Consider the following 72089-nt stretch of genomic DNA (forward strand, 5'->3'; position numbering starts at 1 on the left):
TGGTTCAGCTTCGTGTTCTCTTGAAGGAAAGATCTACATAATAGGTATCATACCTGTTCTCAATGACTCTTAATTCCTTAACAGACACTTCAACTTCACTGTAGCTTAGCCACATAGTAGAGCTCACCTACAGTCACTATCCTGTTCATTCCTTTTTTATCTCTAGGTGGCAAGGATTCGGCAATATTCATGAACCAGGTGGAGTGCTACAGCCCCAAAACCAACCAGTGGACCAGGTGTTCCCCCATGAAAAAGCAACGATGCCATCCTGGCATAGCTGTGGTGGATGGAAAGATCTACGTACTAGGAGGGTTGGAGGGCAAAGGCAGGTGAGATGATGCTGCTTCATGAAGTTGTGAACATTTTCTACGGTGCAGACCTGCCCCCAGTAGCGATCGTCCAATGCCAGCATAGCAACCATTGCTAAGCTGCCATCTGGAGTCAAGTCAACATAACCTAGCCCTAACAGAACATAATTAGCAGCATTCATAGCAAGAACATTTATGCCATAATAGCACTATGGTGAAACGTTGCAAGTAGTCTAAATGCAGTCTATCTGTCACTCATAACTATACTATCAAATGGTCAGGGTGCAAAAGCCAGGAAATAAGACGAATCTGCCAGAGCTAGGCTAGCCATGCCAGGGTAAGGGTGCAATGCATACCGGCACATACATGTTTTGTCTAGTTCTCAAATCTGTCATATGACTTTTTGCTTTTCAGCAGCACAAATCGATCATACAGTAACCACTGGCGATTGCAGACTGTGTCTGTAAATTAGGCTATTTGTCGAGTTGAATTCCCGAGGAGGCAGACCATTACATTTGCAAAATAAAAGTTCAATAAGCGCCCATTGCAAATATATTCGTCCCATTGCCCAAGCCTAGTTCTCACTAGACATTTCTCTCATGGCTATTGGTCTCTCATCATACAGGTATCTCCATACCATCGAGCGGTACTGTGAAGACAGGAACATGTGGGAAATTGTGGGGGAGATGCCCGCCGGTCGCAGTTGTTTCAGCTGTGCGTCCCTCAGGCTGAAGAAGGATGGACATGCAGTCAGCCAATCTGCCACAGCTGATGGCGTACCTGTGAACTGAGGGGAAGATGAAGAAATATCTTCATCATAAGTTGCTAAGAGACATTTAAGACAGTGGTTCATAACTGCTGAAGGATGATGGTGGCACAGGGGGCTTGTCAGTCTATTATTCACGTTGAATAATCCCAGTTTTAATGTGCGGGCACATGTTGTAACTAGCTCTATTAGAATCTAATTCATGCTGCAAAACCGTCATGTCAACCAAGCACCGTTGTTGCTGGGAAACATAGTTTTTGTTATTCTTCTTCCTTAAACATGTCTGGTTCTTACAAATTGTAAAGTCGGTTACCAAACTGAGCAAATGAGTTCAAAGTCTCAGCTGCCCCTTATTGACATTCTTCCCTCATCAGAAATTAAAGGTGTTAAATAGCTCTATATTCTGATAGTACTCATTGCTATCAAGTGTTTGTTCAGGAACAGAAGTCTCCATGTCTCTCCAGTTCTTTATTGAACAGAAAATGCATTTGCAGGTCAGGATACCAATTTTATCCAATCAGGATACTGATGAAACAAGTGAAATTGGAAGTGATGACACAAAGAAATGAGCAGACAGCATTTGGAACTGGAACATTATAAAAATGAAGCTGATGAATGGTGTACTCTCTCCTGATTGGCTGAACTGTTGTCACCTACCTGAAATTTTCTTTTCTGTTTATTAAGAGCTGGAGAGACAGGGAGACTCCATAGCAATGATTACTATCAGAATATAGAGCCTCAACCTTTCAACAAAAAACTTCTTGTTTTAAACAAAAAATAACACTTACCCTACCTTTTAATACTGGCCACAACCATGTCATTTTAATATCAAGTAGGAAAATTATTTTCATGCAACTGCCTGCAATTATAGTGTCAATGTCATTCTTATTTTGATTGTTGTGTTAACAGAACCCCCTTATTTTTGTATTGAGTTTACATCACTGACAATCAACATATGTATTTAACTGACTATTGCCACTTCCAAAACAGGCAATGGGGCCTAATAGTTCTTTAATTTGACTTATAATGTTATAGAAAAGAACATGTCTCTATCCGTTAATTGTTTGTTACACGCCAGTGGTTCTCAAAGTGGGGTCCCCAGCCAAACGAACTGGCTAGAAGTTCTGGCTAAACGTTCAGCTAATTAGAAGATGCATAAGAAGGAATTTTCAGATCATTCGTTTAATTCTCCCCACCTACAGTCAAGACAGTTGTAAAGATCTTCTCTTATGGGGGTTCCTGGCCCAAAATCTTTTCAAATTGGGCTTCACAGCCTAGTAATACATATCATGTGGGAGAATAAGAGTAAGTACTTGCTATTGCGTGATTTGACCAGCAGATGGCTCTAGTGCCATGTGTAATTATTTGTTGTATCAGTAAGTCACTGTATTTTGTTTACTGAGACAATACTGTCAATTGTAAATGTGCAAAATGGATCATGCTATTTCTAGTGATTATTAATGTTCTTTAACATTAGATTATTTTGTTGCTGTCAAGCTGAAACCTTGTATCTCCATATTTCAACTTTTTATGTTTTTTTTATTTATTATGGGGTTTTTTTTGGGGGGGGGGGTGTAAATGAATGCCCTTCATCATACAGGGTGTCACAGTAAAGTAGTGCAAATCTACAAAATGCATTGGGCTATTTTCACTGTTATAAATAATTACAAAGGAATGGTTTTGGACATACAAGGTTTCCTTTCCACGCGACAGCAACGATATATAGGTTCACATTTGTTGCATAGGTCTCGCTGATCTGTTTGTGTTGTGAGCCCTGTAACATGATCCATCCTAACTGACGATCTTTTCCCAACAAATAAATGTCTTTACTCTGAATGCCATGGCAGACTGAGGATGTTTTTTTTACCGAAAAACATGTATCCGTTTGCACCTTCACACCATTTTTTCATTTGACCACTGTAGATCATTAGAGAATATTTTTGCATCTAACGAACCTCTGTGCATATTCCCTTTTGTTGTGTTAGTGTGCAAGCATCTTTTGTCTTGGTATTCTGTTTGGTTGACACCACCTGGCTGGGAAAGTCATTTTTTTGGGGCCAATTCAACAGCAAACCTTTTTGTTTATCATATTAGAAATTAGGCCTGTCAAAAAAAATCGATTCATGAATAAATCGCGATTCTTAATGCCACGATTTTAAAAATCGATTCAAAATATTAAAATCATTTTTTTTTATTTATAAGTTAGTACCTTTTTCACTGGCAATTTGTCTGAAATCAATGTCAGAAAGACTGCCTGACATGATCTGGCTGCATTGAAGTGTATGATTCAACTTTTCATGGTTTATATTATATTAAAATGTTCTAGTATAATTAAAGCAAAGTGATTTGGGGTAGAAAATCGCAGAATCGAATATCAATTAATCGCAGAATCGCAATTTTAATCGAATCGGCACCCTAGAAAATCGCAATAAATCGCAGAATCGAATCGAATATCAATTAATCGCAGAATCGCAATTTTAATCGAATCGGCACCCTAGGAATCGATTTTGAATCGAATCGTGAGGTAAGTGAATCGTGACACCCCTATTAGAAATGTACTATTTACTTCATATATTTGTGTGCACCTTTTGCATATCCAAGAGCTATAACTTTTTTTTTTTTTACAATTTCAAGGTTCATTGTATCAATTCTGTTTTTGTTTTAAAGAAAGAGTTGGATAGAGCTCACTGTAAAGACATAACGGAGACATTCAAGAATGAACGTTATTTTGCAAAAGGCAGGAGTTTATATAGTCCAGCCTGAATGAATGCAACAAATGCTTTTGTTTATTGCTTCCTTGTAACATTCATCTATCTTTACATAGTTATACTTTTTATAGAGCACTTTCTCAACTTTTTGGTGCCCCCATCCAATCCAATCCAATCTATGTATATCCAGGTCCCTTACCGCATATCACACCCAATTCAAATATAAGCTTTATTTATCGTGTTGCTTATATCATTTAGAAAACAATTGATTTCCAAATATCTGATTTTACATCAAACTGGACTGTTGGTATTTGAATATTATGTAACTATTAGCCTAATTCCCAGGGATAGAAATAAAAGCTTGTTATAAGTAGAATTGTATAGGATGTCAGGCCCCACTTTCAGTACTGAATGGCAGTACTGTCATGGCACTGTGATGTTACCAGCCCTGTGACAGGGATGTCAGGTCACAGTGTAATGTGAGGGGGGCCTGATGTGACAGGGCTGTGACACATACTATTATATACTGACATAATGGATGTCAGTGTCACGGTTGCTTCCAGCAACTTCTCTGTACACGCCCATTGAGAAACACTAAACAGTGTTTGTAATGTTACTGTATATACCTCTATATAGTGTTTGTTCAGTAACAGGTCTCCCCATCTCTTTAGTGAGCAGGAAAGACATTTTCAGGTTGAGATAACAATGGTTTAACGTATTTGTTTTACTTATTTGTGTATCGTCTTGCTACCCCCCTCCACCCCAACAAAAAACATTGTCATCGCCACAAAGATCGCACACCAACGATTCTTAATGACTCCAAATTGTATGAACTTTTATTGAACCATTTCTAAAGGACAAACAAGAAGCTGAGAAATCTCACATAGCAAATGCATGCAACAACTGTTGCTGTAACTTGTACTGAAAACAATTTCTGAGAACAAAAAGATTGGGAAGGAATTTCAGGAGAGGAACCAAACGCAGGGGATGGTTCAGGAAGTATCCATGGTCTGTACGGTCTCGTCCACCACCTCCAGGTCCAACTTGATCACATCCTTCTTCAACACCCCGGTAGTTCCCCTCTTGTATTTGTAGTCCCCAGTTCTAGATAGAAGAGATAATTAAACGCATATTAATGGATTATTTCAGGTTCTGATTCAACAGATCATCTGACCAACAGCAAACACAAAAACACTTTGTCACACAGAATGCCAATGGAGACGTAACCAAATAGCAGATCTACAAGTTCGCATTGTGAGCTACAGATCTTCTATTTTCAGCGTGTGACAGACGCCCAACAAAGTAGAAATTGAGCAAGAAGATTTGCAAAGAAAATATTCTAAAGTGTTATAGAGGCAAATGCAAGCAGTTTCCTGAAATAAACACATGTTTGGACTAAAGACAATTTAAGTAGTTAATGAACAGGATACAATCAGTATTTGATTTACAATGTTTTGAAATCATAAACATTGATCCTGATTCATTCTGTCTAATGAAGAAAAACATCACATGGATGCAACTGGGACGTATCATCAGTGTTGTAGCCTGGGGTCATAGGGTGTTTCGGGTCTCGCAACATACAACATACACCCTCGCCCAGGTGACCCAGCCAGGGTTGATCAAGCCCCGACTTACGTCCCAGTAGCTACCCACGGTCAGTCCTACAGGGCAAGACAGGGCCACTCAGTCCGCTGGTGGCCCTGTCTTGTCTTGTCTGATTCATTCTGTCTCAATGTAAATCACAAATCGTGATGGCCTATGGTGTTACAAAAACCACACATTGTTAAAGCAAACCAAACGTTTTGGGGTATTAGCTTCAGTTAGTAGTCAAACAATACTAGTGGGCTAAACTCTGCTAAACTCTGCACATCAGAAGGCACTTTGCGACGTTACTCACTGTTGCAAGACTTGAAGCTCATTTATTCTTGAAACAGAAACAGGCCACGAGATACAAAGGCCACACGTGATTAGAATTCAAATACATAATGGCATTAAAAGTCATTCCAAATTTAGATCATGCAAATGCAAATTGTCACTGTCGGGCAGAAACCTTGCATCTCCATAATTCATCTTTTTTCATCTATTTATACTTGGGTGCATGACAGTGTTGTGTGAAAATAGCCATACAAGAGCTGCTATTTCTAAACATGTTAACCTATAATAATTACATGCCCAAAAAAAATGGACGCCAGGTTGAAAGTGTTTACGAAGTTTGCACCCGACAGCGACAATATGAACAATGGACATTATTTGAAGTGATTGGGAAAAGCATGCTTGGTGCTGGAATGGGAACCTGTCGAAAATACAGCACAGATGCAACTCATAACTGCACATTAATGTTATAACTATTAGATGTGTTTTTAATGAAGTGATAACTGAAGATGTAATACAGTAATAAAAAGGAGGAAAAGTGCAACACTCGTGTATGATGAAGTAGGACATTCATTTAAGCAAAATTTGGAGATAAAAGGTTCCTGCTGACAGCAAAGACCTTGTCTGGCACTGGGTATCACACCAGCCTTGGAAAGGGGCCAAGTGATCATGTACTCAAAAAGGGTTGGCCGCCCCTGGTGTAAACCCAGCCACAGCGCTGTGATGAGTGGCTGTTTATAGGGCTGCAAGTACCCATTATTTACTTTGCGATTATTTTATCAATTACTTTTTCGATTAAAACATCTTTTACATAAAAATAATTATTGACCACCAAAGCATTAGCTCATACTTCATCACAAGGTGTCATGCAAAAATGAAATTGGCATATCTACAAGTTTTGAGCTTGTAGATCTACTATTTTCATTTATCCTTTTGCCTATACATGCCCAGAATAGGGATAAATTATTAATCAATATTTTTTTCATAATCAATTTGTTCGATTAACGGTTGCACTCCTAGCCGTTTACCTGACTCCCTTCTGGTTGGCTATGTCGTGCGGTCTCAGGTAGTCCACGTTGCCCTTGGTGATGACCGTTAGGTCAATGTTACTGCCTGAGCCCAGGTCGTTGAAGATGCCTGCTGCAATGGCGTCACGCACCAGCCGCTTGGCGTCTTCCTCCTGGGAGTGGAAGAAAAGGAACGTTGGGACCAGTGGTGGACAGTAATGAAGCACATTTACTCGAGTACTGTACTTCTAAACTCACCTCCATGTCGGCCTTGTAGCGATCTTCAAACACTGCCATCGCAGCCAAGGAGCCAGACCCTGAGAACACACAACAATATTGTTTGGCACACACACACACACACACACACACAGTACAGGGGCCATCGTCTTGTGCTAACAACAGAGATACATAGTTCAGCAATTAACCGAAAATATATCGAAACTGATATGTAGAAGGTTCCGATTCAAATCGAATAGTCGAGAGGCAGGTTTTTAGTATCCAATAATCATTATCATCCATATTGTTAACTAATACAATGTACAATTCTGATTGACTGACAGGATCCATTTTCTTCTGAATCAAGTTTTTAATTCAGTTCGTAAATGCTGATGATTATTTTCCATTTTGTATGTGTGCGTGTGTGGACTTACCCATGGTGACGTAGGGCAGCTTGTCAGTGGATCCGTGGGGGTAGATACTGTACAGGTGGGGGCCGTTGCAGTCTACTCCACCCAGAACCAGAGCAGCTCCGATGTATCCCTGGTACCTGGACACACACACACACAGCAATTCATATCGTTGCAGTCGGGCAGAAACGTCTTATCTCCATATTTTTGAACCGTTTGTTTTTTTGGGGGGGTAAATTAACGGCCTACTTAATCATACTACAGCATCACACAAAAGCATCCAAAAGTAGCAGATCTGCAAGCTCGAAACGCAGCGCGACGCTTTCTGAGCTTGTAGATCTGCTACTTTTGAATTTGAATCCTGAAAAGTAACAGTTGTGGACATATTATATTATATAGGTTTCCACTTGACAGAGGCGATTTATACCAATGCTTCTCAAACATGTTCATGTGAAGGACCCCCAAATTCACCCATGGTCAGCTGTCTGATCATGGGTCGTTCCAATGCTCTGGCCTGTCACAATTACCACATGATCACCGGATCGCAATTGAGCTAATCAACCAACTAATGTCAGCCCTTCTGAGGCTCACCTGAAGAGCATTTGTTTGAGCATGCGGCAGGCGGTGGCCACACGGGGCAGACGGCCTGTGGACAGAGCATGCAGCTCCAGGTTGGAGGAGATGATCTGCGTCGTCATCTCTGTGTCTGCAGCCGTTCCCGCTCCACAGCAGCTACACACACAAAAAAAGAAGGTGAAATTCTGTATTATTATTTGTCTCTAGCTTATACAAGTACAACAGCGAAATGTTGGTGGGACTTGATGTTGGTGGGACAATGATACAATAAGTAAGAATAGTAATACAATACTGGATGTTAAAAAAAAACCTTAGGGTACAATAGCTTATCTTTTTTGCAGCAGTGTCAAAAATGCACATCATGCATATCGCTCGGATTTTACCTTTTTTTCGGTCAACATATTCACACCAAAGCGGTAGTCATATCCAACAGATTATACACACTAGACTAGAGCACGTACTAGATGTTGGGGGAAATGTAGTGGATCTTGGAGCAGTTCTTGTCTGCCACTATCATGCCCTCTGTGGCCCGGGTGTCGGCTCCAAGCACGATCCCGTCCTGCCGGGGGGAAAGGACAAGGATAGCGGTTAGAGAAATGCACCGAGACGAGAGGGTGTGCTTCACCGTCATTGTTGGCACGACAGTGATGTGGTCAGGAGTTTCTTAAGCCAGTGGTTCCCAAACTAAGGGTCCCCAAATTATTCTGGGGGGGTCCCCAGATCAATAGCTTTAATGTGCAACATTGTTTTCTCACTAACATACAGTATAAGTGTATACAGGGTATCTGCACATTTCTGAAGTTACAATTTAGTGACTTTTAAGACATTTTAATACCAAATTGCCAATTACGTAAGAAAAGGCAAACATTATGAAAATAGCCGAACTACAGGCGTTGTGACTGTGAGCTTGTAGTTTGGCAATTTTCACAATATTTATCTGTGAAACCGAGTCAAACTGCTTGTCAGGGTTGGGGGTCCCCAGTTCAAATATGATTTTGGGGGGGGGTCACTGCCTGAAAGGTTTGGGAACCCTTGTCTTAAGCATCACTGAGGTGATGGGGAAAGGAATGAGGATCAGTAGTTGCTTGGTGTTTTTTTTATATACACACACACTTTACCTTAAAAACTATTCCAACGATGGTGGTACCCGTTTTGCGAGCAGCGGGTAAGCTGCACCCCAATTTGGTGACGTCTGCTTCCAACACTGCATTTCTGAAAATAGAAGGCACTTCTGTTAGTGTGGTTCAACGTTAGGGCTGTCAAATTAGTCTTTCATCCACATTTTCTCTCCAAATCAACACACTCAACATTTCAAACTGTAACATGACAGAGATGTGTTTGTTGAGTCAAAGTGGCCACAACGTGACGATGAAAGATCACCTTAAGTATACTAAGGCAGTGATTCACAAAGTGGGATCCGGAGACCACCAGGGGTCCCTGAGTAGGTTCTAGGGGGTCCCCAGCTAAATGAGTTATCAAAAACAGCTTAACCACTTTAGTTTAAACCTATTATATAGCTGCAATTTGTCATATAGCAAATATACAAGCTCAGAACACATCGCACCACAACACATTCTGAGCTTGTAGATCTGCCATTTTCAAAAAACGTTAGAAACATTTTCACATAAAACTGTGTATGGGGGTCCCTGGCACAACATATCTGTCTATTGTGTTTAATTACAATAGACAGATATGCCAATAGTCTGAAACCAAGTTTACTCTTAAGTACAGTTTTGAGTTTTTTTATACTTTAGTAAAGTATTTCCAATTTTCAATAATTTTACTTCTACTCCACTACATCTGAGGACAATATTGTACGTTTACTCCACTGCAATTATTTGAAAACTGTAGTAACTAGTTAATTTGTAGATTTGACACTAAACACACATTAAACAAATAGATACAAGCTTGCGACACGATGGGAGCTTGTACATCGGCTATTTTCAAAATATTTTGAAATAGAAGATTCTGCATAGAGCACTTTCAGTATATTTCAATGCCAATACTTGTGTACTTTCACAAAAGTAAATTCTGAATACCAGACTTTTACTTGTAACGGGAGTATTTCTACATTGTGGTATTAATACTTTGACCCAAGTAAAAAATGTGAGTATAGCCTACTTCTTCCACCACTGCTGCAGGAAGGCAGAGTATCGTGCAGCAAATAAATAGGCTCTATTCACAGCAGCCATATCATATAGACATTCACAGGTGTTACCAATGATACTAATGAAGGCTCTGTTCCATTTAGTGTAGCACAGTGGTTTCCACGACCACCATAACTCTGAGAGTGTACAAATGGAACCAAATGGACCCTTACGGGTCCATTTGGTTCCATTTGTACACTCTCAGAGTTACACACCTGTAAGGGGCCATTTGGAAGCCCATTACCCCAACTGTAGACCCACTGGTGTGGCAGAGTGTTTCCAGTGAGCCAACATGCACAATATCAGCACCCTGAGTCTGTTTGACCAGAATGGAACAGAGGCTTCATTAGTATCATTGGTAACACCTGTGAATGTCTTCACAATATGGCTGCTGTGAATAGAGCCTATTGCAAATCTACAAGCCCACATGGATCTGACTGCTATTTTAGCTGTTTTGGAAAAAAACTTAATTTCCCCCTAATACGACACAGCCAAAATATTATTCAAAAATAGCAGATATACAAGCTCATTACGAGCTTGTAGATCTGCTATTTTTGAAAAATCGTGAAAATGTGTGTAAATCTTTGAATATATGTATTTTTAAAGCGAACATTTTTAACTCAAATCTTTGCTTCTGGGGGTCCCTGGAACAAAATATTTTGATGGGGGTCCGCGGCCAAATGCATATAATTTTGGGGGTCCTTGACATGAAAATGTTTGAGCACCACTGATATAGAGACATACGTTTTTCAGAAAACTGTTGAGATTTAGGAGACATGTAGAATCGGCTTCAGGTCTCAAACATAACTGCTTATATAAAACATGGAAACATGAACATTAGCGGCCCCACGGCTACAAAGGACTGAGTCATTCAGTCGAGGCGGCGACGTGTTCGTTAAATCATCAAAACGTTAACTTAACGACTCAACTCGACCAGCCGTGACACCCGACGGCTTTTATTAACATCTTAACTGCGGTATTGAGTGTTTATTGCGTCCAGAAAGCCTCACCGCTTGCAGTTTTCGAAGTTAAATCCTCCGACTTGCGGCTGGCACATCGATAGGGTCGCCATTTTGTTTCTCTGTGAGTGTGTTGCCGTAAACTGTGACGCGAGCGTCGGCGTTTTGCCTAGCTTTTTTGTGCCTCTTGCCAGTGTCGCCAGGTTTTGTGAGAGAAATAAGCAACCAGGTCTAGGAAAACAAGCCCAAAAGAAGCAACTTTAGCTCACGTGAGCACTTTTACATAATGCGTCGGCTATTTGAAAATAGCAGATCTACGAGGTTGTGAGCTTGTAGATCGTCTTTTTTCAAAAACTATTGCAAAAAGAATAATGGAATATTTATTGTTTGAAATATTCTAACAACACAAATGCTCCCTGGCACTTTCATGAAAATATTTAAGAACCACTGGTTTAAATATATATATATTTCTAAATGGAAACAAGCCTGAATAAACAACTACACTTTAGAAACAAGCCCAAAAAAACCTGAAACCCGCAACCACCAATATTTACAAGCGACTTTACAGGAAAACAAAACAAGCCCAAAGTCGCTTATAATATGCGGACATGGCAACGCTCCCCACATGACAGAAGGAGAAGAGGGTCAAAAAGCCCTGTACGTTGGGATAAATTCGCTTTGCTTTGTTGTTGATTACATTATAGCATAATACTGTGTAAAATGTTTAAAAATTATCAACATCAAAAGCTTTTTAGATAGTGTTTTTACATAATATATAGGAGTGCAAATTTGCAATGTGACACAGTTCTGTTTACACTCATATTCTTTATTCTATTCTATTTGTAGGCCTACATCCATTGATTTCACACTTGTTTGGCAATGTATACACTGTATGTTTCCCATACAGTTGGCATTTATTCCCATGCCAATAAAGCCAAGGCCCTTTTTACAGAAACTGTGTGTGTGTGTGTGTGTGTGTGTGTGTGTGTGTGTGTGTGTGTGTGTGTGTGTGTGTGTGTGTGTGTGTGTGTGTGTGTGTGTGTGTGGTCAAGGAATAACAGGCATTAGAGTGCAAATTGCAAAGAGGGCTATATTTTATGGAATCATATATTTATTCATCATTCAACATTCATACTCATGTCTTGTGTCTTTTTAATTCATGCTAAACTAATGCATTGCATGCCTCACATTAATGAATGACTTAAAGCTGTATTGTGTAACTTTGTTTAGTGAATATTTGGTCAATGTTATTTTATCCAATCTGTATGGTAGAGTAGCGTGTGTTAATACAATATAACTTATACAATTGGGGTGGTTGTATTTGGTCTCCCTGCTCTTCTAATCGAGACATTTAGATCCTGTGTCTGGTTTGGCATTAATTTTGACCTGAAGGTCAAAGGCTCTATTAGCGCAGTGGTAAAGATTTCAGCACTTGCACAGAGACCCAGGTTTGAATCTGGAGTAGAATAGGAGAGTTATATGGTGCAGCTTTAATGCAGGATGTATCATGGAATTAATTTTGTTCACCATTAACAAATGATCAAGTCACTATGACTTTGTGATTAGTTCACACTCAATAGATCATCAGTTAAGGAATGTTAATTCACAGTTAGCGTCCTTCATACAAGTGATATGGGATCAAATGAGCTGGATTCCTCAAGCTCAACAGAAGTTCAGTAAACTGACAGTGTCATAGACACTCCACATAATGCAAATACATATATACAGGCTCTTGATGACAATTTGCCATTTTAAGCAAATTATAAGTGTATTTTGACCTTTTCTTGCACACATGAGTGTATCAATATATTGCCTTTTTTGAGAGCTGAATCTACTAACTATAACTAGTTACTAATTTAAAGTAACTTGCCAACACGGGTCTTAAAATACCCAATCTGTTTGAGACTAAGGACGTCCGGAAAACAGGAGGAGGGAAAACCCTCCTCCTGTTTTCCTGCCGTCCTTAGTCTCACCAAACACTGTTTAACCTGGGAGGGGTGTAGACCATCATGTCTCTCCTCCAAGAGCAACACACAATGGATACACATTTTCAAAGAATAAATAGCTGATCTACGAAATAACCCATCTAAAAATGTTTCCTATAATGACATGCCAAAAACAGGGACACCAGGGTGAAAGTGGTCAAATAAAGATGACTAGTCAATATTCAACGAAGTTTATTTGTCATACACACACACACGCACGCACGCACGCACGCACGCACGCACGCACGCACGCACACACACACACACACACACACACACACACACACACACTCTATATACAGTATATACATTATTCACACATATACATACAATAATGTACATACATACTGTACAGTATACAATATACACATATTTACAAGTATATACATACAATAAGAATGTACATACATACAATATATACATGATACACATAAGTATATACATACAATAAGAATGTACATACATGCAGTATGTACACATATACACATATAATACAGTATATACAATACGAATTTAGATCCCTCAATGCAAGTGATGTTCAACTACAATTCATTACTCTAATCTAAGAGTATTCTGAGGGTAAAAACTGTATTTTAGGTGCTGGTCCAACATCTGTAAATGTTACCATTTATTATCATCCTTTCCTCTTTCTTCCAGCCTCCACAGTCCCTCTCCTCTCCTCTCCTCTCCTCTCCTCTCCTCTCCTCTCCTCTCCTCTCCTCTCCTCTCCTACTCCAACTAGACTGGGATTAACACGTTATGCAGTTTTCTGATCCGATCTAGAGCGGATATAACTGTGTGTCATCAGGTGGGCAACCATGGCGGAAACCAAGAGCACCTGCGCTCCTCCAAAATGATTCCCCTCGGCTAGAGGCGTTATCATGTGTTTAGTTTGGTATAATAACCGTTAGATATATCCGCAAACCGGAAACCACTTTCTAGAATTCTAGTATTATATTATATTATAATATTGGAAATTGGAAATACTCAAGTAAAGTACAAATACCTAAAAAGTACTTAAGTACAGTACTTAAGTAAATGTACTTAGTTACATTACACCACTGATTATCCTTGTGGGCACTTCCTGCTGACTCCCTTTGCAGACCCCCGGACAGCAGTAGAGTGCAGTTACTGTACAACCGCAGTAGTTTGAGGCCACAGATCGACATTTAATGCAATCTTGCTTTCTTTCTTTCTTTCTTTCTTTCTTTCTTTCTTTCTTTCTTTCTTTCTTTCTTTCTTTTGGGACCCTAATCTGGAAAAGCCAGTGTTATTTTAACTCTGAGAGTGTGCAAATGGAACCGAATGGTTCATATACTCTCAGAGTTACAGACTCTTAAGGGTCCATTTTGTTCACTCTCCCTGTACACCTTCTTTCCACCTTTTCTCTCGATTGATGCTACAGTATAGCGATTGACCAAGACATGGCTACTATGCTAGCCTGGCTCCAGCCCGTGAATCGCAAGCCACGGCCATTAAAAAAATATGTTCAGGCGATTCTGGTCTGGTGACGCTCTCATAGGAGGTCTCAGCCTCGGTTGAAAATATGTACGACGAATTGGGGTCGGGATAATCCAGTATGAACCAATCGCCAAAGAGTCTTTGAAAAAAAAACTTTGGCCACGCCCCCATCTCAGCAATCGGCTGCATTGAGAGGGCTTTCAGACTGAATAATGGAGTGAAACGAAATGAAAATTCAGGCTGAGTGTCAGGCTACTATGCAGGGTTACATGTCTTGGTAACTCGTTCTCATGATTTTGTTTCTTAGTTTTGTTTTTCTTGACCACAAATGTTGATGCTATTTAGAAAGATGCTAGGTTCTGGTATCCTAGTTGCTTGAGGCGCTACACTGCTCTCTCAGCATTCTATGTATGTGATTATTCGTAAGACGCTCTGGATAAGGGCCTCTATGCCTAAATTGTAATTGTAAATCATAGATTCACAGAGTAACAGACCCGTATGGGTCCATGTGGTTCCATTTGTACACTCAGAGTTACAGATCCGATTATGATTATGATTATTATGCTATGCGGCCCTCACACACACCTATGTCGTACCGCCGATCCAACCGATATGCCCAGTGTCCCTTTCGAATCGAGAGGGTATAAATACATGGACCACCACGGGTCCATTTGGTTGTAGTTGTACCCTCTCGGAGTTAAATGAACACTGGCCAATAGGCGTTGGAGCGGCCCCTGTGCATAATTTATCTGTTCAACTTGTGTATGCGCCTGCAAACAAAAGAAGCCTCCGAATCAGCATTTCCGAGCAGGGAGGTCCTGCTCACAGTCAGGCAGTAGCCTGCTCTGTGCCGGCAGGGATGGAAGTACACAGACAGTCGGTGGGCTCACAGATAAAATTGCGAGCTGGATTAAGAAAATGTTGGCTAAATATGCTTCGGTTTCCAAATCCGTGCACAGAAACACTTCCGTTGCTTTTATTGATATGGCGTTTCAGTGCGCCGAGCTGGAATCGAACCCCGATCTCCTGCTCAGATCACCGCGCAGGTGACGAGCTGCGTGAAGAACGTTTCACAGAGCGAGTCCGGGCGAGTCTTTTGCGACGTCGCAACAATATTAGCATATATTCATTCATTGCATTGATAATAGGGCTACAAATCAACAGGAATAACTGCTCTGATTTCATTTTCTAATATGTATTAATATTCAAGGCCAACAATGTATGCTTTTATTTTAGCCCATTCAATCCGGGAACGCATCTGTGTCACTTTAGATTTCTTTGGGCTATTCAAAAATAGCAGATATACAAGCTCATAGCGCGGCACTATGAGCTTGTAGATCTGCAATGTTTTTTTTAATCGTGAAAATCTGTGCAAATCTTTGAATATAATATATTCAAAGATTTGCACAAATTTTATATTCTACAAACAGTTTTTTGAAAAAACTTATGTTGCTATATCAGTGGTGCTCCAAGCACCGAGCACATGTCAAGCACCCCGAAAATGATATGTATTTGGCCGCGGACCCCCATCTCAAAATATGTTGTTCCAGGGACCCCCCAGAAGCACAGATCCGAGTTAAAAATGTTCGTTTTAAAACATATATATATATTCAAAATTTTCAAAAATAGCAGATCTACAGGCTCATAGTTATGAGCTTGTATATCTGCTATTTTTGCCAAAGAAATCAAAAAATTACGCACAGGTGCGTTCCCGGTCTCAAAGGGTTAAGATATTCTTTATTTCCAAATTGTGCAATAAATAAAGTGTGGGGTCGTCAAAATAATTCCCCCTTGAAATGGGGTCGTGGTGTAAAAACGAGAACCCCTGGTCTATACTATAGAGGCAGTGGTTCTCAAAGTGGGGTCCACGGACTCCCGGGGTCCATGACAAGGTTTCATGGGGTCCCCAGCAAAACACTGTAGAAACTCGGTTCAACCCCTATATAATACATTGGCTATTTGAAAATAGCCAAAGTATTGACGCCTTGTGAGCTTGTTGATTGGCTATTTTATCACAATGTGACGTGTTGTGACACAAATTATTTTCAATTGGGTCCGCATTATACTTAACTTGGGGTCCTTGGCATGAAAAGGTTTGAGAACCACTGGTCTCTTTGTAAATGGAGAAGAGCTTATCTTTCCTTCTGTGCAGACAGAAATTTCCTATAAAATGTATAGTGTCTGCCCTACAATCATGGCTCTACTCAAATTCTAATTGGTCTTAGATGTAGCTAAACATGTTCTCCAACTAGCCTTCCTACAGGGTTGGAAACAGTGTTCATTTCATCGACTAAAACTATGACGAAAAATGTTTGTTGACTCCTTTTTCACTGACGAAATCTAAATAAAAAACGAAAATGTTACGGAGGGACTTAATTGTGGAGAAGAGATCCAGTGGAACTAAGACATGTGCATTTCATTCACACATATGCTAAAGTTATTTTATCAGGTAAGCTGGTTTGTTTATGCTGAAGCTAAAGAAACCACCAATGACTGACCTGTACTGATTAGAAAGGTGAATGGCCCAGAGTTTCTCATCTTAGTTTGTACATTAAAAGATTGATTGACTCGCTGAATGAGTACTTTCCTCAAATTGAAACAAATGTGTACTAGAAAGAATGCACGTTTGAGAATCATTCAAAACAATGCATTACACTCTAACTGTTAGAGTCAATTAAAATGTAACAGGGTTGTTAGAGTCTAACAAACCTGTTACATTTTAATTGACTTTTCAACTGTACAAAAACTAAAACATTTCATATGACTAAAATTTGAATTTATTCAAAAGACTAACTAAAACTAAATCAAAATGTGCCATTAAAATTAACACTGGTTGCAAACAACTCACTCTTTTAGTGAGCTTCACAACATCGCCTGTGAGTGGCATCCTCCACACGTTATCAACCCTGGTCCCCCATATTAAGTTATCAACATGAAATGTGTATTTTTAAAATGAATTTCTTGTACCATCTGTTTGTTGTATTGTTTCTTGCTAGATGTGGAATGTTTTACATGGACCACAATGGAAACAAACACGTGGTTCATGTATACTCGAGACAAAGAGACTCCAGTGCATTCCATAAACTTCCGGTTTATTGCTTTGTCACTATTTGCCAATAGAAGGCTCTGTAGAAGACTGGCCCGATGAAGTGAACGGAGGTGACGCAACTCTCCTTAAATGGCTCTGGTCGTGTCCAGGAACACCACCTCCTCTTCTGGCCCGGCCTCTATATGTGGTCTTGATCCTTGCCGTCCAAGAAAACCACCTCTTGGTGGCTCTGCTTGACATGGGAGCTGCCTGAAAGGATGAAAAGGGTAAGGGTAAGGGTCCGGGTTAGGCATAGGGTAAGGGTCAGGGATAGGTATAGGCATAGGGTATGGGTATGGGTAAGGGTAAGGGTAAGGGTTAGGGTTAGGCATAGGGTAAGGGATCAAACGTTGAGGGTTAGGGTTAGGGTCGACACGTAGCGGATCCTGGCGTGACTTGTATTCCCGCTTGTAAAGATCTTTCCAGTCAGTGTCTCTGGATGATCCGCCACTGGATCCAACTCGTCTGTTGAAGTCCCGCTGGTAGATGTGTCTCCACAGTGGGTTGTCTGCTGTAACGCTGTGGAAACGTCCGCTAACGGAGGACAGCGCCACCAGGCTGTGGACGTCCAGAAGCCTCAGGATTGGGAGCAGAAGCTCTGGGGGAAGAGCGTCCAGCCCAAACGCAGCGGGCAGAGCCATGGAGTCTCTGGCTGCAGCTATTAAAGGGAACGCCAGCTGGTCTTTGAATATCCGCGACAGCGTCCGCAGATGGTTAAACGCTGCGGCTGCACTGGAGCCCGCCCACGCCGCTCTCACAAAGTTGGATGGACTCAGAGACAGTTTGCCCACCGTTGTCGTCGTTGTTGCTGTCGTATCCGCCGTCTTGATCTTCAGAGTGGCGTTGATAACAAGCTTGGCTCCCATGGACACGGCATTGAGCATGACGAGGCTCTCCTCACACAGAGGATGAGTGTAATGCAGTCCGTACGCTCCGCCCGCTTTCCTCCAGCCGGTGGGCATCGTCGCCATCTCACCACCAGGCGCGATGTCGGAAGAACCGTGAGGAACGAAGCCCGTCTCCAGCATCAGGAGATGCACTGCCACCACGAGGCAGTCGGCGGGGCTGCCGCTTTGGGCTTCGTGGTGCAGGACTTCCAGGTAGCGGGGAACCTTCCCCTCCTCTGCCTCGCTGCAAAGCACGGGCTCCCAGGCGCAGACTTGCATGCGTGACGATTGGCCGCTGCCGCTAGGCTCACTGGAAGGTGTAGCATCCATGTGGTTTGTCTGCCCGTGTTGTTGGGATGGCGTACGGCTGCTACAAGTGCTGCTGCTGCTGACAGACCGGGCTGAAGGGGAGGCGGTGGACAGGAGCACACTGATAGAATCCCCAGAAACGATCCCACAGGAGGACAGAGTTTGGAGGACAGTGTCTGCAACCACCAGAGGCTCTGTGCCGTTCAGAGACAGAGTGAACTCTGTGTCCGGACTGAGTCCGTGAGAAGGTAGAAGGATCTCCTGGACCTGCAGTTGGAGATCTGCTAACGTGGGCTCCTCTCCCGCCAGCTCAACTCTGCTGATTTGGTTGTTGATCTGAATTCTTAACTTCATGCTTCCGGTGCTGATGTGAACGACAAACGACGTTTTGTAGAAATCCCCGATCTGCTCTCTCTACAAAGGGCCCCCTCACACCACCGCTTTCACAGACACTGTGACAAAAGATGTGACATAAGATGCGACACGAAGCCGCGTTTTATAGCTGCTTGACATCTGATGTCATCAAATATGACATCAGTCTTTACTCACACACCTGGTCTAAAATATAGGGTACATCATTGCCCATGTATGGAGATCCACAAGCTGATAGGTTGAAACACTTGCCCATATTATGGAGATTCCCAAACTCTCCCAAGGTGGTGCCTCATCAGTATGACATCACCAGCTCTGATGTCAGACGCGACATAAACCGTTGCCTAGCATCACCGATTTGCTTGTGTCCCCTGGGGCCCCTGACACGCCCATATATGGGCATGTTGGTCGGATTGGAGGTGTAACTTGTAGGTGAACTCTAGATGTGAGGGCCGCTATGCAGCCTGAACCTAGATCTGTCTGTCTGTCTGTCTGTCTGTCTGTCTGTCTGTCTGTCTGTCTGTCTGTGTCCCTTTTATGGCCATATATGGAGTTCTGTGTCAGGTATGCTCAAATATAGAGTTCTGTGTCAGGTATGCTCAAATATGGAGTCTAGGCCATGAGGTCAGTACTATGATGTCATTTTGAAGACATCAGAGTACTCCATATATGAGGCTTTTACTAATATAATAATATTAATATTATCAAAAGATTTGTATAAATGTTTTAAAACTTGAAATGGGACATTCTGCACAATGCCTCTTACTTCTGGTACATTTGTATACCAATACTTTTGTACTTTTACTCAAGAAAACATAGTCCCCAGCCACGGCCTTCGGCCTGGCGGAGACAATAACTGGTACTCAATTGCAATTCCAAGATTTATTCATTCAAGCAATAAGCAATATGCATTCATCACTGCAAACAAAGTGCAGGGACAAATACAGGCAGTCATTTGCAGTGATTGTAGGCTACTATTGATTGTGTAGATCAGTGGTTCTCAAAGTGGGGTCCGGGGACCCCCAGGGGTCCTTGAGGGGGTTCCAGGGGGTCCCCAGCCAAATTGGTTATTGTAGCATCCAAAACAGGTTTAATCACTTTAACGCTACATACGCTGTCCGTTTGAAAATAGCCGATCTCAGATCTGCTATTTTCAAAACAAACTAAAAAACTATAATTTTGAATGCTTTTGAAACGTTCTAATAACTCAAATATTGTATGGCGGGAACCACTGGTGTAAATACCAGCTACAGTAACAACTGTTTGCAGTTTAGTTGTCAGCAATAGTGCGTCCATCTAGGCCTGTCACAATGATTACATCATCGTCTAATCGAAATTATTTGAGATAATCACAATTATTCGTCATAATAGTCTAAATTGTTTCCATGTTGAAAAATGTTCATTCATTTTTAAATATAAAAAAGCATAAATAGCCACCGGCTTCGAATGCTATCAATGCATTGAATGGGAGATTATCACGTTTTTGCACCAGCAGATCTACAAGCTTACAACTCGTCACAAACAACTATTTCTGCTTTCCTTTTAAAGTATGAAATGATTAAATATGCCAGTAATTCCTTTGTATGTTCACTCATATCTGCCCAGGGCAATTTCTGTTTACGAAGTCTAAAAGGCAAACAGATTTTACTTTTTAATATATATTTTTTATTCCAATGTTCAATGCCAAAACCCAATTCAATCGTTGATCGCGACTATTTGTATGACAATTGATCGGCAACTTAAATTTAGTAAATGGTGACAGCCCTACTGTAGGTGCAGCCAGGCGGTGCGTTAACAGTTTAGTTGTCAGCCATGGTGCGGTCCATCCAGGCGCGCAGCCAAGGGATGGCGGAGTACACGCCAGGTGTGGTGGTAATGCAGCCCTTAATGCCCCAGGAGGTGATACCAAACAGCATCCAGGCTCCGTTCTTCTTGCACACCAGGGTCCGCCACCGTCACCCTGAAACAACAAGAACCGTGTGTTTTGTAACCACTTAAAAAAAAACATGTTTAGCGAAGTCCCTCAGGGCTCTAGTGTCTTTTTTGTTTTCGCTCTACATGAAACGCTGAAATGAACCGATCTACAAGCTTACAAAGTACACGTTTAATTAAGTGCTTAGCGTCATCTTGACATTTTTCCTCTCTTTTTTTTCATTGAAGTGTGTCACTCACCTGACAGGTTTCAACCCCGTTGGCTCCAGCACAGAACATCTGATTGGTGATGGCAGAATGGCGGCGGCCCCAGTAGCTCTTGCACTTCTGGAACCCCCAGAGGGGCAGGCAGGCCTGCCGGAGCGTGGTAGGTGTCCTGGCAGCTGGGAAACACAACAGAACGTACATATTTGATTCAACAGTTTAGCTTTGAGCTAATAGACCAAGGTTGGGGGGCCCCGTGCGTTTTCAGAGCATGTTTATTTTGAATGAACAATCAATCGATTGTGCTGCGGCCTGGATAAATGGAACTAAGGTAGTGTAGGCCTACTTTAAGTTTCTATTCATCACATCAGCAGCTATCACGATGAAAACTCTGAAAAAAAATATGAAAACTAGCCTCGGCCCACATTTTGGGATTGGTTGATTGATTGATTGATTGATTGATTGATTGATTGATTGATTGATTGAATAATTCAATACAGTACAGTACAGTACATAACAATACAGGTAAAAGGTTATGCTAAAGGTCCATTGTACTAACAAATCGCTGCTATAGACACCTATGTGCCTCTCAGAATGTCTGTCTGTCTGTCTGTCAGGGGCTAATATCACAAACCGCTGCACCGATCAGCACCAAATGTCTTGTGCACACTGTTTGTCACTATAGGCTAACGTACAATCCACACATCCAACTCTGTCCTACTCTATTCTACACTGTTGAACTGTGGTTGATGGGTGTGTTTGCTTTCATCCACTCATGGCTGTAGCGGGTCAGGCCCCAGCCGGTGGCCACGCAATTGGTGCCATGATGGTAGTTGTCGCACGTCTCAGCGACGCACACAGGGGACACATAGCTGTTCATCCGGGCAGGGTGGGCCAGTTTGATCAGGGCGATGTCGTAGTCATGAGTTCCGGCGTTGTAGTAGGGGTGATTGAAGACCTAGCATGTAGGAGAGATGAATGCAAAAAGATAGTTTGTTAGTGCTTATGTTGACTGAATGAATGCCTGGCTGTAATTGCCAAAATTATGAGCAGGTAATGGAGAGGACCCTGATAACAAATGTAACAAAATAATGTTGTGTCCCTATTTTATCGTCTCTGTCGGATGGAAACCTCATTATCTCCAAAACTGTTGCTTTTCAAATTCAAAAATAAACGTAGCGGATCTACAAACTCAAAACACAACGCTTCACGACGCGTTTCGAGCTTGTATATCTGCTTTTGTGTGACGCTCTAGTATGATGAAGCAGGATGTTAATTTACAAAAAAACACAAAAGGTTAGAGATTAGAGGTGTCTGCCCGACACAGCAACGATATGCATCATGTCATATCAAACAAAGCAGCTTACTCGTGCAATACTCTTCCTCTGGATGCCCTCAGTGTTTCTGAGGTCGTGCTGGCCCAGGATCTTGTGCTGAAAAGGTTTACAAAGAAATGCACAATGATGGTGGGTGTTTAACTCAAAGAGGAGAGACATGCAGAGCAAGGTGCAAAAGGCAAAGAAAATTGAAGATTTTTAATATCTATTTATAATTAGTCTATTATTAGAATAGCTATTTTTAGATATGCGCCTGTCTATTAATAGAAACTGTTAGCATTAGCATTAGCCACTGAAGTGTCTTATATAGTGCTCCGACATTAAACAGTAAACCCGAACCAAACCCGCACCCTAACCCTAACCGCACGCGGATGCCACATAGTCGGAGAAAAGGTCTGTCGGATTAACGCATGCCTCCCGTCTTATACTACAACTCCCCTCCATCAGGCGCCCCGGCTGACCAGGGGGAGGCAGCATAGAGACCAGAATTACTGCATGTTTTTTTGTGAGGGTACCTACCCTAGGGGACACGGGGAGAACATGCAAACTCCACACAGAAAGGCCCTTTCACCTGGTTTTCTACAGAGACCATGGAGAAGTCAAAGGAGTCTACTAAAGCAAACTTAAATGGATAGGATCTTGCAGTTCATTGTGCATTTAGTTTTCAGGCCAGAAGCTCCCCGCTTGCATATAATTACGGGGCCAAAGCTCAGCTCTGGACCTGTTTTATTATTGGAGGTATTTTAGTTCTTCTTCTGCCACTTTTCGCAGTTCTGGCTGAACCGTGCATACGCTTTTTACGAAACTCTGCCATATGATAGATGGTCATGAAAAACTATCAAGAAATAAATCTCACAATCTTTCGTCAAAAGGTGGCGCTATAGCACTCAATTGAAAATGCCAACTTTGAACAGGTACAACTCATGCCCTGTTTGACCTACAGCAATAAAACTTCCATACACACATGAGTCTACTCATGATGAACAACTTTCACACTCTGATTTTTGACCTCTGACCTTTAGATCTCCCACAATTTTGAATTATATGAAAAACAGTTAAAATCTATGGAATCCTGGGATTTTTGAACAATTTGCACGAAACTTTTTACACATGAACTTTGGACCTATGTCGACACAAAATAGGGAGCAGATTTTTTCTAAGTGAAAAAATGAAGCTTTAATGAGCCAATGAATATTGCAGTTTTATGACAATTATTCATCTGCCCCTAACACATACATGCAGACTCACATTTCTTTTAAACTTTGCGGTAATGTAGCGGGTCATTCCAAATATCTCTGAAACCAATCTTACTCCAATTGGTCAAAGGGGGGCGCTATAGCGATTTTTTGAAAATGCAAACTTTAAACAGGCAAAAGTCATGCCTCGTTTGGCCAACAGCCAACTCATGAGGAACACATCTATCACGTTGACCAGTAAGCTCCGCCCTTAGATTGTCCACAATTTTGAGCAGTTTGAAAAACACTTAAACCCAGGATTTTTCAGCTATTTGCGTGAAACTGTATCATCTATGTTTTTGTCTGTTGGTCCAATGGCTTCTCGCTTAAATGTGTGCCTCACAACCTTAGGGTCGCCAGTTCAAGCATCACTTGATGCAGACTTCATTAAAGTTGCATCTCACACAACATGATTGTGTCAATTAATACACATGCAATTGTTAAAGATAACCTGAAATAATTATTTGAGAGAGTATGTTTTTTCAATGTATGACATACTTCATTGTGAAAATAGCCGATCTACAATCAAACAACAGCTTGTAGATCGTCTACTTTCACTAGTTCGTTCTGAGGAGACAAAAAAAATCTTTATTGCTAAATGGTTTGTGAACCAGTTATCTAGAGTAGTTCGGGACATAGAGGCTTGATTCATAATGGACGAAAATAATTATAGATGTCAACAGACACTCTCAGGGAGGCCATAAATCTAGCGGATACAATTCTGTGGTAGCCATGGTTACCTAACGTGCAATCACGCTTCAGCATTTCCTAATTCCCCCATAAGATGGGAAAGCTACACTCTCATTGACTGCTGTTTTCAAATCACACCACCTCATTTCCATTTAATGGAAATGCTCGATTCTAATTAGCTGGGGAAAAGATGGAGGTGGAGATAAAGAATTTGGAGACACCTGATTCGTTTTTCTGCAACCAACCAGCAAGCGTTCCTTCCAGCTTCTCTCAGCTTTTTTTTTTGTTCAAGCACAGGTGTGTTGATTAGGCTACAGCTGAACTTATGGTGAACTCTGCTTGCAAGTTGCTGTGACATCAAAGGGGCACCAATTGAGCTGAAACCTTGCCCTTTTCTAGTAAAGCAGAGTTTGATAGCAATTATTTCATTCATGTCTTTGTATGTTTGAAAAGAAGATGTGTATATATTGCAATAAATCTGCACTTTATTCCTACAGCTGTACTTTTGACTTGTTTCTACCAAAGATATCTGTAAAAATTAGCAGTCAAGCAAATATATTTGCTTTTGTGTGTGTGTGTGTGTGTGTGTGTGTGTGTGTGTGTGTGTGTGTGTGTGTGTGTGTGTGTGTGCGTGTGCGTGTGCGTGTGCGCGTGTGTGTGTGTGTGTGTGTGTGTGTGTGTGTGTACACACTGCATATAACTCAGTCCATAATTATAATATAGTGTATGTTCATACAAAATATATGAATATACTAATATATACACACGCACACATATATATATATATATATACAGTATATAAACACACAATATTATAATCATGAACTGAGTTATACACACACACACACACACACACACACACACGCACATACGCACACGCACACGCACACGCACACGCACACGCACACGCACACACACACACACACACACACACACACACACAGTAGCACATTGGAACAAGACTGTATAATCTACGTCACACACTTCATATAAAGATCAGTCCATAATAATTCAGCTCTGTTCACCAAATGTTTGGTGATGTTCTATATTGTCTGAATCAACTTTGTTTGCGTTCGTTTTTGTGCTAAAAGAGTGACTTTGAGAGCTGTTTTACCGTACAATGTATAGTCAATGAGGCGCATATTTTGAATTATCAATTTCTAATCAATGGATTTTTGATCCATTGCAATTATTTTTGATTTCTTGCCCACCTTTGGAGTTACATCATGGCAAGGTAACTACACAACCCAAACCTCTACCAAAGTGGTCTTGCAATTTCAATAAGGCACTGACCTCTTTGTCTCACTAATTAAATTATATTTGAAAGATTCATATCACTTGGTAAGACTTTGGGTGGGTTAGAGAGATGTTGCGGTCGGGAAACTGGTGACCTTTCGATCCACAACTCCCCCTTCCTCCTCCCCCACAGCTTCTCCTTCCCCTTTTTTCCTCTTGTTCCCCCCCTCACCCAGGCTATTGTTCCCCAGCTTGGTGAGTGGTACCATCACAGTCACCTGGGGTAGAGAGACCAATCAATTTAGGACCTATAGCAAATCCTACTCTGTTTTGGGGGGCGGTAGTGGCTCAGAAGGTGGTGCGAGCGTCTAGAAACCGAAAGGTTCCCGGTTCGATCGCAGGATCTTCCTGGCTTTGTGTTGAAGTGTCTTTGAGCAAAGACACTGAACCCCCATCTGCTCCATCCACCCATCCATCTTATCCAGAGTCAAGTTGCGGAGGCAGTTCCTGGCATGCTTGGAAAACCTCCCTGGGGAGGTAACCAGGTTGAATGTAACACACATTGTAAAAGTACTTTGAATAAAGGTGCTGTACAAATGCATTGTTTACCATTTGCCGTTGAAATGGAAAGGCAGTTGAAATTCTTGAAGGGTATTATTGCGATGGTTCATTTATCAAGTCATTAAAACTATAACCACTTCTTAAAGGTGTGGCAGACAACTTGGGCGTAATTAGCACCAGTCATCATAGGTTAACTACGTTACTTTGTCAGTTTCCACTGAAATTTGTCTTGTGACACTGCAGCCCCATATGCAGCACATAATACACACAGTTGACATAATGCCACCAATACTGTCATTCAATACTGTCTGGATGCAAACATTCTACCATGCCTAGCTCTCTTTTTGCAGGCTCCAGACATTTGGCAGAAACTGGCTTGTCCGGGGGAAGAAGCTCTTTAGCAGTCTTGACAGTGGCCTGATGGCTGTGGAGCCACTTTCCATGTGGCATCATCTGAAACAGTCTGTGGTTGGGGTGAAGCTTTGCTGGAGGAAAGTTCACATCCATCAGCTGTCCTCACGAGTCACTACCCTTTGTTTTTCCATGCAGCTGAGCGAATGGTGAATTATCCCTCTCCACCTTCCCTCCCTCCCTCCTACCATGTCCATCCCTTCCTCATCTCAATCTCCACCCTCTCTCCTCCTCTCCCTCTCCATTTACTAACTAGAGGTGTGGATATTAATCAATTCTAAGATGCATGGGTGATTCTGCATCGATGCAGTGACATTACATAATCACTTATAGCCTGCTTACGCTTAGTGTTGATTTGATGGTTTACTTCCGAAGGTAACGTTGCATTGAACTGTGATGCTGTGTTAAAGGGATAGTTCACCCCTAAAATGACTTTTTTCCTATTGATTAGTCACCCCATAGAGACTAGAATTCATGGATTTCTTTTTTGTTTTTGTTGCATTCTTAAGCCAATAATTTGATGAACAGCGGACCGGTAGGCAGCGGTTCCGGTAAAAAAATATGTTATGAGCTAGTAGGTCTGCTATGGAAAGCCATCATGTCGCCGCTCACGTACCAAGGCAGACGAAGCGGCACGGGTCCATTTGGTTACATTAACACTGAGGTTTTTACTGTGCACTCATAGTTTGTGAAGAGCCCTTGTCTTATACTGTAGTTGCTGACCTTAGTTTTGTATATTACAGGCAGCACAGTTGTAAAGTTGTAATGCACTCACTGCAGAAGGATCACATTAAAGCACTTTGTAAATGAAAAAGCAGTTCATAATATGTATTTGACTGCTTGTATCAACTGATGAAAGAAAAGCCATTAGCGATAACATTGAGATGCATTGTGTAATTGACTCGTTAACAGGCAAATTGTAATTGAATTAAATCCTGAGGCCAAAGAAGATTCACTCCTCTGTTACTAACATGCATGCATTAATTCATGTCTCATCAGTGCATTAAATATTAAATAACAACAATTTCAGGGACCTCTCCAGAGTTTTTATGCCTTCTAATTTTTCAGGCTTCCATGGATTGTGATTGCAGACCCTCCTCAACTAAACGTTATTGTCACATCACAGGTTTACAGGTGTTTAAAAAAAGTGGGTGACATTCTTTGTCATTCAAACTCCAGCTGTTTCAGTTTCAACCTACGGGTGGCGTAGGGCACCTCTCATTGCTCACTTCACAGTTTCCACGATCAACATAATTTATTCCACTCACCACATTACGGACAAAACGGAAGGAGAAACAGCTTCGTACCGTTTACCGTGCGCACCACCGAGGCAAAACAACACGCCGCCGCCATTGGGATGCCAGGTTGGCATGCCAGGTTTTCTAAAAACAAGCGCCAGAAACAAGCAACCACCTTCATGAAAAAAAAAACACCACCGAAGGGGTCCGTCATCTTCCACGGGGGTCCCCGCGCGTCCCGACACTCCACAGGGGGTCCGCGGACCCCCTGCAACATAAAAAATATAATTTCTTCTAATTTTTTCTTTCTTTTTTTTTTAAACTTTTGCACATTTTACTCCGACGATTTGGGTACCCCAATATACACGCGCCCACGCTGGGCCCCGTGCGCGGCTGGGGTTGAGGGGGGCGTAGCCCCCTGAAACTCTAGTTTCTTAAAAACATGAACAACATCCAATCAACCCTAAATTGGAGAATTGCATGTTGTGGAGACTATAGTGCACCACCAAAAGCACTTTCACTTCTGTCCATATAGTGGACGCCACAAATGCAAAACATTACACTATGCCGTATAAATGATATTTCCCCCACAGCTTCCTCGGGTCCTGAATCTCCTGATGGCTGCAACCCGCGACACCCAGCCTGGTGGAGACATGCTCCTCAGACTGCCCCTGTATTGTTGTTACTGTTGCTTGTATATCTCTCGATCTGATTTCCCTCCGTCGCGGTTTAGGCAGATGGCTGCCCATTGCCCACCTTAGGGCTTGGTTTTGGACACATTCAGATCTCTGCCATGTGTCTTAAGATAACTTGTTGTGATTTGGAACTATAATCAAATTGAATTGAACCAAATTCATAGCTCAGAGGGTGCTGTCCACTGCAGCTGATGCTGAAATTGGTGTATAGCCCACCTGGAAGCTTATGACACAACATGCTAGACCTATTTTGGTGAATTTCTTGGCTTGATAAGTGAACCATCAAAGTAATGAAAATGTATGAATGGGTTGTGGTGACATCATATTGGGTATCAGTGAAGACCTTTCAAGTTGTTATCTTTAATGGCAATGTGTCTTGAGTTCTGAACAATGTATTTCTTTAACAATCGTGGAATAACTTGTTTTAATTCTCTTCTACTCCCACCATAGGCTCTACTCTGTATTTGGCTGGAGGAGAATTCTCTGATGGTTCAACCAGTAAAGACATGTGGCGCTATGACCCTTCCCGTGACTCATGGTTGAAGATGGCTCCCATGAATGCGGCACGCTATGATTTCGGTACGACTGTCAAAACTATGGAATTCAATTAAACTTTGTTTTGTAATAACCCCTATGGGGTTTTATTTGTATGTAATGTACGTATTAATAACACCCACTGCTCCTAATACAGTAGTTAGGATCTGTAAATGTATCAATATCACCCACTGCTCCTAATAAACTGCTCAAAAAAAGTTCGGAAACGTAACTTCGGTCAATTATATCTCCCCTCTCATCTGGAATGAGCAACACAGCTAACGCGTGGGTAGCGCCTCCAAAAAATGTGCCAAAATCACCCAATATGCTATGTGTTCCGTTATGCAGAGTGACAGCATTATTTGGTGTCCCTGGTACCATTTCCAAACTTAGGACCAAGTTCTGTGAGACGGGTGAAGTCAACAAGGAAGACAACAACCCAAGACCCCTTGCTTCACTGAGGAACCATAGATTTACAGGCAAGATTTGCACAACGGTACCAAAGACAGATGTCAAAGTTGCAGGGTCCATGCTCAGGTGCCAGTCACACACCTGTGACTGGCACACACCTGCCTGCAAATGGTACCAGGGCTGACATCAAATAATGCGCAATCTGCGTAACGGAACACCAGCTTCACTTGCCCTATTGCACGGGCCTTATCCTGAAGGGACAAACGTGGCAGTCCATGGGGGCAGTGTTGCTGCTTGGAGCATACACAAACTCAACAAAGTTGCAGAACCCATGTTCAGGTGCCAGTCACTCACCTGTGAGGCAGTCACACACACCTGTGACTACTGGCACACACCTCTCAGCAGGTGTGTGCTGGCAGGTTGCTCAAAACAAGAGCGATTACCAGCAGAAGCATATTGGGTGATTTTGGCACATTTTTTGGAGGCGCTACCCACACGTTTAGCTGTGTTGCTCATTCCAAGAATGCACGATCCTTACAAGCTGTACCTCATTGTAAAGGTGACTAATCAACGATAAAAATGATATAAAACACAATACCAATTGGTATTATTAAAGGGGAGATATAATTGACCGAGTTAAGTTTCCAAACTTTTTTTGAGCAGTTTAGTTAGGATGGGTCAAATGCAGAGAAGAAATTTCATGTATTTGCAAATATATAGTGATACAAATACACCAAAGGAGTGGGGACTGAATTATTATCTAATTATCATGACTTATTCTACCTTTTCCTGTTGACGATGAATACTTTGTTGCCATGTGTCTTCCTAGGCAGAGGATGGTTCTATCACACAGCCGACCCATATGTACAACTACGACCCTAACACGTGTGTATGGACGCAAGTCGCTCCTATGCAAGTCCCACGTTCTGGTTCAGCTTTGTGTTCTCTTGAAGGAAAGATCCACGTAATAGGTATCATACCTGTTCTCAATGACTCTTAATTCCTTAACAGACACTTCAACTTCACTGTAGTTTAGCCACACAATAGAGCTCACCTATAGTCACTATCCTGTTCATTCCTTTTTTATCTCTAGGTGGCAAGGATTCGGCAATATTCATGAACCAGGTGGAGTGCTACAGCCCCAAACCAACCAGTGGACCAGGTGTTCCCCCATGAAAAAGCAACGATGCCATCCTGGCATAGCTGTGGTGGATGGAAAGATCTACGTACTAGGAGGGCTGGAGGGCAAAGGCAGGTGAGATGATGCTGCTTCATGAAGTTGTGAATTAACTTCATCATTTTCTACTGTGCGGACTTCCCTTCCTTTCCTCCAATGTATGTTTTGTTGTCCTGCACCTAACATGTTTTTGGGATGTGCATACTTCCCTCTGTGCCCCATGATGCTGCTTCATGACAGCCTGGGAAAAAGTGGCTGCTTGCTCCCACTACTGTAGGTTTGGGCATTATGGCATAATCTTCCTACCAGCCACCATGGGCCCAAATATCGGTGATTGCCAATGTATTCATGCTGGAAAATCAATCGCTCAGCCCTGCCCCCAGTAGCGATCGTCCAATGCCAGCATAGCAACCATTGCTAAGCTGCCATCTGGAGTCAAGTCAACATCACCTAGCCTTCATACAGAACATAATTAGCAGCATTCATAGCAAGACCATTTATGCCATAATAGCACTATGGTGAAATGTTGCAAGTAGTCTAAATCTGTCACTCATAACTATACTATCAAATGGTCAGGGTGCAAAAGCCAGGAAATAAGACGAATCTGCCAGAGCTAGGCTAGCCATGCCAGGGTAAGGGTGCAATGCATACCGGCACATAACATGTTTCGTCTAGTTCTCAAATCTGTCATATGACTTTTTGCTTTTCAGCAGCACAAATCGATCATACAGTAACCACTCACGATTGCAGACTGTGTCTGTAAATTAGGCTATTTGTCGAGTTGAATTCCCGAGGAGGCAGATCATTACACTCGCAAACTAAAAATTCAATAAGCGCCCATTGCAAATATATTCGTCCCATTGCCCAAGCTTAGTTCTCACTAGACATTTCTCTCATGGCTATTGGTCTCTCTTCATACAGGTATCTCCATACCATCGAGCGGTACTGTGAAGACAGGAACATGTGGGAAATTGTGGGGGAGATGCCCGCCAACCAAACCCGCACCCTAACCCTAACCGCACGCGGATGCCACATAGTCGGAGAAAAGGTCTGTCGGATTAACGCATGCCTCCCGCCCGCCGGTCGCAGTTGTTTCAGCTGTGCGTCCCTCAGGCTGAAGAAGGATGGACATGCAGTCAGCCAATCTGCCACAGCTGATGGCGTACCTGTGAACTGAGGGGAAGATGAAGAAATATCTTCATCATAAGTTGCTAAGAGACATTTAAGACAGTGGTTCATAACTACTGAAGGATGATGTTGGCACAGGGGGCTTGTCAGTCTATTATTCACGTTGAATAATCCCATTAATGTGCGGGCACATGTTGTAACTAGCTCTATTAGAATCTAATTCATGCTGCAAAACCGTCATGTCAACCAAGCACCGTTGTTGTTGGGAAACATATAGTTTTTGTTATTCTTCTTCCTTAAAAATGTCTGGTTCTTACAAATTGTAAAGTTGGTTACCAAACTGAGCAAATGGGTTCAAAGTCTCAGCTGCCCTTATTGACATTCTTCCCTCATCAGAAATTAAAGGTGTTAAATAGCTCTATATTGTGATAGTACTCATTGCTATAAAGTGTTTGTTCGGGAACAGAAGTCTCCATGTTTCTCCATTTCTTTATTAAACAGAAAATGCTTTTTCAGGTCAGAATACCAATTTTATCCAATCAGGATACTGATTAAACAAGTGAAATTGGAAGTGATGACACAAAGCAGACAGTATTTGGAACTGGAACATAATAAAAATGAAGCTGATGTACTCTCTCCTGATTGGCTGAACTGTTGTCACCTACCTACTGAAAATGTATTTTCTGTTTATTAAAGAGCTGGAAAGACAGGAAGACTCCTGTTACTGAACAAACACTCCATAGCAATGATTACTATCAGAATATAGAGCCTCAACCTTTCAACAAAAAGTTTTAAACAAAAAAAAAAAATTAATACCCTACCTTTTTAATACTGGCCACAAACATGTCATTTTAATATTTTAAAGTAGGGAAATTATTTTCATGCAACTGCCTGCAATTATAGTGTCAATGTCATTCTTATTTTGATTGTTGTGTTAACAGAACCCCCTTATTTTTGTATTGAGTTTACATCACTGACAATCAACATATGTATTTAACTGTCTATTGCCACTTCCAAAACAGGCAATGGGGCCTAATAGTTACAGCCATGTTGGTGACACCTAGGCCTATTAGCTACAGTTCTTTAATTTGACTTGTAATGTTATAGAAAATAACACGTCTCTCCGTTAATTGTTTGTTACACGCCAGTGGTTCTCGAAGTGGGGTCCCCAGTCAAACGAACTGGCTAGAAGTTCTGGCTAAAAGTTCAGCTAATGAGAAGATGCATAAGAAGGAATTTTCAGATCATTTGTTTAATTCTCCCCACCTACAGTCAAGACAGTTATCATGATGCTACTAGAGCATACGTGCAGTTACTGTCTGCACGTGTTCTCTGCTAGCACCATGCTCCCTCGCTAGCATGATGCTAGCGAGCTATCATGATGCTACTAGAGCATGCGTGCAGGGTTACATGGCACGCGGGGAGGAGGTAGGATCCGGCTTGAGGTCTCGCGATAGGAGCGGAGTGAGTCGGCGTTTGGGAGACACTGTCTGAATTGTTTGGCGCGGAAAGTTAAAAGTTGATATTTGTGGATTAACACTTTTGTGTGATTGTGGATATAGTTACAAGTACATAATACACCTAGGGAGATAGAGTTAGGGGGCCGACCGACGACCTATATAGGTCCGGCGGTACCCGTTTCATTTCTTTTATTTTCTATTATTTTATTTTCTTCTTTTCTGTTAATCTAGTGGGTAAGGATGACAGGTAAATCAGCTAAAGATAGACGTAGGGACAGCAGGAGGGAAGATAAAGATAAAGGGCATGAATCACGCCAGAAGGACAGGAGGAGAGGAGATGAAGAGGAGGAAAATAAAGGGAAAAAGTTGCAGGGTAGAGAAGGGAGTGCTAAAAGAATCAGAGTCAGATCAGAGAGTTCATTAAGTTATGAAACAGAGATGGTGAGTGACTTAAGTGAGGATGAGGGAAAAGAGAAAAATGAAACTCTTAACATGATAGTTCGGTTTGGGGAGGAGGGAGGAGTAGGGAAGATAAACCCGATAAATCTGACTAAAGAGCTTGCTGGGAAATGTGGTGAGTTAAAGTTTGTGAGGGTTTTAAGAGATGGAAATATGCTTATTGGATGTTCAGATGAGCTTCAGGTGGCTCTGGTTAAACAATTGACAAAGGTTGGAGATAAAAGGGTGGTGAGGGTGGTGCAAGTGGGAGAGAAGAAACTTAAAAGTTGTAAGGGAGTTATTACAGGAATTGATGTGGACGTTGAGGAGCGGGAGATTAAGGAGAACCTTGATGCCAGAGGCATAGAAATAGTAAGTATTAAGAGGATGACAAAGGGAAAGGAGAAGGAAATAAGTGAAACTGTGCTGGTGGAGTTTGAAGGTGGAAAAATACCAGACAGAGTATTTTGGGGTTTCTTGTCCTTCTTTGTAAGGGCATATATACCAAAGCCATTGAGGTGCTTTAAGTGTCAAGCCTTTGGGCATATTGCTAAGTTCTGTAAAGAGAAGAGGAGGTGTGCTAGGTGTACTGGTGATCATGAGTATGAGGAATGCCCAGAAGGAGTAAAACTCAAGTGTTGCAGCTGTGGTGGGGAGCATAGTGTCACTTTTGGAGGCTGTGCAATAATGGAAAAGGAAATGGAGGTACAGAAAATTAAAGTGCTGGATAAGTTAACATATGCAGAAGCCGTGAAGGTGGCCAGTAAGAGGGATGATCAAAAGATGAAGAGAGCGGCAGAAGCTTTAAGTGCACTACCAGTTCCAGCCTGGGTAGGCGCTAGAAACAGGCAAAGGGTGGTTGAAGTAGAGGAATCAGATGGAGATAAGGTTTGGATTGATAAAAAGCAGTTGGTGGTTTTTATTGCAGCAGCAATTAATTCCACAAGTGGATCCACGTCAAGGACTACTAGTATTCAGTACATAGTAAAGGCAGCTATAGATCACTTGGATATGGAAGGCTTAAAGTGGAAGGAAATAGAAGAATGTATTAAAAGTCAGAGCAGTAGCCAGGAAATAGCAAGGAAACATCATAATCACGATGAAAATCCTTCAGTGGAATGCTAGAAGTATGATATCAAATGGACAAGAGTTTAAGTACTATTTAAGAGAAATGAACGAAAAGCCTGATGTAATTTGTATCCAAGAGACATTTTTGAAACCAGTATTAGATTTTGTGGTGTATGGATATGTAGTAGTAAGAAGAGATAGAAGTGAGGGCGAAGGGGGTAGTGGAGGTGGGTGTGCAATATTTATTAAACAAAATATTGCTTATAGGGTACTTGAAAAAGGAAAAGATCAGGAGTATATAGTGGTGGAAGTGTGGGAAAGGGGGGAGGAAGTTGTTATAATTAACTACTATAATCCATGTAATAAGTTAGAGATAGACAGATTAGTTAGGATCAAAGGAATAGACAGAAATAAGTTAGTTTGGTGTGCTGATTTTAATGCCCATAATACTTTGTGGGGAGGGGCTCACACCGATACAAATGGGAAGGTTATTGAAGAGTTAATGGAGGAAAGGGATTTTGTATGTTTGAATGATGGAAGGGGGACACGAGTGGATGTGAGAACAGGTAACGAGTCTGCAATAGATATAACACTTGTTTCAAGTAGTCTTGCAGGGATTAGCAAGTGGGAGGTTTTGTCAGGCACTAATTTAGGTAGTGACCATTATTTAGTTTTGTGCTCAGTAGGAGGGAAAGTGGAGATGAATGTAGGAGATGGGATTCAGAAGTGGGTGTATGGTAAAGCAGAGTGGGATAAATTCAAGTTGGTAAGTGAGGAAATTATGGAATCAATTGATTTGTGTGGGGAAGATGTAGATACGCTAAACAGCAAATTTACATCAGCTATAATAGCAGCAGCAAATGAAGCCATTCCGAAGAGCAAAAATAGAAGAAATAGAAAATTAGTTCCATGGTGGACAGAGGAGTGTTCCAAGGCAGTAAAAGCCCGGAACAAAGCATTTAAGTTAGTTAAAAGAAATCATGATTTGCATAGTCTGATAGAGTACAAGAGGGCGCAGGCAGTGGTGAGAAGAGTAATTAGGCAAGTAAAGAGGGCAAGTTGGAGACTTTTTTGTAGTGAAATAGGAAGAACAACACCAGTAGGAGAGGTGTGGGGAATGATTAGGAAGATGGGAGGAGACAGAAGGGAGTGGGATTATCCAGTGATTACAACCGAGGAGCAAACGGCAGTAAATGATATTGATAAAGCTGAATTAATGGCAAAATCATTTGCTAAAGTACATAGTGAAGGAAATTTGACAGTGGAAGGGAAAAGGAGAAGAGAGATTACTATGAGCCAGTATCCAGGTGTGCTAGATAGGAGGGCAGGTAAAGGAGGGGATATGGATGACGGTTTCTATATGGCAGAGCTGGTGAGAGCAGTTAAAAGAGCTAAGCCCACAGCTCCTGGGCAAGATCAGGTGAGCTATATTATGTTAAAGAATTTAGGAGTAGTAGGATTGGCTAAATTGTTAGGGTTATACAACAGAGTGTGGAGTGAGGGTAGGTTGCCAAGCATTTGGAAGGAAGCAGTAGTGATCCCGATAAGGAAGCCAGGAAAGGACCCAAGCAAACCCTCTAGCTATAGGCCAATAGCATTAACATCAAATCTATGTAAAATAATGGAGAGGATGATAACAGATAGATTAACGTATGATCTTGAGAAGAAAGGCATGTTGGCAAGCTGCCAAAGTGGTTTTAGGAAAGGTAGAAATACCATGGATGCAGTGGTAAGGCTTGAGTCAGAAATAAGGAAAGCACAGGCAAATAAGGAATCAGTGGTGGTAGTGTTTTTTGATATTGAGAAAGCATATGATATGATGTGGAAAGAGGGTTTGCTTATTAAGTTGCACAAGATGGGTGTGGGGGGTAGGGTCTTTAATTGGATAAAGGATTTTCTGTTTGGTAGGAGTATTCAGGTAAGGATCGGGTCTGAGGTATCAGGAAAATATGTGGTGGGGAATGGTACTCCTCAAGGTAGTGTAATTAGTCCCCTAATATTTATAATTATGATAAATGATGTATTTTCAAAGGTTCCAGCAGATATTGGTAGGTCCCTGTTTGCTGATGATGGTGCATTATGGAAAAGAGGAAGAAATGTGAGTCATATAATAGGTAAGGTACAGCTAGCAATTGAGGAAGTGACAGAGTGGGGGTTTGACTGGGGGTGTAGGTTTTCTGTGGAGAAAACGCAGACAGTATTTTTCACCAGGAAAAGAATTGAGGAAGGGATGAAACTGAAGATGTATGGGAAAGTGTTAGAGAGAGTTAATTCATTTAAATATTTAGGAGTTATTTTTGATTCAAGGCTAACATGGGTTGATCATGTCAAGAGGATTGATGACAAGTGCAAGAAAATATTGAATGTGATGAGATGTCTGAGTGGTAGGGATTGGGGGGCAAGTTGTGCATCATTGAGATCAATTTATGTGGCTATGGTTAAAGCATCAATAGATTATGGGAGTATAGTTTATGGGTCAGCAGCTGCTTCTTTATTGAAAAAGGTGGATGTGATTCAGGCCCGGGCTTTAAGGTTATGTAGTGGGGCTTTTAATTCTTCACCAGTGTCTGCTCTGCAAGTAGAAATGGGGGAGATGCCTATGGAATTGAGGAGGATACAATTGAGGTTAAATTATTGGGCTAATTTGCAAGGGCATGGTGATTCCCACCCTACTAAAGTAGTTTTGCAGGAATGTTGGGATTATGGAAAATGTAAGAGGGATCATTTTGGTAAGGTAGGGAATGAACTAGCAAAAGACTTTGGGGTGTTGGGGTGGAAAATAAGTCCATCAGTGGTATATCCAGTGATGCCGCCTTGGAGGATGGAATGGCCGGAGGTAGATTGGCACTTGATGGAAGTGAAGAGAGAGGGGGGAGACCTGGTTTGTGCGTTTAATAATAGAGTGGATATAAAGTATAAGGATTGTGTTAAAATATATACAGACGGAGCTAAGCAACCTGAGACAGGAGTGACAGGATTTGGGGTGTCAGTACCTTCGAAGGGAATTGGTATTAATAGAAGGACATCTGATCATTTAGGGGTGTACACTGTGGAGATGTTGGGGGTGTTGGTAGCGTTAAGGTGGGTGGAAAGAGAAAGGCTTGAAAAGGTAGTGGTCTGTTCAGATTCAGCCTCAGTATTGGCAAGTTTAAGGTCATTTCATTCAAACAGTCGTCAAGGTCTTTTATATGAAGTTCTTCAGTCAGTTACTAGAATAGGTAAAAAGGGAGGTAAGATTAATTTTATTTGGGTGCCAGCACACATAGGGGTGAAGGGGAATGAAAGGGCGGATGAGTTGGCAAAGAAGTCATTATTGAAGGGATCAATAGAAATGCAAGTTAGTATAAGCAAAGCAGAAGTAAAGAGTGTGATTTGGGAAATAATAAATCAAAGATGGCAAGAGAGGTGGGACAGTGAGGAGAAAGGGAGACATTTATATAATATTCAAAAGAGTGTTAAAGTAAACAGGGCTAGAAGTGGAATTAGAAGAGAGGATATGGTTTTGATTAGGTTAAGGTTAGGGCATAGTGGACTAAATAAAACATTGAAAATGATAGGGAAACATGAGACTGGGTTATGTGAGGGATGTAAGGATGAAGAGGAGTCAGTGCATCATGTATTATTAGAGTGTAGTGAATATGAGAGAGAGAGGGATATAATGAGGAACAAACTTAGGGATTTAGGGTTGCAGGAGTTTTCTCTGAGAGGGATTTTAGGTTTGAATAAAAGTACACAGGTTAAAGTGTTGTTAGGTTTTTTGAGGGACATAGGATTATTTGATAGAATTTAGTAAAGTGTGAATGAGAGTGTGTATGGGATTTAGAGTGTGTGATCCACAATATCACAAGGGGGCGGTAATGCAACACTAGTATGGATGCAAGCCGCCGTAAAAAGACAGTAAGAAGAAGAAGAAGACATGGCACGCGGAAGCCACTAGTCGGAGTGGCGAGATGTCGGCGTGGAAGACTGTTACCGCGTGGAGTTACTGTCTGCACGTGTTCTCTGCTAGCACCATGCTCCCTCGCTAGCATGATGCTAGCGAGCTATCATGATGCTACTAGAGCATGCGTGCAGTTACTGTCTGCACGTGTTCTCTGCTAGCACCATGCTCCCTCGCTAGCATGATGCTAGCGAGCTATCATGATGCTAGTAGAGCATGCGTGCAGTAACTGTCTGCACGTGTTCTCTGCTAGCACCATGCTCCCTCGCTAGCATGATGCTAGCGAGCTATCATGATGCTAGAAGAGAACTAGCATCATGATAGCTCGCTAGCATTCATCCTAGCTCCGCAAAATAATACTATTAATAATGATACTATTGCCTGCACGTATGCATTGATCATGCCATCTCCGCAAAATAATACTACTGGTTTTACATTTATACAGGTTTTGATAATAATACTGGTTGCAAGTGTGCATTGATACAGTATTCTACAAGTCTTGATAATCAAACTGTCTAAATGTGCATTGATAACATATTCAATCATTGCATCTAACTGCTGCTGGCATATCAAGATGTATACAATGTCAATGATGATACAATGGCAATCATGAAACATGTGTTCAGTTTCTCCATGTATTTATGAAAATGTTGATCATGCAATTCATATTAATTGCATGATCAAGTTTACATGGTAAATTTACAAACCTACACACAACAAGCCCACGTTCTTGCCAAAGATTCAAATATTTATTTTGTCAAAATGTTCATTTGAAGTCAGTTGACAGTTAACCTTTCAGCAAAAGTAAATACAAATAACTGTTCAAAAACTGCATGAATAAATATGGCACCTGGATAAATATTTTGCCTGTAGATATATTAATGGCCAATAAATTGTACTCTACAAAATGTCTGTCAGGTGCAGATCACTACTGGAACAGTAGTGTCTCCTTGTCTTTTCCAAGGCTTTTCAAAGTCATTTTTATGACACCATCCTGTCCTGGAAATGTACTTTGCCAGCATCAGACATGAAATAGTCTGCAAATTTGTCACGCAGATCCATGGCCTGCCCACCAGCTCTGTTGGGGCGAGCTCCAATCCCCCTGAGGCCACCCTGTGGCTCTGTGGTTTCCCTTAGCCAGTGCTGCACATCCATGGGCCTGGTCAGCATGTTGTGTAGAATGCACGCTGCCATCACCAGTGTGTCAACCCTCTCTGGTTTCATCTGGATGGGTTGGTAGAAGATCCTCCACCTGGAGGCAAGAATGCCAAAGGCCTTCTCTACACACATGCGTGCCCTGGAAAGCCTGTAGTTGAAAATGGCTTCCCGCCTTGGGAGTCGTCTTCCAGATATGGGACGCATCAGGTATCTCTTAAGGGGAAATGCGGCATCTCCGATCATGGTGTATGGCATTCTCCCCAGATCCTCTGCACCAGGTAGGAAGGCATCTTGCGGGACATGTAGGGTATCTGCAGCCATCCCTCGTCCCAGTGCAGAGCTGGCATAAACTCCACCATCACTTGCTCTTCCAAATTCACCCACTTGTACAGATGTAAAGCGGTAGCTAGCATCAGAAAGGGCAAGAAGAACAATTGAGAAGGTCCCTTTGTAATTGAAAAAGAGACTCCCCGAATTTGGTGGTGCAACAACCGTGATGTGTTTTCCATCAATTGCGCCTAGACAGTTTGGGAAATCCCATTTCTCCTCAAACTCCCTGCTGATCCTAATCCAGGTTTCTGCTGTGGGTTTTGGCAGGTAGACAGACCGCATTCTTCGCTCTATTGCCCGACACGTCTCCTCTATGCTGGTAGAGACCGTCTCCAAGCCAAGGCGATAATTGTACGCCACGCTGTGCATGGAGTCTCCTGATGCCTTGTATCTGAAAAAAATGAAATAAACTGTTAGTTTAAGTCAAAAGTAAATTAATAATACTTTCTTTCTCTTTAAAGATGTTGAGGTGGTTAAGGGGAAGTGGAAAAACATAAGGGACACATATGTCCGCAATGTACGTGTCCGAGCGAATGTCCCGAGTGGGTCTGGAGCAGCTGCTGTTCCCAAGGAGCACCGACACCACCAGATTCTGAGCTTCCTGCTGCCAACCGTTTTGCCAAGAAGGTATAAATTACAACAGAATATTATCTTTTTACCTTCTCATTACTTTACTTTTTCATGAACCAGTTGAACCCTCCGGACTTAATTAAATTGGACCCGAATTGGCTCTGTACTTGAATGGCTTTTCCCCCTTACACCAAATCTCTTATTAGATTACTATTTCAATGCTTTTTGATGCATTATTATCTTGAGTCCTTGCTTTTCAGTCTGCTAAAAGCTTAAACTGTTAATAATTTCTATATGCTGCTTAAATTAGTTCATAGAAAGTGTTGTCTGTAGCTCTTATCAATAACCCCACAATGCACAGCGCAGGAAAACTATTTTGTTATGGGATTTACCTTAACACAAAACAATTTTATTCAGTTCCAGGGGAAACCTCGACGACTATGGAGAGCCAGGGGAATCGACAGTGCGGCCTCTGTCCTCTGGCTCAGAAGAGCCTGAAGAAGCCACTGATCTGCCGTTTGTTCGCTGCCAGGCCTCTACAAGCCCCAGAGACTCTCTAGGCTTGGCAGGTCGAGGTAGCTGTCCGGGCTAGCAACGGGTGGGTCCGATACATGGGTGCCAGTCAATGGGGCGCCATGGCTGGATCGGGCTCGCCTGCTGCTCACCCGGACGGCTGGTGTCGGCCTGCTGGGCCTCTGCTCGTGTTTCCCTTACTTGCAGTCAGTCTTGCACTTTTTATTTTAATTTTGACTGTTCTGAAAAAGTCTTAATAGTTTCACTTCAGGATGTCACTGGGGCAGAGGCTTGGCAATGCAGCTGTCCAGGTCAATGCAGCTGTCGGGGCTAGCAACGGGTGAGCCCGATACATGGGTGCCAGCCATTGGGGCTCCATGGCTGGATCGGGCTCGCCCGCTGCTCGCCCGGGCGGCTGTGTTGACCGGCTGGGGCTCTGCCCGTCCTCATTCTTATTACGGTACAGTCAGTGTTTGGAATGTTGCTGCCCCTGTTTTCCTCACTCAGTCTCAATTTCCGCCTGTTATAAGGTGTTGGGCAATAGATAAAGCAGGGGAAATTGTCTGTCTACAAACGCACAGCAAAAATGTTGTTTTGCACAAGCAATGAGAGTATTGAACTGTATGAAACTGAAGCTTCATTTTTTGTACTGATATGCAACTACATGATATTTTATACTGTTATGCAAGTTTGATAAATTAAAAAGCATTCCACAAGTGTAATTGTGTTTACCTAATTGTTAAAGCAAGGCGCTGTTTAGCCTCAATTGGCTCCCTCCAGGTGGTGCTTTGTTTTTCCAGGTCTTCTCCAACAAAGGACAGGAGGATGTCCATCTGGGTTGCACTCATCCTGAAGTAGTTATGGTATCTGTGTCTATCCAGTTGCAGTTCTTGGACCAGGTTGTAGTAGTGTCCCTGCTGCCGCCGCTTCTGATTGAGTGGGTGCACCCACATCCTCTTTCTCCTACACTGTAGGAGCAGCAGTGCTGCCACCTTTCTCCTCAGGGCATGAATGTACTTGGGTCCTGTGAATATTCATAAGTGATGTACAAATGAATATAGTCAGTTATATTTTATTTTGATTATAACTTGTTTTAGATGGAGGTCTAGGCTGCACAATATCTGTAGATGAAATCTATGAAGGCTTGAGCTTTAAAACTGTCAAGTGTTGTCTCAAAACGAATATTCATAAGTGATGTACAAATGAATATAGTCAGTTATATTTTAATCTGATTATAACTTCTTTTAGATAGAGGTCTAGGCTGCACAATATCTGTAGATGAAATCTATGAAGGCTTGAGCTTTAAAACTGTCAAGTGTTGTCTCAAAACGAATATTCATAAGTGATGTACAAATGAATATAGTCAGTTATATTTTAATCTGATTATAACTTGTTTTAGATAGAGGTCTAGGCTGCACAATATCTGTAGATGAAATCTATGAAGGCTTGAGCTTTAAAACTGTCAAGTGTTGTCTCAAAACGAATATTCAAAGTGATGTACAAATGAATATAGTCAGTTATATTTTAATCTGATTATAACTTGTTTTAGATAGAGGTCTAGGCTGCACAATATCTGTAGATGAAATCTATGAAGGCTTGAGCTTTAAAACTGTCAAGTGTTCTGTCTAAAAACGAGATGATATTGTATAGTAGCGGTTCTAGAGACATTCATTTTCGTTTCACATGATAAGCTATTTTCAATTTACAGTTTTTAGCTAACTTAATTGTAATAAAGGATGAAATACTCACTCATCACTCACTGCAGCTAGGTCGTCGTAGGTTCACATAAAAGTATTTCACATAAATGGCAATAAAATGTAATTATGGCGGCAGAAAGCTAAACAAAATAGCGCCAGAAATTGTTAACGCCCCTAGTTCAGTTCATTGGTTAAATGCCACGTCGCGACGCGATGGCCGACGCTCCATATCGCCCCAAATGAGGACAGTTTTTCGCGCGACGTCGCGGTCAGAACGCTCGCTCGCTGCCAGTGCGGATGAGGTATGATACATATCATGTGGGAGAATAAGAATAAGTACTTGCTATTGCGTGATTTGACCAGCAGATGGCTCTAGTGCCATCTGTAATTATTTGTTGTAGTATCTGTAAGTCACTGTACTTTTGTTTATTGAGACAATACTGTCAATTGTAAATGTGCAAAATGGATCATGCTATGTCTAGTGATTATTAATGTTATTTAATTTTGTTGCTGTCAAAAAGAAACCTTGTATCTCCATATTTCAACTTTTTATGTTTTTTTTTGAAGGGTTGTCAATGAATGCCCTTCATCATACAAGAGTGTCACAGTAAAGTAGTGAAAATCTACAAAATGCATTGGGCTATTTTCACTGTTATAAATAATTACAAAGGAATGGTTTTGGACATACAAGGTTTCCTTTCCACCCAACAGCAACGATATATAGGTTCACATTTGTTGCATAGGTCTTGTTGTGAGCCCTGTAAACATGATCCATCCTAACTGACTATCTTAATTAACAAATAAATGTGTGTCTTTACTCTGCATGCCATGGCAGACTGAGGATGGTTTTTTTTTTACCGAAAACATGTATCCGTTTGCACCTTTACACCATTTTTGGTAGCACTTTTTTAATTTGACCACTATAGATCATTAAAGAATAATATTTTTGCATCTACCAAACCTCTGTGCATATATTCCCTTTTGTTGTGTTAGTGTGCAAGCATCTTTTGTTTGGTTGACACCACCTGGCTGGAAAAGTTGTTGTTTTTTGGGCCAATTCAACGGCAAACCTTTTTGTTTATCATATTAGAAATGTACAATTTACTTCATATATTTGTGTGCACCGTTTGCATATCCAAGAGCTATAATATATATATTTTTTTTTCAATTTCAAGGTTCATTGTATCAATTCTGTTTTTGTTTTTTAAGAAAGAGTTGGATAGAGCTCACTGTAAAGACATAACAGACACATTCAAGAATAAATGGCAGGAGTAAAATGTTTTACATCAGCATTCCAAAACAATAACATGGCAATATCCACCCTTGGAAAATTAAAATACATCTATTTCTCTTTCTTTTTTATATAGGCCAGCCTGAATGAATGCAACAAATGCTTTTGTATTTGTATTTTGTACTTGTAACATTCATCTATCTTTACATAGTTTATTTTTTATAGAGCACTTTCTCAACTTTTTGGTGCCCCCTTCCAATATCCAGGTCACTTACCACACATCACATCCAATGAAAACATAAGCTTTATTTGTCGTGTTGCTTATATCATTTAGAAAACAATTGATTTCCAAATATCTGATTTTACATCAAACTGGACTGTTAGTATTTGATATGAAACTATTAGCCTAATTCCCAGGGAGAGAAATAAAAGCCTGTTATAGGTAGAATTGTATAGGATGTCAGGCCTGTGATGTTACCAGCCCTGTGACAGGGATGTCAGGTCACAGTGTAATGTGAGGGGGGCCTGATGTTACAGGGATGTGACACATACTATTATACTGACATAATGGATGTCAGTATCACGGTTGCTTCCAGCAACTTCTCTGTACATGTCCATTGAGAAACACCAAACAGTGTTTGTAATGTTATATACCTCTATATAGTGTTTGTTCAGTAACAGGTCTCCCCATCTCTTCAGTGAGCAGGAAATACATTTTCAGGTTGAGATAACAATTTTCATCCAATCAGGAGAGAACTCGTACACAATAAACGAGTGAAATTGAAAGTGATGAAACAAAGAAATGATCAGACCAAAATGGAGTTGGAATATAATAATAATAATATCCCTTTCTTGATTGTATGAAATTTGTTTATCGAAGAGCTGGAGAGAGACCCATTACTGAACAAAGAATACATCAATGATTACCATTAGAGCTTTAAAACTTAAAATATAATATGACTAACATGACCTTTAAGTTGATTAGCTTCATTGTTAACTTCCAAGTTCTTCAAAAACGACTGGCTGAATAGCTGCTGGACCTTTAGTTAACTGTAGCGGTTTAACGTATTGATTTATTTTGTGTCGTCTTGCTACCCCCCTCCCACCCCAACAAAAAAATAATCTAACACTGTCATCACCACAAAGATCGCACACCAACGATTCTTAATGACTCCAAATTGTATGATCTTTTATTGAAAACCATTTCTAAAGGACAAATCTCACAAGACATAGCAAATGCATGTAACTTGTACTAATACTGAAAAACATTTCTGAGAACAAAAAGATTGGGAAAAAGATTGGGAAGGAATTTCAATTGAATAACAAAAAAGGAGAGAGAACAACTGTTGCTGTAACTTGTACTGAAAACCACTTCTGAGAACAAAAAGATTGGGAAGGAATTTCAGTAGAGGAACCAAACGCAGGGGATGGTTCAGGAAGTATCCATGGTCTGTACGGTCTCATCCACCACCTCCAGGTCCAACTTGATCACATCCTCCGTCAACACCCCGGTGGTTCCCCTCTGGTATTTGTAGTCTATTCTAGATAGAATAGATAATTAAACGCATATTAATGGTTTATTTCAAGTTCTGATTCAACAGACTTTGGCCAACAGCAAACACAAAAACACTTTGTCACACAGAATGCCAATGGAGACGTAACCAAATAGCAGATCTACAAGCTTGCATTGTGAGCTACAGATCTTCTATTTTCAGCGTGTGACAGACGCACAACAAAGTGTTATAGAGGCAAATGCAAGCAGTTTCCTGAAATATACTTAAAACATATTTTTGGACTAAAGACAATTTAAGTAGTTAATGAACAGGATACAATCAGTATTTGATTTACAATGTTTTCAAATCATAAACATTGATCCTGATCCCGGCTTCATTCTGTCTCAATGTAAATCACAAATCGTGATGGCCTACGCCTATGGTGTTACAAAAACCACACATTGTTAAAGCAAACCAAACGTATTGGGGTATTAGCTTCGGTTAGTAGTCAAACAATACTAGTGGGCTAAACTCAGCTAAACTCTGCACATCAGAAGGCACTTTACGACGTTACTCACTGTTGCAAGACTTGAAGCTCATTTATTCTTGAAACAGAAACAGGCCACGAGATACAAAGGCCACACGTGATTAGAATTCAAATACATATTGGCATTAAAAGTCATTCCAAATTTAGATCATGCAAATTGTCACTGTCGGGCAGAAACCTTGCATCTCCATAATTCATCTTTTTTCATCTATTTATACTTGGGTGCATGACAGTGTTGTGTGAAAATAGCCATACAAGAGCTGCTATTTCTAAACATGTTAACCTATAATAATTACATGACCAAAAAAAAGGGACGCCAGGTTGAAAGTGTTTACGAAGTTTCCACCTGACAGCGACAATATGAACAATGGACATTATTTGAAGTGATTGGGAAAAGCTTGCTTGGTGCTGGAAAGGGAACCTGTTGAAAATACAGCACAGATGCAACTCATAACTGCACATTTATGTTATAACTATTAGATGTGTTTTTAATGAAGTGATAACTTAAGATGCAACACTCTTGTATGATGAAGTAGGACATTCATTTAAGCAAAATTTGGAGATAAAAAGGTTTCTGCTGACAGCAACGACCTGGTCTAGCACTGGGTATATCACACCAGCCTTGGAAAGCGGCCAAGTGATCATGCACTCAAAAAGGGTTGGCCGCCCCTGGTGTAAACCCAGCCACAGCGCTGGGATGAGTGGCTGTTTATAGGGCTGCAAGTATCCATTATTTACTTTGCGAATTTTTTGCATTTTTTAAAATCTTTTACATAAAAATACTTATTGACCACCAAAGCATTAGCTCATACTTCATCACAAGGTGTCATGCAAAAATGAAAATGGCATATCTACAAGTTTTGAGCTTGTAGATCTACTATTTTTATTTATCCTTTTGCCTATACTTGCCCAGAATAGGGATAAATTATTAATAAATATTTTTTTATAATCAATTCGTTCGATTAATGGTTGCACTCCTAGCCGTTTACCCGTCTTTCCCCGGGAAGAAGATCGGCGACTTATGAGGCCAGGGGTAACGCCTCACGTGGCTGTCGTAGAGACTGCGGCCCCTGGTGATGATCCTTAGTATGTCACCGCCTGAGTACGGGTCGTTCCGGATGCCTGCCATAATGGCGTCACGCACCAGCTCTATGGCGTCTCTCTCCTGGGAGCGGAAGAAAAGGAACGTTGGGACCAGTGGTGGACAGTAATGAAGCACATTTACTCGAGTACTGTACTTCTAAACTCACCTTCATGTCGGCCATGTAGCGATCTTCAAACACTGCCATCGCAGGCATGCAGCCAGAACCTGAGAACACACAACAATATTGTTGGCACACACACACACACACACACACACACACACACAGCACAGGGGCCATCGTCTTGGAGGTGCAAACAACAGAGATACATAGTTGGGCAATCAACCGAAAATATATCGAAACTGATATGTAGAAGGTTTCGATTCAAATAGTCGAGAAGCAGGTTTTTAGTATCCAATAATCATTATTTATCATCCATATCGTTAACTAATACAATGTACAATTCTGATTGACTGACAGGGTCCATTTTCTTCTGAATCCAGTTTTTTTTTTCTTCTATAATTTTTATCCCTCGATTTTGTAACCCTTTTTTCACCCGGTGCCAATTTCCTAAGTGATCCTGGGCACTACACTCCCCCCACCAGCCTAGGGAGGCCAGGGCCGAGCTCATGCCTCCTTCAATGCTTGAGAGCCAACTGACCTTCTTGTCACCTGACAGGGGGGAGTTTCCCTGGTTGGACGTAGCGCGTGGAAGGAACACGTTATTCCAACCAGTTCCCTTCCATCAGGCGCCCAGGCTGACCAGGGGGAGGCAGTATAGTGAGCAGGATTACTACATGTTTATGTGAGGGTATTAACTGCGAACAGTCTTCTCCCGGGTGGTTGCAGCCAGAAGGCACCAAGCGAGCTGAGACAGAGCGCAAACGTCGAGGCACAGACGGCTGTGTTGTTGACGGACAACGGATGATGAGAAACAAAAATACAACGGATGCACGCTTATGAGAAACAAAAATAAATATTCACTACTACGACTACTTTTGTATTTGACATTTTTCAATTTCTCTAAATATTATAAACTTTCACATATCGCGTATGAAAAGGCTACTATGGGCTACAGTGAAGTCGGACCGAATGACTGAAACGTTTTTTCTTTTTTTACTCTTGGTGTGGGGATTATGTTATGAAAGAAGAGAAATTGCAACTGCTATAGTCCATGGGAAACCATAAACCTACATCTAAATGAGTTGCCATATTTACATATTAACATTGAAACTCCGCAAGATATTCCTCTACACTTATTTAGTGAGAACATTGCTCCTCCTGCTGCTGAGAGCATCTCAGCACTAGCATTACTCCTGCCTGCCCCTCGCCCCCTTCTGGCTTCAACCACCCGGGAGAAGACTGTTCGCGTATTAACTACCCTAGGAGACAAGGGGAGAACATGCAAACTCCACAAAGAGTAAGCCCTTACCCCACCTAGGGTATGGGCCCTAAGTGCCCACTCGTCCCGGTGCCCACATATCCCTACTGCCCAGATTCTTTTGGTGCCCAGATGTCCAGGTGCCCACCTCTCCAGGTGCCTAGTGCCCACATGTCAATAGTGCCCAGATGTCCAGGTGCCCAGTCATCCCAAAAATATGGTGCCCAGAGGTCTCTAGTGCCCAGTTGACCAGGTGCCCACATGTCCCTAGTGCCCAGATGTCCAGGTGCTCAGTCATCCCAAAAATATGGTGCCCAGAGGTCTCTAGTGCCCACCTGACTTGTATTCTTCGTTTACAATACTAGATTCCAGTGGTGGAAAAGGTAATAAAATTTCTTACTTGAGTAAAAGTATCAATACTGCAATGTAGAAATACTCTGTTAAAGTCAGAAATTCAAAATGTACTTGAGTAAAAGTACAAAAGTATTGTTAACAAAATGTACTTAAAATACCAAAAGTAGAAAGTACTCATGCAGAATTGAAAATTTTCAAATGTATAAAAATCTTTTGAAAATAGCAGATCTAGAAGCTCACAATGCGTTGCATCGTGACGCATTGCGAGCTTGTTGTACATTTGCTATTTTCAAATGGCCAAAAATGTATATAGGGCTGAAGTGGTTAATGTATGTTTTGGTAAAAGTAACTAACTAAAGTTTCCAAATCATTGTAGTGGAGTAAAAGTACAATATTTGCCTCTGAGATATACAGTAGTGGAGTAGAAGTACTGAAAATTGGAAATACTCCAGTAAAGTAAAAATACCTAAAAATTGTACTTAAGTACAGTACTTGAGTAAATGTACTTAGTTACTTTACACCACTGCTAGATTCTCATAATTTCCTGGGAAACACAGACTCATTTATTTATTTATGCATTTAATTCTAGTTACGGCAGCTTTGGCATTCCATACGACTGCGCCACCGTGCCCCCTGAATCCAGTTTTTAATTCAGTTCGTAAATGCTGATGATTATTTTCCATTTTGTATGTGTGGACTTACCCATGGTGACGTAGGGCAGCTTGTCAGTGGATCCGTGGGCGTAGTTGCCGTACAGGTGGGGGCCGGTGAAGTCTACTCCACCCTAGCCTCGGAAACCCATGCATTTTTTTTTTGTTTCAAAAGAAAAAAAGCCTGGGAGAACCTTGCAGGAACGCTGGTCTTAGGACCTTGTTATCTCCTAACCAATCAGAGTGCTCCAAACCCAGGCGCTGTTTGGCTCCGCCCTTCAAGACCATCGATTGGGCTCGTTCTTTCAGTCTAACTCCACCCAGAATCAGATCAGCTTCTATGCGTCCCTGGTACCTGGACACACACACACACACACACACACACACACATCGTTGCACTCTGGCAGAAACGTCTTATCTCCATATTTTTTTACAGTTTTTTTTTGGGGGGGTAAATTAACGGCCTACTTGATCATACTACAGCACCACACAAAAGCATCGAAAAGTATTAGACCTGCAAGCTTGAAACGCAGCGTCACGCATTTTGAGCTTGTAGATCTGCTACTTTTGAATTTGAATCCTGAAAAGTAACAGTTGTGGACACATTATATTATATAGGTTTCCACCTGACAGAGGCGATTTATACCAATGCTTCTCAAACATGTTCATGTGAAGGACCCCCAAATTCACCCATGGTCAGCTGTCTGATTATGGGTCGTTCCAATGCTCTGGCTTGTCACAATTACCACATAATCACCGGCTCGCAATTGAGTTAATCAACCAACTAATGTCAGCCCTACTGAGGCTCACCTGAAGAGCATTTGTTTGAGCATGTGGCAGGCTGTGGCCACACGGGGCTCACGGCCTGTGGACAGAGCATGCAGCTCCATGTTGGAGGAGATGATCTGCGTCGTCTTCACTATGTCTGCAGCCGTTCCCGCTCCACAGCAGCTACACACATGAAAAAGAAGTTGAAATGGGGAAATTCTGTATTTTATTTGTCTCCAACTTATACAAGTACAACAGCGAAATGTTGGTGGGACTTAGTTCTAACACAATGATGCAATAAGTAAGAATAGTAATACAATACTGGATGTTGCTATTGTACCTTAGGGTACAATAGCTTATCTTTTTCGCAGCAGTGTCAAAAATGCACAGGTATAATGTGCATATCGCTCAGATTTTACCTTCACATTTTTTTTCCGTCAACATATTCACACCAAAGCGGTGGTCATGTCCAACAGATTATACACACTAGACTAGAGCACGTACTAGATGTAGGTGGAAATCTCGTGGATCTTGGAGCATTCCCTGTCTGCCACTATCTTGCCCTTTGTGGTCCAGGTGTCGGCTCCAAGCACGATCCCGTCCTGCCGGGGGGAAAGGACAATAGCGGTTAGAGAAATGCACCGAGACGTGAGGGTGTGCTTCACCGTCATTGTTGGCACGACAGTGATGTGGTCAGGAGTTTCTTAAGCCAGTGGTTCCAAAACTGAGGGTCCCCAAATTATTCTGGGGGGTCCCCAGATGATTAGCTTTAATGTGCAACATTGTTTTCTCACTAACATGCAGTATAAGTGTATACAGGGTATCTGCACATTTCTGAAGTTACAATTTAGTGACTTTTAAGACATTTTAATACCATATTGTCAATTACGTAAGAAAGGGGCAAACATTATGAAAATAGCCGAACTACAGGCGTTGTGACTGTGAGCTTTTAGTTCGGCTATTTTCACAATATTTATCTGTGAAACCGAGTCAAACTGCTTGTCAGGGTTGGGGGTCCCCAGTTCAAATATTTATATTATTATTTATATATTTTGGGGGGGTCACCGCCTGAAAAGTTTGGGAACCCTTGTCTTAAGCCTCACTAAGGTGATGGGGAAAGGAATGAGGATCAGTGGTTGCTTGGTTATATATATATATATATATATATATATATACACACTGTACACACACACACACACACACACACACACACACACACACACTACCTTAAAAACTATTCCAGCGATGGTGGTACCCGTTTTGCGAGCAGCGGGTAAGCTACACCCCAATTTGGTGACGTCTGCTTCCAACACTGCATTTCTGAAAATAGAAGGCACTTCTGTCAGTGTGGTTCAACGTTAGGGCTGTCATCCACATTTTCTCTCCAAATCAACACACTCAACATTTCAAACTGTAACATGACAGAGATATGTGTTTGTTGAGTCAAAGTGGCCACAACATGACGATGAAAAATCAACTTAAGTATACTAAGGCCGTGATTCACAAAGTGGGGTCTGGAGACCACCAGGGGTCCCTGAGGAGGTTCTAGGGGGTCCCCAGCTATTAGCTAAATGAGTTATCAAAAACAGCTTAACCACTTTAGTTTAAAGCTATTATACAGCTGCAATTTGTCATATAGCAAATCTACAAGCTCAGAACACATCACACCACAACATTCTGAGCTTGCAGATTTGACATTTTCAAAAAACGTTAGAAACCTTTTCACATAAAACCGTGTATGGGGGTCCCTGGCACAACATATCTGTCTACTGTGTTTAATTACAATAGACAGATATGGCGATAGTCTGATGGCTTCAGGAAGGCAGTGGTGTAAAGTAACAAAGTACATTTACTCTTAAGTACAGTTTTGAGGTTGTTGTTTTTTTTTTACTTTAGTGGAGTATTTCCAATTTTCAATAATTTTACTTCTACTCCACTACATCTGAGTCAAATATTGTTCGTTTACTCCACTGCAATTATTTGAAAACTGTAGTAACTAGTTAATTTGTAGATTTGTATTACTAAACACACATTAAACAAATAGATACAAGCTTGCAACACGATGGGAGGCTTGTACATCGGCTATTTTCCAAAGATTTTGAAATGGAACATTCTGCATAGAGCACTTTAAGTATATGTTGATGCCAATACTTGTGTACTTAGTACTTTCACAAAAGTAAATTCTGAATACCAGACTTTTACTTGTAACGGGAGTATTTCTACATTGTGGCATTAATACTTTTACCCAAGTCAAAAATGTGAGTAGCCTACTTCTTCCACCACTGCAGAGTATCGTGCAGCAAATAATTAGCAAATTTACAAGCCCACATGGATATGACAACTATTTTCGCTGTTTTAGAAGAAAAAAAATCCACAATTTCTTAACATTTCCCCCTAACACGACACAGCCAAAAATATTGACACCAAGTTCAACGTGTTTAAACATAACTGCTTATATAAAACGAATAATAGAAACATGAACATTAGCGGCCCCACGGCTACAAAGGACTGAGTCATTCAGTCGAGGCGGCGGCGTGTTCGTTAAATCATCAAAACGTTAACTTAACGACTCAACTCGACCAGCCGTGACACCCGACGGCTTTTATCAACATCTTAACTGTGATATTAAGTGTTTATTGCGTCCAGGAAGCCTCACCGCTTGCAGTTTTCAAAATCAAATCCTCCGACTTGTGGCTGACACATGGATTGGGTCGCCATTTTATTTCTCCGTGTTGCCGAGCACTGAGAAACCCGTGTAGCGCCAGTTGAGTTTCAAAACGCGACCGTTACCAGTGTTGCCAGGTTTTGTGAGAGAAATAAGCAACCAGGTCTAGGAAAACAAGCCCAAAAGAAGCAACTTTAGGTCACGTGAGCACTTTTACATAATGCGTCGGCTATTTGAAAATAGCAGATCTACGAGGTTGTGAGCTTGTAGATCGTATTTTTCCAAAAACTCTTGCAAAAAAATATTGGAATATTGTTTAAAATATTCTAACAACACAAATGCTCCCTGGTACTTTCATGAAAATATTTAAGAACCACTGGTTTAAATATATATATATTTCTAAATGGAAACAAGCCTAAATAAACAACTACACTTTAGAAACAAGCCCAAAAAAACTGAAACCCGCAACCACCAATATTTACAAGCTACTTTCCAGGAAAACAAAACAAGCCCAAAGTCGCTTAATATGCGGACATGGCAACGCTCCCCACATGACAGAAGGAGAAGAGGGTCAAAAAGATAAATTGGGATAAATTCGCTTTGCGGGTTGTTGTTGATTACATTATATCATAATACTGTGTAAAATGTTTAAAAAGTATCAACATCAAAAGCTTTTTAGATAGTGTTTTTACATAATATATAGGAGTGCAAATTTGCAATGTGACACAGTTCTGTTTACACTAGTATTCTTTATGCTATTCTATTTGTAGGCCTACATCCATTGATTTCACACTTGTTCGGCAATGTATACACTGTATGTTTCCCATACAGTTGGCATTTATTCCCATGCCAATAAATCCAAGGCCCTTTTTACAGGAACTGTGTGTGTGTGTGTGTGTGTGTGTGTGTGTGTGTGTGTGTGTGTGTGTGTGTGTGTGTGTGTGTGTGTGTGTTTCTTTTTTTTCCTCTGTGTGTTAAGCATGTGCAGCAGTTGTATCTGGTTTGCCCGTATAATGTGACCTTCTTCTGATCAATGTTTGGATCTATCATGTATTGCGCTTTTTGTGCAGATCCAAATAAAATAATTCAAATGTGTGTGTGTGTGTGTGTGTGTGTGTGTGTGTGTGTGTGTGTGTGTGTGTGTGTGTGTGTGTGTGTGTGTGTGTGTGTGTGTGTGTGTGGTCAAGGAACAACAGGCATTAGAGTGCAAATTGCAAAGAGGGCTATATTTTATGGAATCATATATTTATTCATCATTCAACATTCATACTCATGTCTTGTGTCTTTTTAATTCATGCTAAACTAATGCATTGCATGCCTCACATTAATGAATGACTTAAAGCTGTATTGTGTAACTTTGTTAGTGAATATTTGGTCAATGTTATTTTATCCAATCTGTATGGTAGAGTAGCGTGTGTTAATACAATAAAACTTATACAATTGGGGTGGTTGTATTTGGTCTCCCTGCTCTTCTAATCGAGACATTTAGATCCTGTGTCTGGTTTGGCATTAATTTTGACCTGAAGGTCAAAGGCTCTATTAGCGCAGTGGTAAAGATTTCAGCACTTTCACAGGAGACCCAGGTTTGAATCTGGAGTAGAATAGGAGAGTTATATGGTGCAGCTTTAATGCAGGATGTATCATGGAATTAATTTTGTTCACCATTAACAAATGATCAAGTCACTGTGACTTTGTGATTAGTTCACACTCAATAGATCATCAGTTAAGGAATGTTAATTCACAGTTAGCGTCCTTATCACATACATTAAGTGATATGGGATCAAATGAGCTGGATTCCTCAAGCTCAACAGAAGTCCAATAAACTGACAGTGTCATAGACACTCCACATAATGCAATAAATACATATATACAGGCTCTTGATGACATGCCATTTTAAGTGTGTTTTGACCTTTTCTTGCACCCATGAGTGTATCAATAGATTGCCTTTTTTGAGAGCTGAATCTAATAACTATAACTAGTTACTAATTTAAAGTAACTTGTCAACACGGGTATTAAAATACCCAATCTGTTTTTTTTCTCCTCCTGTTTTCCTGCCGTCCTTAAGTCTCACCAAACACTGTTTAACCTGGGAGGGGTGTAGACCGTCATGTCTCTCTGCCAAGAGCAACACACAATGGATACACAGTTTCAAAGAATAAATAGCTGATCTACGAAATAACCAATCTAAAAATGTTTCCTATAATGACATGCCCAAAACAGTGACACCAGGGTGAAAGTGGTCAAATAAATATGACTTGTCAAGATTCAACTAAGTTTATTTGTCACACACAATGTAACTATATACAGTATATACATTATACACAGATATACAAGTATATGCATACAATAATTTACATACAGTACATACATCATACACATAAGTATATACATGAATGTACATACATAAAGTATATATACACACATTACACACACATATACAAGTATATACATATACAAGAACGTACATACATACAGTATACATTATACACATATATTTACAAGTATATACATACAATAAGAATGTACATACAGTATATGCATGATACACATAAGTATATACATACGATACGAATGTACATACATACAGAATACACACAATACATACAGTATATACAATAAGAATTTAGAATCTAAATTCTTATTATTCATATATTTCTGAGGGTCTTTTAGGCGGCTGGTCCAACATCTGTAAATGTTGCCATTTATTTTCATCCTCTCTTTCAGCCCTCCACAGTCCCTCTCCTCTCCTCTCCTCTTTCAGCCCTCCACAGTCCCTCTCCTCTCCTCTCCTCTTTCAGCCCTCCACAGTCCCTCTCCTCTCCTCTCCTACTCCAAATAGACTGGGATCAACACTTAAGTGTCCTGATCCGGTCTAGAGCGGATATAACTGAGCGTCATCAGGCGGGCGGAAAGCAAGAGCTCCTGCGCTTCTCCAACATGATGCGTGGAAAGATGGTGACACGAGGTTTCCTCCAACAAGCTTCCGTTACAGTATCCTCCTCTTCTTCAAAGTCCTCCGCAGCCTGCCAGTGGGTGTAGTCTCAGTGAGTGGGCGTTTCCTCAACCTGCCAGGGGGAGGAGTCACAGTGGGTGGGCACGTCCCATTAGCTGGAGTCACGGGGAGTGGGCGCTTCCCATTGGCTGGGGTCACAGGGAGTGGGCTCTTGTGCTGCGACAGGATGCGGTTGTGAACACTGTAAGAACAATGAAAGATGCATTATATCAAACAACCTGTCAATCAATCTATAGCAATCCATTCATCTATTTATATCCATCCATCCATGTTATTTTATATTGACCTTGGATTTATTTACTATTGTTAAGGGTAGGTTAAGTGATATTTATTGGTTAAAACAATGAAGGTTAAAGCACTATATTCTCATGGCAATCATTATAGAGCTCTTTAATAAACAGAAGGAAAGAAATCAGGTGGGTTGAAAAATGTCAGCCAGTCAATTTTATAGTGTTCCAGTTGCAATTGTGTCTGCTCATTTCTTAGTGTCATCACTTCCAATTTCACTTGTTTAATCTGTATTCTGATTAAGTTCGCTCTCCTGATTGGATAAAATGGGTATCCTGACCTGAAAATGGTCTGTTTACTTAAGAGCAGGAGCGACGGGGAGACTCCTGTTAATGAACAAACACTCCATAGCAATGAGTACTAGCAGAATAAAGAGCTATTTAACACTTGTTTCAACAGAATATCACGCACCCTACCTTTAAATAAACACTGGGGATTTTACAGTGCAGATTGGGGGTCCTACAGTAAATGTGTTAGACATTGATACTTACTTTGAGCTGGGGTTGCTCTGGCGCGCCATGTGAGGCATTGTGATAAAGGGATGCTCCAACACCTGGATGGGTGTTATTCTCTCCCTCGCATCCAAATGAAGCATCCGCGTCATCAAGTCCATGAAAAGCCCCTTGTCATAAGGGTCCATATCATCGTCCAAATCCTACGTTTGGATACAAGAAAAAGGATGATGAGCTACTGTATAAAACTACAAATCACTTGACTTAACCCATTAAGACCCAGGGCCGATTCTTCTAAAAACTCTAAGTCCTACCTATGTTTTCTGATAAACTTTTTTTCTTTTTAAGAAAAAAGAAATGTTGCTATATACTCACAGTTTGGAGGTTTCCGAGATGATATATAGTATATATCATCTCGGAAACTGCCAAAACTGTGACTTGTCAGGATTCAAATTCCAAAATAACAAAAGTAGCAGATCTACAAGCTCAAAACGCGTCCCTTCGCACCGTGTTTTGAGCTGGCAGATCTTCTACTTTTGATACTTTTGTGTGACTCTGTAACATGATCAAGTAGGGCTTTGGTTTACAAAAAAACAGAATATGGAGATGAGAGGTTTCTGCCCGACAACAGCGATATATAGCAACAACTACAATGACACAGAGGCGTTCCCAGCTTGAAAGGTATAACAACGTATACTAGGTGTAACAGGTCTAAATGGGTTTTAATGCCATAATCACTTCAGTTCTACAATGAAATAAAGAGCAGCTTACTTACCAGTGAGCCCAGACTGTGCCAGGATTCTTCGGCTTTGAAGCCTGTTTCTGCTTCATACTCTTCTGGAGTCTGCACAAAAACAAAAATAGGACATTTTAAAATACATCTTTTCCAGTTTCTGCTAATTACAAACCCTGTCAGGCAGAAACCATATTTGATCTTTTTATATTTTCAATAAATAAAATGATATATTTTCAATAAATGAATGAATGATTTTCTACTTTCTCTTATGACAGTGTCGTGCAAAAGTAACAAGAATAGCCGATCTATAAGCTCAAAAGGTTGTAGATTGGCTATTTTCGTTTTTTCTTTTAAAGGTTTATGTTTTAGATTGTAATTAACTCATTCACTGCCAGAATTATTTCTGGCCGCGTTTGAACACTGCCATATTTTTCATTGAAAAAAAAAAAGTACTCAGGAGCCGAGATACAGAATTTTTAAGTTTTAAGTTAACAAGGAAGTGGATGGGAGTCTATATCTTCGAAAAATCATATCTCCTTGGTCTTTGGGTCAAAAAAAAAAAAAAAATCTAAAAAAAAAAAAAAAAAAATAATAATAATAATAAATAAAATAAAAATGTTTTAAAAAGTCGTTTTAGTCGTTCTAGGCAGGCATGGCTTATGGACAGAAGTCGTTTTAGTCGTTCTAGGCAGGGAATGAGTTAAAGTAAATAAAAGATGCGTGTTAAAATTTTAAAATGTACTGCTTTCTATAGTTTTAGCAGTGGGCGGGGGCATTCTGTCCGGTGGCTAAATATGTCTTTTTTTTACACAATAACCCGACCAGTTATGCCACAGTGCAGGGAGGGAGTTGCAATCATACCTTAAGTCTCCATGCACGTTTCCCCCGGATGAAAAACTGCTGGCTTTTGGACCCAGCATCCAGGAGGGACTGTGATGGCATCCCAAGCCTCATTATGATGGATCTCATCTGAATAAAAACATCACAACAGCATGTTAGCATAAAAACATCACAACATCATGTTAGCATACAACACGTTTCGTGTAACTTGACAAAGAATGCATTTTATTGTAATGTGAGATAAGAGGTTCCTGCAATATATAAAACAAATGTGTAAAAAAAAAAGGGGACGGCATGTAGAAAGTGTTTTAAAAAAAAAAACAGGATACATTGGCTGCATAATTACTGATATCGATGTATCAAAAAGCAAAATTTCTACCAAAAATAGTATATCTACAAGCTCACAACTCTAGCAGTGAAATACACATCACATATTGAGTGGTATTACCATAGTAATAGCATACTCACCACTTCATATTCAGAGGTTCCAGTAAAGAGGTAATCTCCCAGCACCCCGACAGCCATAATGCAGCCCAGTGACCACATGTCAACAGCCTCTGTGATGGGAAGACCCAGAGACACTTCTGGTGCTCTGTGGGTAGAAAGATTAAAGTACAATGTGAGACATTTTAAACTTACACTTTTAGTGTAAAGTAACAGTGAAATGCAATGCTTACTGTGGCAGGTGCTTCCAATAATATAATACAGATAAGGCAATGACAACTTACAGTATATCGTCACTGTTGGGTGGAAAGAAACCTTGCATGTACAAAACTGTTACTTTCCAGAAATGGACAAAAGAACATGTGTTCCAAATCGATCATCAATCGTCATTATAGGATAAAATCTTCAAATTTCCCGTTCAAAGATTTTCAATTGCAAGATCTACAAGATGCATTGTGATCTGATGTTTTCGCTATCTTTGTGGGACTCAAGCTATGGCATTAATTTAGGAAAAATATGTAAAAATATGAAATATGGAGATGCTAGGTTTCTGCCCGACAGCAATGATATCCATAACACAAGTTAAGATAACAAAGACGAAATGTAAATGACAACTCACCTAAAATAAGGATGCTGCATTGTGCATTCTTGTTGCACCTCGCAGACATTTGTAGCCAGTCCAAAGTCAATCAGTTTGACTTTGAAGGGCTGTTGACGCTGATTGACCAGCATGATGTTGTCTGGTTTGATGTCTCCATGGATCAAACCCACACTCTGTAGCATCAGTAATGCTATGGCAAGCTGAAAACCAACGATACAACATCACATAAATGTTAACACTAGTCTGCAGTCTCCGTAATGCTGTAGCAAGGTGAAAATCTACTATCTAACATCACATAAATAACTTTTTCCACCACTGAAATCAAATGTACCTGTAGTCACTAAGTTACACATGTACCTGTAATCACTGGGTTAAATTAAATACAATCTTGGAAGCCATTAAGTTAAAAGAAAAAGGGGGAAAAGGCTGTCTTGAGAGATTAGAGTGCATATAATAAAGAAATAATATAAATGTACCTGTTGTATGATGGGTCTAATCTCCATCAATGAGAGGGGTCCACCTCTGTCATTGATGAACTCTAACAGGTTACAATCCAGAATCTCAAAGACCAAACATCTGTATCCGTTGTGCCAAAAGCTCTTGTCAAACCTCAACAATCCACATATGTCTGGATGCAAGGCTTGCACTGCTTCCAAAATGGACACCTGAAAATACAAGAAAATACACTGTTAGGTTTGTTACTTTCAACTGGGCTAGGAATAGATCGCTATTTTGAACCTGCATTCTTCAAACAATTCAAAACAATAATAATTTTAAATGCCATACATTAAAAAAAAAATAATCAGAACATGGCAGATCTACAAGCTTGTATATCGCCAATTTTTCATCTACAACAAAGTATATTGGGCTTAAGTTGATTAAAGGCCAACCTGAAACCCATTTGGTAAAATAAAATAAGTTAAAAAGCTACCATCACCATATAAACGTTTTTTTTTGTTTGATGTTCATATTAAATTTGACTACTTAATCATGATACATTATTGTTATAATATTATTATCTATGGCTAAACCCCCAAGATGTAGTGGAGTAGAAGTAAAAATATTGCAAATTGGAAATACTCCAGTAAAGTAATAGTACCTCAAAATTGTACTTAAGTGCAGTACTTGAGTAAATGTACTTAGTTACTTTCCACACACCCTCCTCCAACCAAGGCTGATCAGTCCTAGCCATGGTTCACATGACGCTTGTAAACAAGCGTCATGGTGCCATGTCCCCCTGGTTTATAGCGGTGTTCGATTTTTGTTACATTGCCACTCTCACATGTACATAAACGTTCAGATTTCAAACATAAAGTGCTTACCCCCGAGCCATGGATGTTACAAGGCGATCCGGACCGCGATAAGTACCCGTATCTCCCGTATTGTTCAATAAAAAGCATTTTAATCCGATCGCCAGCGATTTTCTCCAAATTTTCTCTGATACTTTCAACCACGCGACACTAATGGTTGGGAGGTGTATTGCACTCTGATACATTACAACAACAACAAAAAAATGGCCGGCGATGGGATTAAAATGCTTTTTATTGAACAATACGGGAGATACGGGTACTTATCGCGGTCCGGATCGCCTTGTAACATCCGTGGCTCGGGGGTAAAAGTATGTTTTTGTTGCAAAGAGGCAAAGAGGTTTGGTGTAGAGCAGAGGGATTGAAGAACAGCGCAATCGGTGCTCTAGGCTAGCACAATACATACAACGTTAAAAAGCTTCAAATCAACACTTAACTTACCTCTTTGTCTGCTGCAAAGTGTTGTTCACTGAAGATCTTAACGGCCACGGTGACATCAGTGTCCATGATGTCGATGCATTTTACGACCGTTGAGAAGTCTCCCACTCCCACGACGCTCTGGACCAGGTACCGGCAACGGTCTCCTCCATCCAGCACGTCGTCCACACCGACGTCCACAAACGTTTTGATCCCCATGTTGTTGTAAAACAACAATCAATGAAAGACGTTAAACTTAACTACTAAACTAATGTTAAACGGACAGACTGACGTTTAAAGACAAGTAGATAAAGAAGACTAACTAACTAGTAGGTAAAGCCAAGGTAACTAGACACGTCCGATCATAACGCTGTCAGCTGATGGAATGAAGAAGCTGCAGGTGCAGCCTCAGCATCTAGCGCCAGTGTTGCCAGTTTTTTTGCGTGAGAGAAACAAGCAACCGGGTCTAGGCAAATTAAACTAGCCCAAAATAAGCGAGCCCCTTTGCCCTTTAAACACATACGTTATTCTACGCGACACGCTGTGAACTTGTAGATCTGCAAACAATTTGACATTTTAACAACACAAATCTTGTATGGGGGGGGGGGGGGTATCAAATGTTTTCAGATAGGGTGTCCACAGACATTCAGACAAATACATATCATTTGGGGGTTCTTGACTTGAAAATGTTTAAGAACCGCTGGTTCGAACAACAAGTAGGAAAAAAGCCCAAATAAGCAACTACACTTTAGAAACAAGCCCAAAAAAACGCAACCCGCAACAATATTTACAAGCTACTTAACAGAAAAACAAGCCCAAAGTCGCTTATAATAAGCCGACATGGCAACACCGTTTGGAACGTTCAGCAGACGCTCTGATTGGTCCTTTACACCTGGTTGGTGCAGATGTAATCTGAGTTCCCAGAAGTTTAGTGCAGATGCGACCGGCTGCAGAAGTCCCGCGACATATTCAAATGTGATCACGTTTGCGCAGGCAATGACGCAAGCACGTACAGGTACGTAGGGCACGTTAAGTCCAAGGAAGTTAATGAAGTGCTTTGGTGTCGTCCAGACCTGTTTGACATCTCAAACTTGGATTTTGCTTTCATTGCAGTTGTGTATGTTCCTTTTCTTATGCGTGCAAAGCTATGATGGGTCTAAACACTGTGAGGTTATTGCACATGTTGTGTTGCAGGGTTAGTGTTATTCACAGCCAGCTATACTTTTGTGTATTTGTTTATGTGATGGCTGTACTGGCTTTCAGTAACATAGAGTAAAAATGCATGAATACATCCAGAAATCTAGACCCTTTGCAACCCTATGAATATTTCTATAACTTGTCTTGTTAATTTGAATACATCTTTAAACCATTTCAGCTCGTTTAAAGCAAGGTCCATATAGTTATTTGCCCTGTTAATGTGATGTTGTCACACTGTCATGAGTATATTCTGTTCATTTTAAGGTGACATGACAACCAATTGCTGACAGTTCATTCCTTCCCCTCCTACTGTCTTATAGGCTACAGAAAGGAGACATGGATGTTGTCATTGTGGAGTCCACGCATGCCAACAAGGTCTTAGAGGGTCTAAACAGTCTTTGGCTGAAAAAGGAACTGTGTGATGTGACTCTGTGGTGTGGGGGACAGGAGTTCCCCTGTCATAGAGTTGTACTCGCGTCCTTTAGCAGTTACTTTGAGGTAAATACACATTGACCTGCACGGGAATGAAGTTCAATGTTTGGCTGTCACATGATGCCATATTGTTGACACAATTAATGTAAATAATAAAGGCATAAACCATGAACACTCTAAACCAGGGGTCTTCAACAGGGGGTCCGGGACCCCTAGGGGGTCCTCAGAGTTACTACAGGGGGTCCGGCAAATCTTTGTGTGATAGGAACTTATTTTTTACATGAACAACTTGAACTCTAGAATCCCTATTCTGAGGGTAACATTCGCAGAAAATAGCAGATCTACAAGCTCACAAGCTTGTAGATCGGCTATTTTCAGCAAAGAGGTTTGGTGTAGAGGGGGGGAAAGAGCAGACCAAGTATAGAGCAAACGGTCAAGTTTACTAAGTATTGACGGTTTAAGTGGTTAAATGTCTGAAAATACAGTATATGAAGATATCTATGAAGAATTTTAATCTGCAACACAATTTTATACAATATGTAGAGGGGGTCCCTGCTTCATCTCTCTCTCAGCTAATGGGTCCTTGGCCTGAAAATGTTGAAGACCCCTGCTCTAAACCGACCATTCACCTTTTCAACCCGCACAGGGAATGTTCACTTCTGGGATGCTGGAGTCTAAACAGGAAAGGATTACAATCAATGATGTGGAACCTGAGGCGCTAAGCATTTTGGTGAGCTACGCCTATACCTCAAAGGTGTCCATCTCCAATGCAAATGTGCAGGTAATGTATTATCATCATAAACCTTATTCGTTGTCTGCGTTTTGCCCTACATTGGTGCTTAACAACCATATGTTGTTTCTTTGGTCTCTAGGCCCTGTTAGCAGCATCAAACCTGTTCGATGTTACATCTGTTATAGAGGCCTGCTGTCGCTACGTGGAGTTTCACATGGATGAGCTGAACTGTGTAGAGATCCACTGCTTTGCCGATGCCCTCTGCTGTGCAACCTTGGAGCAGCACAGCATGGATTACATCCTGGAGCACTTCAGCGATGTCTACCAGCGGGTCAGTGAGCGAAGGATAATGGATACATTAATTTATCAAGTTGTCTATTGTTTCTCTCTGTGGTGACTCACAGTATGAGACAAGACCACCCAAACTGATACAATATTAAAGGTGGGGAATATTTTTTTTGCATATTTACAAGCTACTGTCACTTGTCCTTTTCGCCCATCAAGCCACCTGTCTGTCACCAGTACTGACGTGACGGCACAAAAGATTAGTTCAAGAAGTGTGGGAACAGGGTCATGATTAGGGGTGCAACGCTCAAACAAATTGATTTGATTGATTATTCCTATATTAAAATTGCCTAGTGGTTGGACAGTGGATGGTTGACGTCACACACTTAACATCCGGACTTGTTGCTCTGATCTGCATCAAACTTGGCAAAATCACTGTCCAGGGGTCTGCCATAATTATAGTCACACTGGGCCCCAGTGGGCCACATGCAGGCCCACTCACGCTCTCAAGCGTTTCACAAACACTGTTCAGGGGTCTGGCATGAGAATGGTCATCGTACAATCCTCCAATATTTAAACAAAGCGCTGTCTGTCCCCAAGAATGTGTCTGTTTGTCCCAAACATCTCTTCTGCCCAGTTCTCCTCAGTGGCTGGAGCAATTGATCTGCATTTGCACACAGCCATTGACCATTACCATGTGCAATGGACCAGCAACGCCCGTTTTTCACTTTCTCCAAATATCACCCCAGTCTTAGCATCACTACATTGACTGCTTGGAATAAACTCCCAATATACCTAAGGCCCCCTCCGTAGATAGCTTTAAAGCACAGCTCAAGATGTACTTCTTCACTCTTGCTTTTAGTTGATCTTTTTCCTATGTCGCTGGGTTGCTGTTTATGCCTTCGCAGTTTTCTTGATTCACTGCCTTTTGTTTTCGCCATTATTTCAATACCATTGTTATTAATTTCCTGCCTTTATTTTTATGCCATTGTTAAACTGCTTTGATGTTTTTTTCTCTGCTTTGTTGTTGTATTGTGTTGCTTTTTCTGTAAAGCACTTTCGCTTTATTTTATTTTATGTGTTTCACCCTGTAAAGCACTTTCATGTCATGAAAGGTGCTAAAGTGTATTATTAATAGAATAATCACTTAGATGATAATCAATAGTTGCAGTCCTAGTCATAATCTATAGACTAATACAATAATGTGTTTTCTCTGCTCCTAGGATGACTTCCTGTCTCTCTCAGTGGACAAACTTTCAGAGATTGTCTCCAGTGATCATCTCAATGTGCCCATGGAGGAGATGGTGTTCGAGGCTGCCATGCTGTGGTTAAATAAGTGTCCTACACGCAGGGAAAGCCTTGAAAAGGTGAAAAACTTAGATGTGACTGGGAAATGACTGACCATTACTGGTCCATTTGGTCACATTTTGTACACTCTTCAGAGTTAAATTAAAACTGGGATTTGGCTGTATTCTACAGATATTCATCTCTAGAATACTATTGTACATTGTATTTCCTATGGGAGTGTATGGAAGGGTTTTAGGGTGCAGCATAAAGGAACCCTCCACAGCTGTCAGGCATTTAGATATCCATACATCTAGAGGACTCAAACAACAATGTTCTTGCGCACCACAGTTATTATAGCCAGTTGTGAATGGAAGTACAGACATGTTTATACAGTCTAAAGCTATTGGGTACAAAGTGTCATACGGTAAATTTGTTTCCTCACCTTGTCTTGGCTGATGTAGATATTTGAAAGAAATATTGTTCACCCAATATCCAGTTCTCCTATTGAATAATTGGTGTTGGATTTGTTCTTTAAGGTGCTAGCGCATGTCCGCCTGCCTCTTGTCACCCCCTTATACCTCCGTGATGTGATTGAGTGTGTGGAGCTGGTGAAAGACTCTCAGGGCTGTCAGAGGCTCATCTCTGAGGCCAAGAGGCAGCAGCTCCTGCCCTACAGCCAAAGAGCACAACCACGGCATGGGACCACAGGTGCATGCATTCATGTTGCAACAGATGGTGGAAACAATATATGTATAAATACCTCACAGATTTTCTATGTTGGGATTTCCAATGCAAAGAAATGAAAATAATTGGTGGTGATTTTTCGAAAGCTTATTGCTATCGGGGCTGCATAATCATTATTGCGGATCATCATTTCACTATTTGATTTTACACTTAACATGTTGGATTTAGATGTCGGGCACTTTATGCATAGTTTTAGGTAACTATAACTTTAAAATGTATACCAATGTATGCTAACTGTGCTGTCACATTTCTCATACTCACACATTACTTTGCTGTTAGTACCCAGCCTCATTCTCACACCTGCTTATGTGTTTATCTTCTATTCCTCTGTATGTATGTGCAGAGATACTGATTGTGGGGGGAAGGGATGACGACAGCGTTGAGAGCTTTGATCCCCTGACCAATGAATGGAATACTCTGGCACGTCTGCCCATCACTGTATCTGATCCTGGTCTGGTTGTATCAGGTGCAGTGGTGTACAGTACATTTACTCAATTTTTTGGAGTATTTCCAATTGTCTATGCTTTTACTCCACTACATCTCAGAGGCAAATATTGTACTTTTACTTCACTACAATTATTTGAAAACTTTAGTTACTAGTTGTGAGCTTGTAGAGCTGCTATTTTCAAACATTTTAGTACTTTTACTTTTGGTACTTTAAGTACATTTGGATACCAATACTTTTTGTACTTTTGTACATTTTGAATTCCGGACTTTTACTTCTAACAGAGTACTTCTGCATTGCAGTATTGATACTTTTACTTAAGTAAAACATTTGAGTACCTTTTCCAGGTGAGGCGTTCCATCTGATCAGCTGGAGTAGAGGCCAAGACAGTTGGCACCTGTAATGGAACTCTGTTTTGTCCCTGAATATAAATGTACATGTAGTAATATTGTGGCTGGAAAGGCTATTTAGGCTATTTTATCATGGTATTAAAACTATAAGTTCTACTTTTTAAAGGTGTGATAGGCAACTTGGGAGTAATTAGCAGTGGCACCAGCCATTATAGATGGCTGGTGGAGTTATCATTGCTCTGTTTTGTAAGGGGAAGCCTGGCAGTGAACACTAAACTACTATAGAAAATGATGAGCGAGCTCAGAGTGAATGGCATTTCACCACTTGAATTATTGATCGCTCACAGGGTGTTGTGGGGGAAAAACACTAAATATTACTACAATAATTAACATTACTGCTGCCAGAGGCAAGTATACTATAGCCCACCTGGCAGCTTACATGTGTATGCTGTCCATGTTTAGCTTGAAAGTGAACTTACACAATAATATAGCAGTATACTAGCAGTAATGCATGTTTTCTGAATTGTGGTGTCATGACAGCTGTGAAGACAATTCAATTTGTTTATGCACACGGTATTATCTTTAATGGCAATGTATCTTGAGCTCTGAAAATATGTATTTATTTAACAATCAAGGCGTGACTTGTTTTAATTCCGCTGATCTCCCACCATAGGCTCGTATGTGTATTTGGCTGGAGGGGTCTTATCTGATGGTGATGATTCTGATATCAGTAAGGAGTTGTGGCGTTATGACCCTTTCCATGACTCATGGGTAAAGATGGCTTCCATGAATGACGCACGCTATTCATTCGGTAAGACTATCAAACTGAAACTATTTGAATAACCACTTTGTGGTGTTGCTTTAGTTACCCAAGGAGAGGTTGCATATTATGGCCTAGAGGTGTGGGATACTGTATGTCAATATTAAAATGTCTCCACAATCTGCCTTTGTAGTGGGATTGTTCCATCAGTGGTGGACAGCTCAGCAAAGTACATTTATGTACTTGAGTATTTGTAGATACTTATGACCCTAACTCCACTACTTTTTAAAGGTCAGGGGAAAAAGTACCATATGAATTAATCCTGAAGATGCACTTAAAGGGATATTTCACTTTCAAAAAAACTTTAGGTCATTTTATCGTCTACTCATGCTTTTGTCAGCCCCCCAGACCGTTCTTAAGTTGCTTGATTCAGTATTTAGATATTTGATATTCATTTTATCAGACACGCCCCTTCCTATACAAATCCATTATAACTTCAAACTCCATTTTAACCATATTAGATTCATCAAAAACACCCGCTCTTGGTTCTGGTTACTCACCCTGCCTTCCTAATACGCGAGGGGGCCGTGTTTTTTCGATAACATTTTTCATTTATTTTTAATATTTTTTTCTGAAAATGAAAAGAATTTAATACAATAAAAAAAAGATTTTAAAAAAATGTAAAAAGTTATCGAAAAAACACGGCCCCCTCACGTATTAGGAAAGCAGGGTGAGTCACCAGAACCAAGGATGGGTGTTTTTCATGAATCTATCATGTTAAAAATGAGAGTTTGAAGTTATAATGGGTTTGTATAGGAAGGGGGCGTGTCTGATAAAATTAATATCAAATATCTAAATACTGAATCAAGCAACTTAAAATAGAGTAGACGATAAAATGACCCAAAGTTTTTTTGAAAGAGAAATATCCCTTTAAGAGATGCATCTTGTCCATCCATGGCTTGCTGTTCGAGAAGCAGCGTACCTTCTTCTTGTATTCACCTTTTTTAGTGCAAACAAACAAAACAAACAAAGCCTTCCCTGTGTTGTGATGTTACATGTTATTAGCTTGCAGATTTGTTCTTTTTGCTCATACCTGTACACACATCCCCTCCCCATTTTTACAGCATTATTTAGCATTGTACTGTAGCAGCTGACAACACGGATGGTTTATTCCATACAAAATAATTCAACGTCGGTAATGTGGACCTGGTTTAGATTTTTTGGTCTTGACATTCCAAAAAAACAGCTAAGCCTGATGTATCGCCTGATATATTTTGTCCTACAATGGTGTTGTGCGCCAAACTGCTATTTCCATGCGTGTGACCTCATCATTAGACTAGGTTTATTCAATTAGTGTATTCTTATTCTTTCAACCACCTTAATATAAACAAAAGATCTCAGTCAAACGGTTATAGTGCATCAGCTGCAACTAGCAGCCAGCTGCTACAAGACCAAAACAAGTCTACTGGAGGCATTAGATCAATGATAATCAACCCTTTTAATGTCAAGGACCACCAGTTTGTTATACATTAGGCAATTGGCCCCTGTTTGATATGATTTCTCTTGTCTTTTTTTCCTTTTCTCTGTGTCCATAGACCTGGTAACGTTGGGTGGATATCTGTTTGCTCTGCGAGGCCAGGGGAGGTTTGATACAACAGTGGACACAATGGAGCGCTATAACCCCATCACCAACACCTGGCAGCTCATCGAATATGCCGGAATGCCAGATGACACTAGCTATTCAGTGGTTGTACTGGATGGACTGATCTATGCTATGGGTATGGAACAGGTGTATAATGGCTAACTAAAAATATCTAATAAGCCTTTCATATTAATCCATTTCCTGTTGACAATGAATGTTTTGTCATGTGTCCTTCTGGGGCCAGATTATTGCAAGACGTTCAAGTACAACCCTGAAACATCTGTATGGACAAAAGTCGCTCCTGCGCTGGTTGAACGTTATGGTGCAGCTGTCTGTACACTCAACGGAAAGGTTTACCTTATAGGTATTATACAGTACTACCTGTTGTTAATGGCTCCTAGTTCCATAATAGACTCACTTCAGCGTCAGCAGTCACTATCCTGCAGCAACAGTACTATCCTGTTCATTCCTGTTTATCTACAGGTGGTGAGGGTGAACCTGAGACCGAGAACCAGGTGGAGAGCTTCGACCCCAAGACCAACCAGTGGACACTGTGTGCCCCCATGAACACGAAACGCTACAGGCCTGGTGTGGCTGTGGTGCATGGAAAGATCTACGCACTTGGAGGGTATGTTCCCAAGTAAAAGGCTAGTGCTTCATGGCCAATGCTGCTTGACTGTTGTTGGTCCCACATGTAAATATGTCCGTCTCAAGCACTTCCGGTCAGAACCCTTTGTGTTCCACCACTGTTCACCGTTTCTGAGCTGCATCTGCCCCCTTGTGGCTGGATGATTTTGTTGCTATAATTTCACCCTCAGCTACAGAGGAAACGACTAGTGCCATTCCTGTTTCTGTTGCTAATATCTGTAATATTGATGTCAGAAATCCTTCCTTTGTGCGCCTGCCTCGGCATGTTTCAAGGCCAAAGGGGGTTAATATTTTTAATTTAAAAACAGTAATTACTCTGCAGCATTCTGTCACCACTACTCCATCCAACACTCTGCACCCAGTCTCTGCATTAACTCCACATGCCTTTAAAAATAGGAAATAAAAGGCATGTGTCTAATTCACCTGAATATCAGAAGCATTTTGGTAAAATGAAAGATTAGATCATTTAAAGATTCTGATTACACAAACTGACCCTGATGTTCTAGTTTTAAGTGAAACTTGGCTTAAGGAAGGTATTCCTGACTCTGGAATATCCTTACATTAAATGGTTTTAACTTGTTTAGAATAGATAGAAATGCTAGATCTGGTGGAATGGCCATTTTTTATTAAATCACGTTTTCCAGTTACTGTTTTAAAAGCTGTTACTATGCAAAATGACTTTGAATTTATTGCTCTGTTGGTTATCTGGGGCCAAATACTTCTATTACAGTGATTGGGGTTTATAGGCCTCCCTGTGCTGACTCCAGAGCTATTGATTAGCAGAACTAATTTCTCAATACAGTAATTCTGAAGTTTTAATTTTTGGTGATCTTAACTATAATCGAATGCTTCCGATTATCTGAAGGAAGTATGTGGTAATCTAAACCTAGTCCAACTGATTACTTAACCCACCAGACCTAATCTAAGAGATATGTCACAGTCAACTTGAATATATTTGATCTTAGAAAATACTGTAGGGACGATAGAATTATTGCCTCTGGTGTATTTGATCTGGAAGTAAGTGACCATTGCCCAATAGCCTGTATCAGAGATTCACGGGTAAAGACGTCTCACTCAGAAGTTGTTTTAAGGAGAAATTTTAAACATTTTAACGAGCTGGCCTTTTTATTGGACCTCCAAAACGGTAACATTTCTAGTACTCTAGAAATCATGGAAGTAAATCTAGCTTTGGATAATTTTATACACATTTTTAATTCAATAGTAAATACCCATTCCTCTTTCAAAAAACAAAGAATACAAGCTAGATCTAGTCCTTGGTTCACTTCTGAGCTGACATTTATGCTGCAGTCAAAAATCAAGGCCTGGGTATTGGCAAAAAAATCGGGAGATCCCTCTCTCACTGGCTTGCTTTTGAACAACTAAGAAATACATTTACATCAGCTGTAAGAAAAGCAAAATCCTCCTACTACCTAGATGCTATACTTAGCTGCGACTCCAACCCAGCTAAATTCTGGAAGATCGTCAATTCAGTCAGAGAAAAAAGCTACCTCACTACCTGCACATGTAAACGTCGGTCAGAGTGTAGTCTCTGACCTAAAATATTTATGCACAGTTTTTAACAAACATTTTGCTGCCGCAGGTCACCTCTTTTGAAGAGGACATGACTCAGGGTTTATCCTGTAACATTCATGTGGAAGTTGAGAGGACTCTCACTTCTCCCTGGAACTTTTTACGTATAATGTTGTTTTTAGTGATTTACACTCCATTGATCCCAAAAAGTCAACAGGGGAGGATTGCTTGGACCCTTTTTTCTTAAGTTGGCTGCTTCAGTAATTTCAGAGCACATAGCACATATTTTTTATCTTTCCGTGTCAACATGCCAGGGGCATAGCCACGGGTGGGCATAGGTAGGCCTGGGTCCACCCAAGGTTGTTTTATTTGATTCTGTTTTGTCTTGCTTTTGATATGAATATTGATTTGAACATGAAAATGAAATTGTACTTCGATGTATCTCGACGACACTGCAAATGAGGGTAACCTCAATGTCTTTCGAGAATAATTAAAGGTATGAAATGGAAGCTTAGAAAAAGGTGGCTGCTTGTACACACCAGACGTTACTCTCATAGCTCTTTCTTCGTGTAGGGGTGCCCTTACCATCGAGCAGTATGATGATGAGAGGGACACATGGGAAATTGTGGGGCAGATGCCCACCGGTTGCAAAGATTTGCACTGCTGTGTGTCTCTGCGGAAGGATGCACATGCAAAGGTAATACATTAGCACTGTATAGTAAAAAAAAGAAAA

At 40.9% G+C, this 72089-nt stretch overlaps 5 protein-coding genes across 6 annotated transcripts in view; 2 read left to right on the forward strand and 3 right to left on the reverse strand.

Moving 5' to 3' along the window:
• Positions 1-1099, forward strand: part of LOC311038241 (kelch-like protein 23) — a gene marked incomplete at its 3' end in the record, with an annotated part of 14810 nt that extends 13711 nt beyond the window's left edge. For both annotated transcript variants that reach the window (XM_084047637.1, XM_084047636.1), the window contains exons 10-12: positions 1-44; positions 167-329; positions 934-1099. The exon at positions 1-44 is cut by the window's left edge and continues 94 nt beyond it. In XM_084047637.1, the coding sequence (XP_083903763.1) occupies positions 1-44; positions 167-329; positions 934-1099 (373 nt within the window). The remainder of the gene's footprint in view (positions 45-166; positions 330-933) is intronic.
• Positions 1100-4589: 3490 nt separating this feature from the next.
• psmb7 (proteasome 20S subunit beta 7) lies at positions 4590-11138 on the reverse strand. Its single transcript, XM_084047641.1, has 8 exons — positions 11021-11138; positions 8982-9075; positions 8325-8422; positions 7879-8019; positions 7312-7427; positions 6920-6978; positions 6683-6834; positions 4590-4886 (listed from the first exon to the last, which is right to left on the reverse strand). The coding sequence occupies exons 1-8, from the start codon at positions 11080-11082 to the stop codon at positions 4775-4777; spliced, it is 834 nt and encodes a 277-aa protein (XP_083903767.1). The 5' UTR covers positions 11083-11138; the 3' UTR covers positions 4590-4774.
• Positions 11139-20598: 9460 nt separating this feature from the next.
• Positions 20599-28030, reverse strand: LOC311037282 (uncharacterized protein; the record flags this gene model as incomplete). The annotated part of the gene is made up of 7 exons (XM_084046404.1): positions 20599-21031; positions 21244-21386; positions 21985-22165; positions 22575-22640; positions 25861-25983; positions 26594-26751; positions 27985-28030. The coding sequence occupies 7 exons, from the start codon at positions 28028-28030 to the stop codon at positions 20723-20725; spliced, it is 1026 nt and encodes a 341-aa protein (XP_083902530.1). The 3' UTR covers positions 20599-20722.
• Positions 28031-47290: 19260 nt separating this feature from the next.
• LOC311037958 (proteasome subunit beta type-7-like) lies at positions 47291-53258 on the reverse strand (the record flags this gene model as incomplete). Its single annotated transcript, XM_084047253.1, has 8 exons — positions 47291-47470; positions 47556-47614; positions 49825-49906; positions 50094-50127; positions 50583-50723; positions 51045-51142; positions 51767-51860; positions 53197-53258. The coding sequence occupies 8 exons, from the start codon at positions 53256-53258 to the stop codon at positions 47291-47293; spliced, it is 750 nt and encodes a 249-aa protein (XP_083903379.1).
• A 9578-nt stretch (positions 53259-62836) lies between these two features.
• Positions 62837-72089, forward strand: part of LOC311037959 (kelch-like protein 24) — a gene marked incomplete at both ends in the record, with an annotated part of 9430 nt that continues 177 nt past the window's right edge. The window contains 9 exons of the mRNA XM_084047254.1: positions 62837-62998; positions 63579-63713; positions 63805-63996; positions 65174-65317; positions 65774-65945; positions 66325-66447; positions 69132-69314; positions 69662-69806; positions 71930-72053. Of these exons, the coding sequence (XP_083903380.1) occupies positions 62837-62998; positions 63579-63713; positions 63805-63996; positions 65174-65317; positions 65774-65945; positions 66325-66447; positions 69132-69314; positions 69662-69806; positions 71930-72053 (1380 nt within the window). The remainder of the gene's footprint in view (positions 62999-63578; positions 63714-63804; positions 63997-65173; positions 65318-65773; positions 65946-66324; positions 66448-69131; positions 69315-69661; positions 69807-71929; positions 72054-72089) is intronic.

The sequence above is a fragment of the Gymnoscopelus microlampas genome, assembly GCF_963454915.1.
Source record: "Gymnoscopelus microlampas genome assembly, chromosome: 21".
Lineage (NCBI taxonomy): Eukaryota > Metazoa > Chordata > Actinopteri > Myctophiformes > Myctophidae > Gymnoscopelus > Gymnoscopelus microlampas.

Bases quoted from the DNA above. Each gene is read 5' to 3' on its own strand.
- psmb7 (XM_084047641.1), bottom strand. From the start codon at position 11,082: ATGGCGACCCTATCGATGTGCCAGCCGCAAGTCGGAGGATTTAACTTC. The intron at 6,835-6,919 runs GTGAGTTTAGAA...TTCCACTCCCAG, and splicing joins GCTACAAGGCCGACATGGAG to GAGGAAGACGCCAAGCGGCT. The intron at 4,887-6,682 runs GTAAACGGCTAG...TCTTCTATCTAG, and splicing joins GCCAACCAGAAGGGAGTCAG to AACTGGGGACTACAAATACA.